General features: G+C 37.1%; 3 protein-coding genes and 1 long non-coding RNA gene across 8 annotated transcripts; 2 read left to right on the top strand and 2 right to left on the bottom strand.

Moving 5' to 3' along the window:
• Nucleotides 1–10,078: 10,078 nt before the first annotated feature.
• LOC128129174 (uncharacterized) lies at nucleotides 10,079–12,424 on the bottom strand. The gene is made up of 5 exons (XM_052767836.1): nucleotides 11,627–12,424; nucleotides 11,275–11,460; nucleotides 10,949–11,198; nucleotides 10,327–10,874; nucleotides 10,079–10,240 (listed from the first exon to the last, which is right to left on the bottom strand). The coding sequence occupies exons 1-5, from the start codon at nucleotides 12,422–12,424 to the stop codon at nucleotides 10,079–10,081; spliced, it is 1,944 nt and encodes a 647-aa protein (XP_052623796.1).
• A 12,749-nt stretch (nucleotides 12,425–25,173) lies between these two features.
• LOC111912740 (uncharacterized) lies at nucleotides 25,174–26,167 on the top strand. 4 transcript variants are annotated; one of them, XR_008226580.1, is made up of 4 exons: nucleotides 25,174–25,345; nucleotides 25,434–25,607; nucleotides 25,687–25,795; nucleotides 25,912–26,167. It is a non-coding gene; the product is annotated as an uncharacterized LOC111912740 (long non-coding RNA). The 4 variants fall into 4 exon arrangements; XR_008226578.1 differs by having other exon boundaries at nucleotides 25,175–25,345; nucleotides 25,931–26,167; XR_008226579.1 differs by having other exon boundaries at nucleotides 25,695–26,167.
• A 17,739-nt stretch (nucleotides 26,168–43,906) lies between these two features.
• Nucleotides 43,907–47,284, bottom strand: LOC111912741 (rab GTPase-activating protein 22). 2 transcript variants are annotated; one of them, XM_023908478.3, is made up of 12 exons: nucleotides 46,570–47,283; nucleotides 46,288–46,383; nucleotides 46,077–46,180; nucleotides 45,836–46,008; nucleotides 45,650–45,730; nucleotides 45,407–45,529; nucleotides 45,186–45,274; nucleotides 44,973–45,078; nucleotides 44,794–44,891; nucleotides 44,433–44,684; nucleotides 44,250–44,333; nucleotides 43,907–44,165 (listed from the first exon to the last, which is right to left on the bottom strand). In XM_023908478.3, the coding sequence occupies exons 1-12, from the start codon at nucleotides 46,666–46,668 to the stop codon at nucleotides 44,139–44,141; spliced, it is 1,332 nt and encodes a 443-aa protein (XP_023764246.1). In that variant the 5' UTR covers nucleotides 46,669–47,283; the 3' UTR covers nucleotides 43,907–44,138. The 2 variants fall into 2 exon arrangements, with proteins under 2 accessions (XP_023764246.1, XP_023764245.1); XM_023908477.3 differs by having other exon boundaries at nucleotides 44,794–45,078; nucleotides 46,570–47,284.
• On the top strand, nucleotides 46,877–54,454 carry LOC111912705 (uncharacterized). The gene is made up of 5 exons (XM_023908434.1): nucleotides 46,877–46,981; nucleotides 51,780–51,838; nucleotides 52,377–52,555; nucleotides 52,980–53,260; nucleotides 53,333–54,454. The coding sequence occupies exons 1-5, from the start codon at nucleotides 46,877–46,879 to the stop codon at nucleotides 54,452–54,454; spliced, it is 1,746 nt and encodes a 581-aa protein (XP_023764202.1).
• The last annotated feature ends 17,635 nt before the right edge of the window (nucleotides 54,455–72,089 follow it).

The following is a 72,089-nucleotide window of genomic DNA, read 5'->3' as shown; positions in this document are numbered from 1 at the left end:
TGGAACAATTTTTCTTCATCTTGTTCATTTTAGCTCTTCCTTTTCTCCGACTCACCCACACGCCACTCTCAATCACTCACTCCACTTGATGACTAATTTGTTCTCTTCATATCTCTGTGACTGCGTTAACGACTGATCTGCGGCGAAGATCGATCAACGGCGAACGACTCAGTTGATATCTTCATCTCTCTATGACTGCGAAGATCATTGAACATCTAATTCCCGGTGAAGATCAACTAATGGAAAATGATAAATGATCTCTTCATCTCTCTGCGACTGTACGAAGATAACTGAACATCTCAATCTATATGCCAGCTTATAGCTTATAGGTATGTGCTTCCCTTATTTGTGTGTAACTTGTAATTGTGCCCTAACATTTAGTCGTAATGTCATTACAAACATCACCACCGCAACCGATGGAAGGTTAATTTGGATATGTTGTTGATTGTGTGCTTTGATGGTGAAACTTTAATTTATAACGAGATTTACAAATTCATGAACCCTAATTTGAAGATGCGGAATGATTGAGTGAACGAAGGAATGACATTTGATGGATAACAATGAGTTTACTTATTACCTTGGAGGCATTGGACAACAGTACTGATCAAATTTTCAATATCGAGATGTTTGTCAATTGAATGATGATGTAAACTGTGGTGAGTCCATGTTGTGTTGATACTATCCTTTCCATTGTTGTTTGTTCACACGTTGTACACATTACAAATTTGGTTTTCTTGCTAAAATTGTGTATTGATTGCATATGGAGTTGGAGTTGCTTGTATATAGAGTTTTTAACATGTTTAGCTTTTCTCTAATTCATGTGTTTGTGAGCTATCATTACAAAAGTTTACACAAATACCTTGTAGTTCACAATTTTCCATGTGCTTAGCTTTTTTCTTCTTACTGTTTTGAATATTAATAGCTCCAAAGTTATTAAATTGATTCAAATTGATAGAAAATTGGTTCCTGTCATCTGTTATGCCTTCATCTTTGTCATTAATTTGATTTATATAATATTCTACAATATTATATGGGATTTTATTGGTAACCGTTACACGTTCTACTTTCTAAAATATGATTTTCCTAATCCTAATCCTAACCCAAACCCCAACCCCAACCCCAACCCAACCACACTTAGACTCTGTGTTTCTAGATTTGATTAACTTGTAACTATTCATTACTTTCACATCTGTGATTAGATTAAATTTGTGTGATTTTTCTTTCAGTTCATTGTTAGTGATCTTCAAGTTATTTAATCAGAAAACTTGCTTTTCTTCGGTTCTCATAAATGTTCACTAACTGTAAACAATGTTTTCATTTTCCTTTATGTTTTGCAAATGGTTATCCCTTTACGGCTCATGTGATGAGGTTATTACTAAAGTTGGGTAAGAACAATAAAACATATTTGGTTTTCACTGTACTAGCAATGTACTTACAGTTTTCAACAGATTATAACATCTTTTAACCTGAAACAATGACATGGCATAGCTATTAAATATTATTTATGTTATTGTAAAACGATGACATGGCAGCCCATGGTTCCAAATTTGTAGGTTTGTGCTCTCTTAAAGTTTTTTGTTTGTAACAGATAAAGAAGAAAACCAAGAAAAATGTTGAGAAGTACTAGGAGTGGGATGTCACTAACAAGACACAACCAATATGGGTAATTTTTAAATCTTTGAATTTATAGTTTATGTTGTTAAAATAATATTCAAGTTTTGTAGATATGTGTATTGTTTATCATCTTAGGAACCCTAAGGAAGTTTGATGAGTACTTGGAATATTTAGCGTCTTCACACTTCACAAAAGAGGTGAATATTGCAATCTTTTGTTGTCCATTTGTATATAAGCATCAATTTTTTTTATATTATATGTAAATAATATTTTACAAATTAAAGAGAGAGGTTAAGTTCATATCCATTTTGTATGTGTGCAGTTGTGATTCCTATGGTGAAAGAAGACATTGCCGATCCAAAAAACCAAGAGTATAAGAATGTCAAACGTGTCTTCATTCCATATGAATTCGATGGAAAATTGGTAAGATTAATAGCAATGTACTTTCATGGAACAAAAATGATTTTTTTAAAAATACTTTTAATCTTTTTCTTTTTCTTTTTATATATTCTTTAACTTCCATGATACCTAAGTTTTGTGACACGTGTTCTCGACAGTACACTCCAATGATCTTCCCTTGAATGTATCACGTGAAATCCCCCAAGAAAGTTTTATGTGTTGTAAGTGCATTTATATTTTCATTTATTTGTTAAAATTATCAAGTATAATTACAAAAATGGTCATTGTATTTATAACATTTACGGTTTTTAGTCCAAAATTAGAGTGCTTTCAGTTTTGGTCATTATTAACATACAACCGATTAATTTTTAATCAAGTTGATTGTAAATTTGGTTTTTGTAGGTTTTACATTTTGGTTGAGCATTTGTGGCTGTTTATGTGTTGGTGGTGGTTCAAATCTGAAGTGTGTGACTTTATATGTAATTTCAGTTTTGATGGTAGGTAACCTTGTAGAATATTTTTTTATGATGTAATATATGTATAAAAATTGATGTAACTATTAAATTTATATTTATTATATTTTTATGAAAATTATATTTGGAAAATTTGATTTTATTGAATATTTTTACGATGTTGATTTGCTCTGGTACCTATTGATGTGGAATAAATGGCTACGGAAATAATAGCTACAAAATATTCTATGAAACAAATACCTACGGAATTTTTTACGTAACAATTAGCTACGAAACAAACAGCTATGGAATTTGCTACGCAACATATAGCTACAAAATTTGCTACATGACAAACAACTACGGAATTTGTTACGGAACAAGTAGCTACATAATTTGCTATGGAACTTGCTATGGAATAATTAGCTACGAAATTTGCTACAAAACAAACAGCTACAGAGTTTGTTACGAAACTTTTAGCTACAGAATTTGTTACGGAACAAACAACTACGGAATTTGCTACAGAACAAACAATTACGGAATTTACTATGGAACAAACGGCTACGGAATTCACTACGAAACCTATTGTTACGAAATTATTATGGAAGTGTGTTGTAGTTAACTTTCTACAGAATAGTTAATGTAGCAAGAGTCGTAACAAAATTGCTACGGAACTATGATTCCGTAGCTAAACGTTTTGCTACAAGAAATATACCTACGGAATATTCATGACAAATTTCATAGCCACTTCCGTAGTTATTCATGTTTAGCTACGGAATTGCAGTTGTTTGCTACGGAATTTTTCCGTAGCTAAATTAAAATTTTCTTGTAGTGTAGATTTTTCACTCGAACGTATATTCTTATCGTTGAAGGACATTACAGTAATTTACCTTCCAAGTTTAATATTTTATCAATAAAAAAAAGGATGAAAATTACAATTTTACCCTTGTGTTGTGGCAGCCAGATCCATTGATTGAGGCTTTGGAGGCTGTTGTTGGTGAAAATTACAATTTTTTTATTTTTTTATTTTTATCTCTTTTTGTTAATATGTTCGGCTAATATTTAAAATGATGTTTATATAAATATTGTTTTTTAGACAAAATGAACAATTTGAATATAAATATATGACTATATTACCCTTATATATTAAATTTTCAATTTTCAAATAATTATTTGTTTAGTAACTGTTCTAAGTTAAAATTTGTAAATCATTATATATTTTTTAAATAAATTTAGATAATTTAAACAATAACATGATTAATAATTTCAATTGAGCATGATTATAAGCAAATGTTAAAAATCTACTTTACACTATTATTAATGAAGATACTTTTTGTATTTACGTCCAAACGTTTCATATGTTAATTTAACTTATCAAAACCTGGAGGAAAGTCACTCAAAATCGGCTTATTTTTGTGTAATGTACAAAAAAAATTTATTTAATCTTTTAAACATATAGTACTCAGAATTGGCCAATGAGGAAAATATGTCAAAAGAGAAGACAACAATGATACACCACAAAGGATATGTAAAATAAAAACATGAATCTTAGGCTGTGTTTGGTTTGTGGATTCCTCCGGAGTTAGAATGTGAGATTCTTCCCTTGAGGTGTTTGGTTGGTAAACGAACGGAGTTGAATTCAATTTCTTTCTCCTTACAAACTCTTCTAACCAAACACGTGACACATTTCAATTTCTTCAAATTCCAATTCGTTTGACCGATTCCATTCCTTTGACGGATTCCATTCCTTTGACACATTTCAAAACATGTAAATATCTACTTTTAGTTAATGATAGCAAACATTTATAGTTTAGTTACTACAAACACTACTTTCATGTTGTGTTGAATCAAAAGGGCATTTAGGTCTTTTGTCCCAGCTTTCACCCTCAGTTTCATCATCAAACTCATCCTCACTTTCATCAACAAACTCACCCCGAGTTTCATCATCAAACTCACCCTCATCATTATTTTCATTATCTAACTGGTTGCTTAAGATGTCATACTCGATTGTTTCTGGTATAGTGCTTATTTCTTGATTAGGAAACAAACTTACTAACCTTATTTCTTGAAATGAAAATATTAATCTAGGAAAATAAAATAGTAGATCTCAATTAAACAAGTATTTAACTCCATATCCTCGTCAAGATAGAACAACATACTCTCAAAAAAGTGTGTAATATAGCACCCTACTTTCATTTTTTTTCTATTAAACATCCTAATTTTAAGTTCTTTTCCTATAATACATCATACTTTGAAAAATTGTCAGTTATCCCCTTTGCTCTAAATATAGAACATCCATACAAGTCACTTGTTGCTGCCCTTAAGAGATTAGCTATTACAGACAAAGAGATTGTGAAAGTAGCATACAGGTCTGGAGTGGTGCAGATGGTTAAGTTAGCTGATAAAGAAAGAGAAACCTAGAGGTTATGACTTATAACATGCTTTCTAGATTATATGTTTATTCACCAACTTTCATTACTAATAATTACTAATAATCATATTAACATGATTTATAGTTTTAGAGTGTGAAAAATATTTATTTATTGTTTTTTTTTAATAGTTGAAACTGAGAAATTCAGAGAAGAAGTTGCAAAGGTTCGTGCTGAACTAAAACCTTGGGACAAAGAACTGATTGAGCACCAAGGAAAGCTTGAAGTGACATCAACAGAAAAGAAACTTTTGTCTGAGAAGGCGAGGGGCATTTTTGGGATTTCATATCTTTAAATTATGATATCCGTTATAACGGTTTAATGACATAGTATTACAAGTAACAAATATTACATTTGAATCATTAAAAAGTTTTGAAATCTGAAATAGATTTGAAACAAGAAGATTAAATTTATGTATATGAATTATGATTAATTAATTATTTCTTAAATTTAAGTCTAACAAACCCTCCCATCAAGACTCTCTGGTTACCCTTCAAACGCCTAGTGTTGCAATCAGGAGCCAAAAAAAACTTCTGAACGTAAGCCAAGAAGAAAATCAGTTGGAAAAGAAACTGCAAAAAAAGGTAATCACTCAAAGGAAATAACTCCCACAAGGCGTTCAGGAACAGAAAAATCGCCTTCTCCATTAATAACCTCTGAGAATCATCAGCATATGAATATTCCAACCAGTCTTTCACAGACACTCAACAAGTGCAATTGCGAGCATGACATGTTTCCATCACACCCAAAACCAATCAGTTTCTCTCGGCTTTATCTCTTGAATCTACTCATGGTCAATTGTCAACCTAAACATGTTGACCGAAACACAGAGAAGACTGTAACCAAAGAGGAAATCATGACCAAAATTGAGGAGTCCAAACTACAAGCAACAGAAGCTGCTGAACATGCTGTCACACACTGCCAACATGTATGGAGTCAATTAGAAAGACAAAAGAGCTCTGGTTTCGCTTCAGATGATGAAGCAAAACTAGCTTCTTCAGCTGCTTCCATTGCAGCTGCTGCTTCTGTTGCTAAAGTGGCTGCATATGCTGCTAAAATCGCATCAAATGTTGCAGAACAAGCAAGATTAATGGCTGATGAAGCTGGACGTGTGGCATATTTGGATAAAAGATATGAAAACCAAGTTAGAGAAAAACAAACTTGATTCATCAAAAGCCCATAAAGTAGAGCAAGTAATTTCATTTCCTTGTCTCTTTTTCATATTTCCAACTCTACCCTTGTTGTCAAATTACTAAATAGTTATCATTTTGTGGTTTTTCAGGAATGTCTAAAAGAACAAGAGGCTCTAATGACTCTTGAATAAACAAAAAGACAAAGAGCTAGCTTACAAATTTTATATATTTATTTCAGGTGTCATCCAAAAAATGATGAGTTTATGGGAACATAATCAAACATAACAAATTAGAGAGTCTGAGAAGTAAAAACATAGTCAAACATAACAAATTAATGACATTTAGCATATCATATTGCAAAAATTGCAGGGGGGTCTCATTATGGAGACATCAATGAATCAAAGGCAGCAAAAAAATCATTCACACACCTGAGTAACAATGAAAATATTTATTACTAACAATGAAAGCCTTGTGAGGATCTCAACAGTTGCACAGAGGTGGTTTGCTTTTTGTTAAAAGCTGATTGGTTCACCTGACGATGCAACTCTTGGGTTTCTAAGAAGCGATAATGCAAGAAGATATGTGAGACAACTTCCTCAGTATCCAAGACAACAATTCTCAGCAAGATTCCCAAATAAATCCCCAGGAGCTTTAGATTTGCTTGAAAAGATGCTTGTATTTGACCCAAATAGGCGTATTACAGGTATTTTTACCAAATAGCTTCCTCCGGTATTTTAACAACCGGCGTGATGGGTGGCTGAGCAACAGCGGCGACAAATTGAGAGAGGGAGAGATGCGATCAGCGTCCGGCGATTGGTTTGAACGGAATATTTTAGAACGTGATACCTCTAATTTGGGGGGGAGGAAGTAGATTTGTGTGATTTACTAATTTACCCTTAATAAAATTGAAACAAGGCTCAAGTTCATCAAAGGATTCTCTCTTTTCCTTTTTTTACTAAAAAATCAAAATAAAACAAATTAATTTTTTTTTTAGTAAAAGCTGGTACAAGGCTGATGGTAAATAAATTTTGATTTAGGGATAATAATTTTCAAAGCCTAAAAAATATGGGGATAATATTATTATACGAAAATTAGCAAATGTATGTCATCAAAATCTAAAAATTACAGAATATTTATAATGTAGAAATTATATATATAATTAAATTTTCAAGACAATTAAAAATAATATTTTATTTTTGTTGTTGAGTTTTTTAAGATAATTGTGTATTTTAATATATTTTTTTCAATAATCTTATATATTTTACTTCGGAAACATATTTCGTAACTACTTGACTACGAAATTTTCCGTAGACAAATACCTATGGATTTTGATTTCGTAGTTATTTTGCAAATTCATATTTTTGTAACAAGTTCCATAATAGATTAGCTACAAAATTTTAGTTTGTAGCAAATTTTCCTAGCAAAATAGCTACGGATCCCAATTCCATAGCTAACTAGCTACGTATTTTTATTTCGTAGCCAATTATATAGCTAACTAGCTACATACATGGATTTTGTAACAAGTTTCATAGAGAACTAGCTACAACCAAAAAAATTGTAGCATTATTTGTAGTAAACTGGCTAAGGATTTTAATTCCGTAGCAACCATTCAAGATTTAGCTATGGAATGCAATTCCATAGCCATTTCCGTAGCAAATTAGTTACAACCAACCATTTTGTAACATATTCCGTAGTAAAATAACTATAAATTTAGATTTTGTAACAATTTTACGTAGGTACTTAAGATTTAGCTACATAATGCAATTTCGTAACCATTTATGTAGCAAAATAGCTACGACAAGTCGTTTCGTAGCATATTCCGTAGTAAAATAGCAACGGATTTTAATTCCATAGTAACTTTCCGTAGCTATTTATGATTTTTCTTGTAGTGGAGGTCGTGATAACAACAAGTGTTTACGAGATTTGAAGTGTGGAAATGGTGCTTGTTTGACAAAGGTGAGTCAACTTGTGGTTTTAAAAGTACATTGTTAGAAGTATCCCATATCTTAGATGGATCGGGATGCACCTAGTTATCTAGGATGCATGTTCCCCTTTTGATGATTGATTGTTATGCCATTATTGTTGAAATGTTTTATATGTAATGATATCTAGGGTGTTGCATGCTAGACTCTTCCTTGTTTGGTGTGAGATGTGAGTTAGGGTCATGCTAGATTGAGTGAAGTGTATGAACATTATGTGATGTGAGCATGTTAATTCTTGTTTGAAAATATTTGTTTAAAATGTTTTAGGACAAGCATGCTAGTGTTGTATCAACTTCATTGATGTGTTGTGTATGGAAGTAGTGTGTGATGTAAAATCTAATAAATTCATGAAATTACATGTTTGCATGAAAATAACCTTTAAGGAGGTAATATGTTAATAAAAGAATATTCATAATAATTACATGATTACTTGAAAGAGTAAACGTGTAACTCCTTATTTAATTAATCATTATTAAATTAAAAAGAGGAACACACTAGCGGGGCGAAGGGTAGAAACCTAGACATAGGTATATACCCAATACGGATATTATGATGGCCTAGTGGGTTGAAAGATACCTATAGGAAAAAGAGCTTAAGCCAACTTTGACACCGACCGGTTTTTCTAGACAACCACTCGAGACATGGTCTTGGTACACCTTGGTATACCGGGACTAGGGTGATGTTGGTCAAGCGGTGGGACCAGCGCAAACATTACGTGGGATTTGGGAGGTGTATCTGTTGGTATTGGCACCACTCGTACCAATCCTGAACGACAACGCATGTATACGTATGTGCACAGTCGGAGTAGCGAACGCAGCGCACCGGGAGCAATGATTATGGGTGAGAGTCGCGCCTCATTTAGTGTATTGGGTCGTGTCAGTCACATTAGTAGCGAACGGGGTCTTGCTTTGTGGGTTTTGCGGTGAATAAATAGACCCTAACTAAGAGGTAATACTTTAATAATTATAGCAACGAGCGGTGAGTAATTATTAATGTAAAGCGGAGAAACATAATATTATATAATAATATTTAGACAAAATTTCACGATTGGTCCCTGTGGTTTACACAATATCGCACTTTGAGGACTTTCTAGCAAAAATTCACGCGAATAGTCCTTAAGGTTTCATTTAATTGCGCGATTGGTCCTTGACCCTAACCCCGTCATTTTTGAGCCGTTAGTGAAGGGGTAAATTTGTCTTTTCATCTTGTTGTGCATCAGAGTATATAATTTAAGGTCCGCCTTTGTATCCTTCTACTTCTCGTTCCTTGCCTCTGTTCTTCCCTCCCTACTCACATTCTATTCCAAAATTGAAGAAGATGGTGATATGCCACTGTGGAAGGCCGGCGATTTTGGTGACATCGTGGACTGACTTGAACCCAGGTCGTCGATTTTGGTCATGCTCAAGGTTAGGAGGAACATGCAGCTTTTTTGGATGGTTCGACCCTCCCATGTGCCCTAGGTCAACTGTTGTGATTCCGGGGTTGTTGCGTGGAAGAAACAATCTCGAAGCAAGATTGATGATGGTGAAATGGCTACTTTGTCTGAGTTGGTTGTTTTTCATGGTGTGTTACCTTTTCAAGTAAAAAATCAAGAAGCATTTGGGGGGGGGGGGGAATCTATAATTTGGAATCTGTGTTTTGGTCCCATTTTTTTCATAGCTTTTGAAGGATTTTCCCTATGATTGTATGTAATGTTGGGACAAGAAAATGTAACAGATATAATATGTAATGTAAGGTTGATGTTTTGTTTTAATGTGATGGATATTATATTAGCAAGGAAGGAAATTGTCAATTTGATTGCATGTAAGTGTAATGTTGATTATTAAAGTGCAGTAACATAGCCAAAAAACTAATTACCAAAGTAGCATTACCATTAACCATAATGCATGTAAGTGTAATATCATGTTACAAACATAGAATACCCAAAAGACCTATCAAAAGTAGTTGTTTTGATTGACATACCATAACCAAACTTAGTAAACATGTTCTAACTTTAATTAGACATAATAGCAAAAGATTACTTAGAAATACAAACTAAGCTACAACATGTTTTCCCTTCTTTTGTCCACCCCCTATCCAGCTTCACTAGGACCTCCCTGCCCCTTGCAAGTCCTAGCATTGTGACCTTTGTTGTGGCATTTGTTACAAGTGACTGTCAAGTGTTTCCTACTTAACTTGGTACTTTGAATTGGCTCATCAACTGCCCTCTTCCTTTTTTTCTTTGGCCTACCAACCTATAAACAAATTCATATGGTTACATATTAACAAGTTTATTAAATAGTTTCAAGTTAAATTAAACAAAACATGTATGACAACAAACCTGTTTGTGATGTTTGGGTGGGAGAAGGGTTGTTAGACAATCAGATCTAGGCCACATGCTCCTTCCATTTATTGGGTCAATTGTGTGTTGGTACATAGCATTCCATGTACTAAGCCAGTAACATTTGCTCACCCAAGCCTCAGGATCTCCACATTCTGACCCATTCTGCATCTTATCATACATTGCAGCAATAGCATGCTGGCATGGAATACCTGTAATGTCCCATTTCCTGCAAGTGCAACTCCTCTCTTTCAAATTCACAACATACTGCTCCATCCATAGACCAGTCACTTGATATTTATCAGCTCCATTAAATAAAACCCTCATCTTACTTGCCTCTGTCTTATTGTTTTCTAAGATTGTTGTTGCAGTTGTACTTAGAGAACCTTTGCATTTGTCTAGCACCTTATGAACATTTACTATTCTCTTTGTGAGGTATTCTCTAATATATTCCAAACAAGTGATTATAGGCTTGTCCCTTGCCTCATCTAGCTTGGAGTTAAATACCTCACACAAGTTATTTGTTAAACTATCAGTCAATGCCCTTCCTATATATAAAACCAAACAATTAATTACTAAAATCAGTTATGAAATATGTTAGTGAAAAGAGTATGATACTTACCAGAGAAATGGGATCTTGCCCAGTGTTTTGTAGGAATTTTACTTAACCACTCATGTGCTTCTGGGTTAAGCTTTTTCAGTTTCTCCATAGCCCTATTAAATTTTGGTATGTTGTATACTTTTCCACAACACCATACTGCTTCCCTCAATTCATCTCCTTTGTGTTTCAGTTTCATGTTGTCATACACATGTCTTAAACAGAACCTTTGCTCAGCTGATGGAAATAACTTCTCTATTGCTGCCAAGATTCCCTGTGAGTACAATTAAAATAAGTTAGTAAATGAAATAATAAAAAAAAGTAAAAGTGAATAAAAAGTTAGAGGGTACCTTTTGCCGATCTGAAATGAAAGTGAAGTTAGATGAAGAATTCAAATCTAAGTCATCACCCAAGTGTTCCAAAAACCATGTCCAAGAGTTAATATTTTCAGTCTCTACAATGGCATATGCAACTGGGTAAATGCCATTGTTCGAATCAAGCCCAACTGCAGTAAGAATTTGTCCTGGAAAGGGACCCTTAAAAAACGTACCATCAAATCCAAGAAAATCCCTCAAACCTTTTTTAAATCCCTCCTTCAATGGACCTAAGCATATATATATATATATATATATATATATATATATATATATATATATATATATATATATATATCCGTTTGAAGATCCTTGTCTCAGAAGACACATTGGGTTCAGTTTCGACATCTATCTTCACAGTTGTTCCTGGATTCTTTGACTTCAATTCCATGGCATATTCTCTCAAAACACCGTACTGCTTTTCATAATCACCATAAACATATTGTTTTGCCATAGCTTTGGCCCGAAATACTTTCATCTTTGATATTGAAAGTGAATACCTCTGTACTAACTCCTCTTGTAAAGCATGTGTAGGGATCTTGGGGTTACTTTCAACTTGATGCAATATGTTGTTAGCTAGAAACTTAGATGAACAAGCCCTCACTGTCCTTGTTTGCAAACAAGAATGAGAATCTTCGTATGTTTTGACAGTCCAAAGTTGTTTCTCATCTGCCCTAGATATAAAAAGAACCCATGGACAAGTTGTTTTCTTGGAAAGTACTAAATTGCCCCTATCTTTATTACTGTCACCAGTCAATTCAGGAACAATACCCCTACACTTTACCCTAACTCTTGTCTTGTCATTCTTTACATAATGTAGATCCCTCCTTTCTTTTACAGAGTAGTTGGCAATAACTTCTCTTATTTTTTCCTTTTCCTTGAATGTCTGACCAATCTTAAAAGCTTTAGTGTGAACCTCACCAGATGAACAAGCAACTGGTTTTAGAATGGACCTTAACAATTTCTTCCTAGGCTCTTTTTCACTAGCAAATGACTCAACTACATCATTGTCTAAGACTTCTAAAGGTTCATCTTCAATGTCTTCATGTTCCTTAGTATTATTGTTTGTCGGATCAAGCTGGCCCAAGTCCATGTCTTCATCAAGTACACTACAGAAGTTGATCATGTTCACCTCCACATCATCTATCAAAGGTTCCTCATCAAACACTGTTTTTTTTTGCATCATGCTGACTATCAAAATCACTTTCATCTGCACTATCCTCACAATCATATTCATCATCTACAACTGGATCATTATTCATAACTGGCTCATCATATTGGTCATCTATGATTGGCACATCATTCATAACAGGTACATCATTCATAACTGGTTCATCATTCAAATCTGGTTCATCATTCATAACTGGTTCATCATTCAAAACCGGCTCATCAGTCATAACTGGCTCATCATCCATAACTGGCTCACTATCTTGTATCACTTGTGAAGGTCCATCAAATGTTCCATATGGCACAATGGACTGGGAGTAGTCTAATTTTATACTAGAAGACCCAACAACTTTTCCCTTCTTTTGGTTCCTATCTAGTTCAGGGGATACATCAGTAACCAACTCCTCAATAATAACCTTGGTGGGGGACAAAAAATAATTGTTAACCCTTGTATGCCCATGCTCTATGTAGATACTTAAAAGGTTTTTTTTTTCCACATAATTTGACAATACATGCACATCCCCATCATTTCCTAGAGGTAACAGACCAAAGTCCAACTCTATTTCTGGAATAAGAAAATGATAATACAAAGTTTTCCCTTCTACGTACCCTATTTCTCGAACCATTGTATCCAACTCATGCACAGAGAAAACGTCAATATCTACGAAGTCAACATAGTCTATTGTTCCATCTACGTACCTTCTCCCAGGGCTTTTCGTGAATATCCCACCATGATGGATTTTCAGAGTGAAATAGTTGCTTACTCCCTCTGAAATAAAGAATAACAAAAAAAATTTCAACAATTTGGGCATAATATCAAATCGAGAAAATCAAAGATCACTTTAGTAAGTCACTTACGGTATATCCTTTCCAAATCATAATTTGATGCTTTAGTGTGTTTGGAACGAAGTGACCATAACGTTAACACCATTATCGTTTTCAATCGACAGATGATCCAAAAGCCTTGTGTTCTGTTGGAGAAGAAGATGAATGCGAAAGGGTAATGGGTAGCTGAGGAAGATGATCTTTGTACTTAATTACAGAGTTCATGCGTATATGTGCATAATGATCGATTATTAGAGTGACTGCAAGATGAAAAGACAAATTTACCCCTTCACTAACGGCTCAAAAATGACGGGGTTAGGGTCAAGGACCAATCGCGCAATTAAATGAAACCTTAAGGACTATTCGCATGACTTTTTGCTAGAAAGTCCTCAAAGTGCGATATTGTGTAAACCACAGGGACCAATCGTGAAATTTTGTCTAATATTTAAGCGCTGAATCGATAAGATTAAGGGGGTGTTTGTCTTGTCTTTTTTAGATGCAAAAATCCTTTTTGGAAAAGATAAAAGATAAAAGATGTTTGGTAGAAACATGTTAAAAGCTACTTTTGGATTTTAGATAGAAGAAAAACTGACTTTTTGGAAAAGTTTGGAAAACCCGACTTTTTGTAACTTTTCCAAAAAGAACTTTTGCCTCTCAAAAAGACAAGCCAAACACCCCCTAAATTAGTTACAACGGCGTTGAGGAGAGTAACTAATAAAACAAGCTCTAACTGAAGAACTGTTGTAAATTGAGCTAAACCTGTGTTTGTTATGTGGTGTGATGTTGTATGTATTGCTAGTGAGTCTTTGACTGTGTGTAGATGTATTGTGTGAATTTATCTATGATATGTGTGTTCTCTCAACATTGTACTATATTGACTCACGTAGCTTATGCTAGCACTTGTTCTTTGCTTGTTGGCTTTCCTTGTGTGTTGGAACAGGTAGCTTGACATGATGCGTTGGTGAGGATGGGAGCTTTTGGGTAGTCTTAGTTAGTATCTTTAGTTATGATACCACTAGGTGTAAGACCCGTGTATTACACGGGTTTATAAAAAAGAAAAGTTTAATATAAAATTATAAGTATTATATATTCTTTAAAGTAATAGTTTTAAATAAATATAAAGGATATAATAAATAAAGTAAGTAATTTAATATATAATGTAGAAGATTTGAAAGGTTGTAGAGCATTTATTATGAAATTTAATAGAATAATCTACCTTACATGTGGATTTTGAATTTAAGAAAATAAAAAATACAAGAAAATAACAAGTGGAAAAAAATTAATACAAAAACTATTAAAAAATGACATGTGTCAAATTCAATATAAACATGACATTTGGCAAAATTGATTTTCATTTATTAAGATAGATTTGGACATGTTGAGTTTCATCATTATGTTTTTGTGAACTTTAAATTTTGATGGGTTTGTTTTTACATGAAAATAACTTTGATGATATTTTTGAAATAAACCTAATAAGTCTTCTGCAATGTATTCTGATAAATAAATGTTTTTAAAAATAAAAAAATTGGGTGAAAAATCACGATGTTACACTTCAGCGTCATTTGCTCCCCCTGAGAAGGAAGCCTTTCTTTTTCTTTGATTGAGCTACTCATCATCAAACTCAATGTCGATGTGAGTTCCTTGACGGATCTCCCCCTCATAATATGTATCATAGTAAATAACACTTTGAGGAACAACAATTTATGCCATAATATCCAAATCAAGAAACCTTTTATACACATCAGTCTCAAACTTATTATCAGCGTCTGGAATAGGTTGGTTATCATTCATTTCTTTAGGTTGAAAGACAACCATTTTTTCTTGATTTTCTTCCCTTCTTGATTCAGACTGATCAGGTAGGAACAACATTGTAGTTGTCATTACCAGTTCTTGATTATTCTCCCTCTTTTTGCATCATCGGTTTGGGGAGGAGAGTCATGAGGTGGAAAGGGGGTGTGAGGAGGAGGATTTGTTGGTGGTTGGGGATGTGGATTATTCCCATATAGTGGTAGTGGTGGTGGAGGTGGCTAATAATTTCTAGATGATGATGGGGTGGATTATTTTTGGGTGGTGGTGGAGATTGTTGATCATCACCTGGAGAGCGAGGAGGAGTGTCTTCAATCATCACAACATCATCATCAACCAAAGCCATTATGTGTTTGATGTCATCCATACCACTCTCTACTTTGGTTAGTCTTTCTCCAAGAGACTGAGTCATCTGAACCAATAGGGAGAGTTAGGAGACAAATGTTTAAAGTTGGAACTAGACTCCCCCTGAAAGGTAGTGGTAGACTTTATAGGAATTAGCATTGGAGGTACAATTCGAGCTTGAGGAGAAGGAGATCTTGGTCCTGGAGATTTCATATCATGAATCAGTGGATCAATAGTCTCCATATGAGGTGGGGATGATTCGTGCTATGTTGTATCTTCCACGGAACGAGTTGTAGATGAAGTAGAGGTCAAAGAAAAGCAAATGTGTTGGTTCAATATTGGGGGAGAGTTAGTCATTCCCTGATTAGAATCTTCTCCTATATCAGCGTCATATTCATTTGCTTCATCATCAATGTCTTCTTCATCATCTTCAATATTGCCCTTGTCATCCTCTTCTTCAAAGTCATAGGTTTCAACCATTGGATTAGGTGTCTATGACAATAATTAAATTGGTATATACTTGAATCCTATGTGTATGTTAAAGCTAGTGGGAGTATAGTAACTTTCCTAGTATTGTATGTTGATGGCATACTCCTTATGGGAAATGAAATTTCAACATTACAAGAAGTGAAATCTTGTCATGGGAAGTGCTTCGTCATGAAGGATCTAGGGGAAGGAGACTATATTCTTAGGATAAGAATTCTTAGAGATGGAAGGAAAAGACTTATTGGTCTTAGTCATATTACATACTTGGACAAGGTACTAAAACGTTTTAGTATGGAAAATTCCAAGAAAGAGGAATTGCCTATTCAGTGTATTGCCAAGTTGAGTAACACTCAAAGCCCTAGTACAGATGAAGAGATAGCTCACATGATTTGAGTCCCATAGGCTTTGGCTATAGGTTCGATCATGATGATATGACATGTAATTGCCCTGATGTGTATTATGCTTTGATCATGGTTAATAAATTTTCAGGAAATCCTGGCAGAGCTTATTGGACTGCAGTAAATATCATTCTTAAGTACTATCAAAGGACAAAGGAAATGTTTCTAGTCCTTGGTAGAAGTGATACATTGAGAGTGATTGGATATATTGACGTTAACTTCTCGACAGATCGAGACAAGTTATGTTCTCAGTCAGGCTGGGTGTTTTTTTAAACAATGGAGCGGTTACTTGAAATAGTTCCAAACAAGGAATGGTGGATGATTCTACTTGTGAACTAGTATACATCGCAGTGAGTGGAGCATAAAAGAAAGCGGCTTGATTGAAGAACTTTATCGGCGATCTCAGGGTAGTCACTATCATTCAATAGCCATTGGAACTTTTATGTGATAATAAAGGTGAGGGTTCTTTAACCAAAGAACCCAAGGATCCTGGTAGATCCAAACATGTCGACATAAAGTATCATTACATCAAACATAGGGTTGAAGAAGGGCATCTCCTGGCGAAGAAAGTATCCTTAGAAGATAATCATGTAGATCCTTTCACAAAGGCTGTATGTAGGGTTAAGCATAACCAACATTCTAGGAGCATAGGGTTGAGAGATGATATTAGTTTTAGTAGTTAGTTGATAGTTTGAAACTCGTGACAAAATAAATGTAATTGATTTTAGTGATTAAATAATAGATATTATTTATGAGTATGGTTACTACATTTTTCAATTGTTTATTCTTTTGTTTCTCTTTACATATTTTACTTCCTAAATAATTTGATTATTCGAAACTCCATAGTCACTCATACTTTTGAAAGTAATTAGTAAATCAAGACTGTCACGAACTGAATTGTAGATTGTCTACAGGAGTTAGACATTGCAAGAAGATTGCTACAATGTTTATGAGTACTTAGAAAATGAGATTTTGAGTATTGGATGAACCCACGCTCAGAGAATTACTTCATGGATTATATCATGAGTAGTTCTGATATATCTTTTATTCTTAAAATGAACATATATGAGTTGTAATTTACAAGTCGGTTATGCATTGGTGTAACGTAAATGCATCAATAACATGATGTTATAAAATGTAGCATCATGCATAGTTCGGTGAGTAAAATATACAAGCATACAAGTCGAATTTTATTCGTTCCTTTTGCCCTAATGGGAAAATCGAGATCTTTGGTCCCCTCGGTGATTCAATGTTGACATTATAGTGTTGGGCCCGGCCAGGACTAAATTGATGTGTTCAATTAGTAGTCTAATGAGGTCATCACAAAAATCATGAAATCCAAAAACAAATTTTTGGACAAGAGATTGATTGTAATCCATGTCTCATGTCTATATGATATCTTGAAGAATGGAGGAATATTTGATCACTTATCTTAAGGCTGATGTCTGATCAGATCAGAGTTTGGCAGTTGCATTGGAAAGCACATTTTGTTGTTTAATTTAGAAGTTATACTTGCAATTATAGTTATTGACTTATCCAAGTGGGAGACTGCTAGATTTGGTGTCTAAGCCAATAACTAAATTGGTATATACTTGAACTAAAATCAAAGACCTTTTGGGTTTCCCTCAAAACTAGTAATTGACTAGAATGACTTTTGGAGAAAGATGTTGGTTTATTGGTTTATTATATAATTAATAAATAGCAATCAATAATTTATTAATATATTATGATATTAATATATTAATTAGAAATAGTATTATTTAATTAATAATTAATCAGAAATTAATTAGAATTAATTTTGGGATTAATTAGGTTAATTAAAAGTGCAAGATCCTAAGCTATAATTGCTCAATAGTTGAAAAAGAAGGTATTCCAAAACCTTCTTATACCTTGGACGCTTTTAGGAGGCATATTTAGGGTTTATGGAATATTCCTTATGCACAATTAGGGAGTTGGATAATTACCAAATTTGAAATATTAATATTATATTCAAATTAGGGTTTCCAAGGCTCCTTGTCCTTTGGTTCCATATTTCTGACCACCACACATACCAAAGGAATAGCTGAAAATCGCATCCCCTCTCATCTTTTCTCAAGTATTCTAATTGCTAGGGTTTGGGTACAAACCATTAGAGGCATTAGATTTCTGGTGCTTGCTTTCTAAGAGCTTTTTGAAGAACGATTTGGTTGATTATTTGCAATAATAATCAAAAGGTATGTAAACCATAATCCTTTGTAACTTTCGATTATAGTAGGGTTCCCTCAGGGGTCTTGATGTTCATAGATTGTTGTTATCAATAGAGAAAACTTAGATCCAAATAAGTAGTATGTGAACTTAAGGGTTAAGTTTTTTCTACCACATGTTTTAATTATAGCCTATAAAACCCATCATCATTAACACAAGGATTTACAACCAAATTTTCCATGCTCTGGGTAAGATTCATATCCCCATCATTGGGACCGACATTGATGATCTTTTATGAGAGAACTAGAAAGGGTATGCAGTCTTCATGATTGACATTATAACCTTCTCCAGTACGAGCAAGAATTAGTGTAAGACAACGAGGATATGGAACTAGGTTGGATTCTTGTTCCTAGTGATGCATCCTACCAACTGATCGAACAAGAGTTGAGAAAAATCCAGTGCAGGTCATGGCATACAAAATTTGTTGCTCAAATAAGTTTAACTAGTCTAAGCTTCATGTCTTATGTCAAAATGTAACACACTGTTTTGAATCGTATCCTAATTTGAGGCTATGACTCGAAGATCAGTTATCATAAGGCTATGGGCCTTAAGGAAAGAAAGATTTAGACCCCTTGGATGTGGATAATATATATTAGGTGATCTGAGAGGTTGGTTTGTGTTTTAGAGCCTAAGGGTATAACTGTAAAGTGACAGTTTAGGGCTTTTATAAATTTTGGATTTAATCTCGGGAAGTCTTAAGGCAAAGGAAAATGGATAGAATTGTAGAGCTTCTCATTACCTTTATGTGGATATAAAGAACATCGAAATCGGATTTAGAATGAAGAAGTTATGCCCTTCGGAATATTGGTGGTTTTGGTCCCTAGCCGAGTACGTTGGGCGTACTCTATAAGTACCTTGAGCGTACTTGCTCGACCTCTACGAGTTTCCATAGTTGACGAGCGAGCGGTGTATGCTACGGAGGTGATACGAGGATGTTTACTCGAGATCTTCGGCATTGAGTTTCTGATAGATCTGGTCCCGATAGCGATGGGGGACGTGTGTGTCATAGTGGCCATGGATTGGCTGAGCCGATTTGGGGCTGTTATAGACTTCGAGCGTTAGTTGGTGACGATACGAGACCCTAGTGGGGGAGTACTTTCGGTGTACGGTGAGGGTACTCGTTCTGGGTCAGCATTTTGTTCGGCTACCAGAGCGAGACAGAGTTTGCAGCAGGGCTGCAGCGGGTTTGTAGCCTATGTGATGGACACACGAGGGGCCGCGAAGGGGCCAAGTTCGGTGGATGACGTTCCAATAGTGCGTGAGTTCCTGGATGTTTTTCCCAAGGAGTTGCCAGGTGTGCCTCCCGAGAGGCGGGTAAAATTCCGCATTGATTTGGTTCCGGGGGCAGCGCCTTATCGCCTTGCGCCGCCAGAGATGTAGGAGTTATCCTCGCAGCTTCAGGAGCTGCTAGGGAAGGGGTTTATTCGACCGAGTAGCTCGCCATGGGGAGCGCCGATCCTTTTTGTCAAGAAAAAGGATGGTTCACACCGGATGTGTATTGATCACCGGGAGTTGAACAAGTTGACGGTCAAGAACCATTATCCATTACCGAGGATCGACGATTTGTTCGATCAGTTGCAGGGAGCGTCTTGGTTTTCCAAGATTGATCTGAGGTCTGGATATCACCATATGAGAGTGCGTGATGAGGATATCCAGAAGACAGCGTTCAGGACTCGTTATGGGCATTACGAGTTCATGGTGATGCCTTTCGGGCTCACCAATGCACCAGCAGCGTTCATGGATCTCATGAATAGGGTGTGTAGACCGATGCTAGATCGTTCGGTTATCGTGTTCATTGACGATATATTGGTGTATTCGAGATATAGAGAGCAGCACGAGGAGCATCTGAGAGAGATTCTCGGAGTATTGAGGACGGAGATGCTTTATTCCAAACTCTCCAAGTGCGAGTTCTAGTTACGGGAGGTCCAGTTCTTGGGGCATCTCGTCAACCAGGATGAGATTTTGGTCGATCCGGCCAAGATTGAGGCGGTTATGAGTTGGGAGGTGCCGAGATCTCCCACCGAGATCAGGAGTTTTCTGGGGTTGGCCGGCTACTATCGGAGATTTATCAGAGACTTCTCCAAGATCGTCGTGCCTCTCACCAGGTTGACCCGAAAGGGTGTTGCTTTTTCATGGGGTCCGGAGCAGCAGACCTTCTTTGAGACACTTCACCAGAAGTTATGCGAAGAACCTGTGTTAGCCCTCCCGGAAGGGATGGAGGATTTTGTGGTGTACTGTGACGCATCGATATCAGGGTTGGGTGCGGTGCTTATGAAGAGGGGGCATGTGATAGAGTATGCATCGAGGCAGCTGAAGCCTCATGAGACGAGGTATCCCACCCACGATCTGGAGTAGGGGGCAGTGGTGTTTGCCCTCAAGATATGGCGTCATTATTTGTATGGGGTTTGGTGTATCATATACACGGACCACAAGAGCCTGAAGTATTTGATGGATCAACTCAATCTGAATATGCGTCAGAGGAGATGGTTGGACGTGGTAAAGGATTACGATTGTGAGATCATGTACCACCCGGGCAAAGCTAATGTCGTAGCTGATGCGCTGAGCCGAAGGGCGGAGAGTGCCCTGATTCGAGGCACTTGTATGAGATTGACAATGATGACTCCGGTGTTGGACACCATTCGGGAGGCCCAGGCTGAGGCCGTGAGACTGGAGAACCGCAAGAGGGAGCGGGTGATTGGACAGGTACCTGGGTTTGTTACCGATAGTCGAGGGCTGATGACCTTTCAAGGTCGGATTTGGGTATTGTATACAGACGGGGCACGTGCCATTTTGATGGAGGAGGCGCATAGATCGAGATTCTCGATCCATCCCGGGGCCACAAAGATGTATTTGGACCTGAAGAAAGATTATTGGTGGCCCTGTATGAAGAGGGATGTCGCGTGGTTTATTGAGAGGTGCTTGACCTGTCACAAGGTTAAGGCCGAGCACCAGCGTCCGCATGGCAAGTTGCAGCCGCTTGAGGTTCCCCAGTAGAAGTGGGAACAGATTTCCATGGACTTCATCACCAAATTGCCAAGGACCGCGAGGGGTGTTGATGTAATTTGGGTTATCGTCGACCGGCTGATGAAGAGCGCACATTTTCTTGCTATCAGTGAGAGCTCTTCTGCCGAGAGGTTGGCAGAATTCTATGTGAGGGAGGTGGTATCGCGTCATGAGGTAACGATCTCGATTGTGTCAGATCGGGATGTATGTTTCACTTCCAGGTTCTGGAAGAAGTTCCGTGAGGAGTTGGGTACGAGGTTGCAGTTCAGTACCGCCTACCACCCCCAGTTTGACAGACAGAGTGAGCGGACGATTTAGACGCTCGAGGACATGCTCCGAGCATGTGTGTTGGACTTCGGAGGAAGTTGGGACACGTATCTGCCGTTGGCTGAGTTTTCGTACAACAACAGCCACCATTCTAGTATTGGTATACCTCCTTTCAAGTTGTTGTATGGGAGGAGGTGTCGGACTCCCATTTGCTGGGGAGAGGTAGGGCAGCGTGTGTTGGGTAGTACTAAGATAGTACTTCAGACAGCAGAGTAGATACAACAGATTAGACAGAGGTTACTGACGGCTCAGAGTCCAGAAGAGTTATGCGGATCGGAGACGATCCGAGCTGGAGTTCCAGGTGGGGGACTTCGTACTCCTGAAAGTATCTCCTCGGAAAGGAGTGATCCAATTCAGGAAGAGGGGCAGGTTGGGTCCCCGGTACATCGGTCCATTCAGGGTGACCGCGAGGGTGGGCAAGGTAGCATATCGGTTAGAGCTACCTACGGAGTTGAGCCAGATTCATGATACCTTCCACGTGTCTCAGTTGAGGAAGTGTATAGCCGACAAGTCGGCAGTGGTACCGCTGGAGGATATTCAGGTAGATGAGAGCCTGAATTACGCCGAGAGACCAATCGCGATCCGGCATCGGAAGATCAAGGTTCTGAGAAACAAGGAAGTGCCTCTGGTGCAGGTCCAGTGGCAACATCGGAAAGGGTCCGAGCTGACCTGGGAGTCGGCGTTGGAGATGCAGGAGCAACATCCAGAGTTGTTTGCCGAGTAGGACTTCGAGGGCGAAGTCTGATTCTAGTGGGGGAGAATTGTAACATCCGGATTCTCAGGTATCTCATTTTAGGTATTTATATTGAATATTAGAGAGGGACTCGGCGACTAGGCGCTAAGACTCGCCAAGTGGGATCGCACATGTTCTGGTCTGGTTTAATGAAGGACTCGGCGAGTCCATACGTGGACTCGGCGAGTCCACACTGTTTAATGAAACCCTAATTTCTCGGGTTTAGGACCTATTTAAGGACCCTTATAGCCACCATTTGCGGCTACCAGACCCTTGAGAGAAACCCTAATAGTGCTTGAGCGTTTGTGAGAGAGAAGAAGCCATTATTGGACCTTTGTGGGTTTGTTTTGCAAGAAGAAGTTGATTCCAGCTTAGAGGAGGCCAAGGAGGTTGCTTATTTGTGGATTGAAAGCAAAGGACATCATCCTTGAGGTAGCATATCGATCCTTTTTCTGTTTTGTTAAAGAATCCATGGATCTAGGGTTTTCTATACCCTTTATTGGGTTGATTTGTTGGGAATATGGTCCCTTATCATGTTTAGATATCAGATCTGGATCCATAGTGGTCCAGAGAACTTATTCCATCTTGCTTTATGAGGAGTTATGGAAGAGATGGACTTAGGATGTTGTATTTGGGGCTAAATCATCAAGTAGAGTCATTTGGACGTTGCATGAGTATCAAGTTCGAACCTTTACGTGTTTATTGAGCTTGGGAAGGTCAGATCTATGGATTGGAGGAATAGATATGACCTCAGAAGGTCATTTGAGTGTGAGCATGGAATGAACTCGCCGAGTCCATAAGCAGACTCGACGAGTTGAGTCGAGTCGGGGTTGACTCGCGATTCGTGACAGGTGTAACTCGTCGAGTGGAAGAAAGACTCAACGAGCCAAGAGAGACTGAAAGGATTTAGAGGACCCACATGGACTCTCCGAGTCACCTTTGTGCACTCGACGAGTCGGGTCAAAGTTGACCGTTGACTTTAGGGTTCTGGTCAAGACTGATTCAGGAGAGTTTAGGGAAGGGTAGAATGGCTTTCTACCCAGTCTATAGAGATGAGATCATGAGAGAGTATTGATCAGGAATGTTATTTGAATAATAGGAGGAGGCTAGGTCGGGACGTTGAGCACAGAGTTTATCCGACTTCATTGAGGTGAGTCTTCTCACTATGTTGTACCTGGAAGGGTACCTATGTGTGACCGAAAGGTCTTGTATGCTATGATGTATGTGCTATATGCGGTTATGTGATATGTATATGCTATGTATGTTATGTATGATAAGGATCGGAAGGTCAAGATGATATTTATGTATGTGCTATGTATGTTACGTATGGTAAGGGCCGGAAGGTCAAGATGATATGGACTGGAAGGTCAAGAGGGTATAGACCGGAAGGTCGATATGGGTAGGACCGGAAGGTCTATCAGGATTTGGGACGGAAGTCCCCTGGGACACATGGATCGGAAGATCCTACAGAGTCATGGCCTGGAAAGGCGTATGTGGGGTATGTGGTATTTTGGGGAACTCACTAAGCATTAATGCTTACAGTTGTTGTGTTATGTGTTTCAGGTACTAGCGAGGATCGCGGGAAGGCACCGACATGATCCGTACACACTTATAGAGTTTTTGTCATTTAGATTCTGGGGACATGTTTTGTTGTGATACAACGATACATTATGTTTTATGATTATCGTGTGAATGAAAGTATGATTTAGAAATGAAAAATTGTTTTGAAAATTCATTACACTCCTCCATCGGTTCTGCCTTATCTTCCCCCATTGAACCGGATCTCAAATTCTTCTGTTTCAATCATTGTTTTGAAAACCGGACCGAACCGGCCGGTTGAACCGGTCGTGGTCCCGGTTTTTTAAGTCTTCAGAACCGCTTGAAAATTAAACCGGCAAAAACCAGCGGTTTAACCTAAAACCGGTCTGAACCGTTCTGATGTAACCGTAAAAAACCAACGGTTCTAAATATATATATATATATATATATATATATATATATATATATATATATATATATATATATATATATATATATATATATATATAATTTGTACTGAGTGAAGATTGAAGGGGACCCACGCTTTTAAAGGAGAAGCCCATTCTTCGTTAGGAGGACTGAATGGACTTCACACGCTTATATAGAACTCTAAAAACTCCCCAACTTCAGTTCGTAGCCTTTTTTTTTTTTTTTACTTTTACTTTTCCATTATTTTTATAACAAACATTTGAAAAATAATCACACCGCATAAATTATTAGAACATAAAACTTAAAATGTGTTGCTTCATTTTAAATCGATATATATATATATATATATATATATATATATATATATATATATATATATATATATATATATATATATATATATATATATATATATATATATATATATATATATATATATATATATATATATCAACAAGTGATCCGGTTCATCCGGTTTTTGGGACCGGTTCAACCAGTCGAACCAATTAAACCATCGACCCAGTACGAAAACCGGTTCCATGTCCGGTCCGGTTTTCAAAACATTGGTTTCAATGTGCCATCCATACCCTTCACCGCCTCTCTCTTCACCCTGCTTCGCACCCCCGGTCACGTTATCTTCCCTCCTACTCCAACGTCTCTACTGACGCTCATCCCCGACACTTAGCCACCGCCTCCATCGAGCCAACTCGGAGACTGCTCCACAGTTATCAACCCCGGCTTCCAGGTATGTTCTCTCTACTCTACTTTATCTCCTCAGCCATGTCTCATCTCTCGCTTCCCATCTGTTTCCGTTCTTTGTAACACTATCTCAGAACCCAGATTCCTTCAAACCATTCTCTTATCAATTCCCCTTTCTCGCTTCCAATAAACCGAAGAGGTAGACGCCTATTACTCATCTTCACACTCACCGCTTCCAACTCCTACACAACACCGACGTCTTCACGCATTCGAGCCCTAGATAGGACCCACGTCTACAATCGGTTCATGTAATGAACTTCAACCCTATTTTCGTTTCTTTCTATGCCATTACCTTCATATTGAGTTTTAATTTCATTTTATTTTTAGAGGATCAGATGAATTTTCCGTCCATCTATTACACAATTGGTTGGCTTTTGTCTATCGCTTTTGACTTCCCATCGATACGCAACCAGCGATTTAGGGATTATTGCTCCAGGTACGTAACTGATTTGAACTATCTCTGCCACGCTCTACATCTCTACCCAGTAAATTTCCAACTCTTCTGACAATTCTGCATTTGCTTACGTAAATAACTTCATTTCGATCCCAAAGATTCGTTCGAATTTTGTAGACAACTGATATGGTTGAGCGATACCGAGAGGACAAAAGGCTACGCCGTTGATTTCTTGTCAGTGTCTCTTCATGCGGTGTCTAGGGATCCTAAGGCATTTACACCTCTAACACAACTGTACTTATATTGTTTTGGCCTGTATTTTATCTCGATGTAAAATGTATTATGTTTAGATTGCACTAAATGACTGAAGTATTCAGTATTTAATTGAAATGCATTGTGTTGTGTTTAAGAGTATTTGGAGATGAAGTTTATCTTTGCTGTTACAACTGTTTTGATATGAATGAAGGTTCTGTGATTCATTGTTATTTTAGATTGATACAGGTGATGAAGATGATGATGAATCAGAAAATCAGATTCAGAATCTAATGAGACGTTTGATGATTATAGGCATAATTTGAAAGGGACCTACATGTAAGATTATGCACATCATGGGGGCCACATTGTCAAATTTTATAATCTTGAAAAAAATTTGATTTTAACAGTTTTGGACCAAACTGCTCCTCCATACTATTTTTATAGTTAAAAAAAAATTGATTTTAACAGTTTTGGACCAAAATACCCCTAGAGACTAGAAAAATAAAAGTAGAGTGCTATATATGGTAATATGGGTATATAGTCAAAACTGTAAATCGCCTCAGCTCTTTTATAGTATCCAAAGTACATTGGTATTTTTTAAAGTTTTTTTCTTATGGATTATAATATTTTCAATCCTAATTCATCCACTTATTATGTTATTTATTTTTATGTTTCATTTTTTTACTTTCATAAAAGTGGAAAGGGGCAAAATGGGAAAGGTAGAACAAGTGGGTGTACGCAAGTGATCACAAGTACACAGCCAGGAATCGAGTCTTATACAAGTCAAAATATTTTGAATTAAAAATTATAGGGGTTGATATCACGTAACAATTGCTAATATGAAATAAGAAATTTGTATTAGCAAATTGAAGAAAACGTCGTACTTATTATAGTAACTAAAAAGTAAATAGAACTGCTCAAAAATTAGGCTAATGGGATATGCTTAGGATCGTGGGTTAACTTCGAGTAGAAAGTTAGTCAACTCAAAAGCTCATTGTGTTTTACTATTATTTTAGCTGATCGACATAACAAAAGACAATTGGATAATTAAATTTATTGTTCTTATATTGATTGTTTCATGAAAGGAACTCTTCATCACATTTGGATTCATATCTGGATCCACCTTTCATGTCTTTAATCAAGGATCCAGATCAAAGACAAAAAGAACAATGGGAAAAAACCGCAAAAGCATAAAACGGGTTTAGATTGGCTAAAATTCTAGGGTTTGGTGATCTTGGTGGGCCCCCACTTTAAAATTATGTGCAAAGGTGTAGCCGTTTCCCTTGGCTAAAATGGGTTGTGAAAATTGTTTGCGAAAAACATGAAACTATAGAACAGATAGGCATATGGATGATTGAGTTAGATGACCACCTTTTGCAATAGTGAACATGGGTCCTTTTTGTTGTTATTATTAGTGATTACAAGTAACACATGGTTGTTTGTAGAATTGTAGGTGATCCTTGGAGGAAGGAGGGACATAGGACGTTTCTACTGGGGTTAAAGAAGCTGATGAAATATTATGATTTGTATGCAAACATTATTCGTGAATATTCAAAGTTTTACTTTCCTATTAAACCTGTTATTTGTGATAAAGATTCAAAATGCTTCCTTTGATTCAAGGGACACATAGTATTATAGATAGACTTACAACAACAACTGGTGTTTTCGTCCCTTTTCACAATTTGGTTTACGGTATGTAGGAAGGGTAAAATGGTAATTTAGCAGAGGCAAATAGTCTAGCCAAATAATGAGAAAAGATGGCATCCGACCCCGCAACGCGGGGTTACTCACCTAGTTATTATTAAAAAAATATATTATTGTTGCTAATTTTGAGTTAATAATCTAACACTAACTTGTTATAAAACATTTTGATTATTTTAAATAAAAGATAACATAAAAACTATTAAAATTACATCTTTTTAATAGCCCCGCTATCAGTATAGGTTGTACATGAAAATAAAAGTGAACTTATTTCTTGATTTATACTTATTTTTAATTATGAATGCGTGGCTAATTAGTTTATATAATATGACATTTTAATAGAATATATCCATAAGTTGCAAGTGAAATTGACATTTCAATGTATTATTAGACTTTAACATTATATTTAAACATTTAATTAACTTTCAAACCTCTTGATGTAGGTTCCATATTTAACATTATAATTAAACTTTCAATATTTTAAATAGTTTTAAATCTATCTTTTCTGAAAAAATTATTATCAGACAAAATTACAAAAATTCTTCCTGTGGTATGCATTTTTTAGGGGTTTAGTCCAAACCTTGACCTTTTTAGATTGATGGTCATTTTGAGCTAGTTTACATGCAATTTTAGTCCTTGTCCAAACTAAAAAAAAACTATAATGATTATTAAATATAAAATCGGTTCCACCTGTCCCTCTCTAATTATTATTAAATATAAAATCGGGTCCACCTCTCTCTCTCTCTCTCTCTCTCTTACACAACTGACATTTTGTTAGGAAATTCTATTCTCATGAAACCATCATCTATTGTAAGGCTTGTACTCTAAGTGAATACTACACTCTATGCTCATTCAAATACATCTCATATGGGCAGATAAGGGTTGGAAACCCTAGAAATTCTAGCTCAAGTTCATTATGGACTAGGACTTTCTTATTGAGCCTAAGGGACCAATAAACCATAAATTCATCAAATCTATAACATTTTGGACCATTTGGGCCTAGAATGATTTATTCTAACCCTAATGAGTCTTATTGGGCCATAACAACTCTAATTAACCTTAATGGACCTTAGAACCCATTCTTTTATACTATTGGGCTGTGAGATACCCTAAATGGGCCGAAAAGTCCTTATTGGGCCTCATAAATTCGAACCAAGGCTAGAAATGGTCCAAGCTAATCTACCTCCCTTGTCTTAAGCCCAAATTTTCGACCCATTACCCATTATCCATTATGCATTTAAACAAAAAAAAAAGAGATAAATGAGGAATTATGTGCATAAGACACCTCATGTTTGCATGGTGGTCTTCCATGCAAACATCACTTCAATCTCTCTCTCCTCCCCTTTAAAATTCGACCACTCTCTCCCTCTCACACAATAATTCATTCCAACTTCATCTTTACACTCCATTTCCTCTCTAATCTTCAAGAGTTTCTTCCATCTTTTACTCCAAAATTTCGTGAGTATGCTAGTATGTTCAAGAGTTCCTCATCAAAGATCCTAACTTGGTAAGTTACTTCATGACTTAGATGTTAAACTTCATCTTTATGCTAAGATCTTTTATCAAACATCATCAATCTCTTGTTCATGCCCCTAGAATCATATCATCTTCGAAGGTCTCCTCAAGAAACAAACTAGGCCGAAAAACAACATCACTTCTTCTCATCTCTTCACCAAAAACCGAACCCAACACCCGAAGGTGAGTTCATACCCCCTTGTTTTCGGTTTTTACTTGTTTTTGGGGGAGAATACAAGTTGATTTGTGTAGATCTATGTGTATATGCATGATTATGTGTGTTTGCTTGAATCATTTGGTGATTATGTGTTGCTTACTTCATAAGTCTAAGAATATGGAGTTTACCACTTGGATCTTCATAAGAACCTTGAGAAAAATATGTGTTATCACATATAATACATGTAAACTTGTAGATTTGGGATTTATACACTTAAAATAACAAAAACGAGTGTTGTGAACAAACATGAATAACTTATACTCAAAAATCAGCTTTTGACAGAAACGTTTTAGGCCAATCTCCAACTGTTTTGACCCCCTTAATGGTAATATTTTTCAAAACTGTTTTACATGCTCAAAGTTCAGGTTTATACCTTTAAAATGACTACTCTCACATTTTCATACGATTTTTCTACAATTTTTGGCGAATTTTACAAAACTGCCTATCATATTTGAAATAATTTCGGACCAACCTGTGAAGGTGAGTAATTTCACACTAGTTTGAGGTGATCAAAAATTATGAGAAAAATTGTGAACAAAGTAGACAAAATTCCCAAATGTCAAGAATTTACATATCCAAATTTTGACTTACGATGAATTTTCTACGGATTTTCTAACAACTAGGTCAGAAAAGCCCAAAACCCGAAAAATGTGTGTTTCCACAAAAATCAAGCCAAAAATGATATTTTTGACGAACATGGGTTTAAAATGTTATTTTTACCACAAACTAGTCATCAACACAATTTTTGAACAAAATGGAGACTAAAGTGTTATTCTTATAAAAATTGGGCCTTAATTGTAAATTTTTGGCTTATTGGGCCAAGAACGTCATTTTTACAAAAAAGTGGACTTTTATGCTATTTTAGTGAATACTCGAACCAAAACCAACGATAAACTAACAAACAGATTAATTTGATCATTTTCTAGGTTATTGGGTCTTAGTGTCCCATTTATATGTTTGATAGGTCCTGTATACTATTTATATGTTTATTGGGTCTCATTGACCCATTAACATGTGCGACGGACCTTGGATACTATTTGTGTGCTATTTGGGCCTGTAAATATCTTACATGTGAAATGGGCCTTAGTTGTCCTTTCATATATATTTCGGGCCCATCTTATATAATCTCGTTCCAATTGGGCCTTAAAATGATTTACATGTTTAGCGATACCTTAGTGGTTCACTTACATGGTTCATTGGGCCTGGAATGAGTTTATACCTTTCTTCGCATAAATTCGATTAAGGATCTAGTGATTTTTTTCGGTTGGCACCTATTAAGTGTACGAGTGTAGCCTGTAGTTATAACCAGAGTCTCTTGGAGGGAGAGCGGGGATTTGTGTATAGATCTATACGGGGTTGACACCCCACACCTGAACTGTTTGCTACAGTTAGACTAACTCAGTCTAGGATGACGAAAACCTTATAATCAAAAATCAAAACCGGCATCCAACAACGCTAAGACAGACGAAATTGTTATTATTTAGTATGGTTATGACGACTTACTTAGAGGAATTAACGTTATGAAGTTTACGGAAGACCATTCTCTTTTCTCTTGGATTACTCGGAAACATTCTTGTACTGGTACTCAACCTCGGGGGTTGGTATGGCAGCTTTCTCTTTTACAGACAACGTCGGGTTGTCTGGGAACATTCTCTTTACATGCTCTTTACATTCTCTCTACATTCTCTTTACCCTTTTAGTCAAATAAACAATAACATACATGCATTAATACAAGATCTGATACAAACACACTAAACAGTTTGCAGAAAATATAAGATTTTCTGGTGGTTTTCAAAGTTATACAAATCATTTTCACAAACATGCTTATGAACTCACCAACATTTTTATGTTGACCGTTTTCAAAATAACTTGTATTCTTAGGAAACTGTTGAAGCAGGATGAACGAAACAAACTAATGGATATTGTGTTATATTTTGTTTCATCATACTCTTATTATTTTGGCATGTAATATTCAAATACAATACTCGATGTAAACAATGAATGTTGTTATATTACATGTGTGATGATGATGATGTTATGTTTCATTTATATTCACTGTAATGATATTTCAAGATGAAGCCACGCACAAGCCCCCGGACGTTTCCGCCGTCTGGTTCGGGGGTGTGACACACACACACGCACACACACACACACACACACACACTCTCTCTCTCTCTCTCTATCTCTCTCTCTCTCTAGATAGTATCCACTGAAGATATCTTATTGGCAACAATCTCGTACCCACCATACAAACACATACCCACCCACCACTATCCGCCACCACCACCATCAATTATTTTATCTCTATCTCTCTCACTCTCCCTCTCCCCCCTCTATCTCTCTTATCCCTCATACACACATCAAAGAAAGTAAAACTCAAGATCGTCTTCATCGGGTGTTGACTGAAGATTTGACGGTGATATAGCGGCAGAAGGAAAAGAGACCGAGTGATAAATCGATCGATCAATACAGAAGGGAAGAAATCATGGGTCAAGGAAAAGGAAGTGGCTGCAAAAATCTGGCAGGGAATTTAGATCTAGATGAAACTTTTTGGTGACGGTGAAGCACACCCCCCCCCCCCCCATTCATCTTCTCTAACCAAACCCCCTGGTTGTAGCCCCAAATAGGTCTAATTTCTTCCAGTTTTTTGTGGTCATGCTCCATTGTATCTATATCCTTGCGTGAATTTGTGGTCTCGCTCATTCTTTCCTTGCTCTGGTGGTGTTGTTTAGCTCTGATGAACTTCTTCTTACCCTCCAAATCCAAAAATCTAGAAATCAAAATCGAGTACTATTCATCGTCTTCTACAACAACGATTACAATGGATTTATATGGTTTCACAACACGAACCCATGGTTTCTCTATTTCAATCGAGTACTATTAATCTACGTTTGATAGATAATAAATAATAAATAATAGATGGATAGATAATAGATAATAGATGATAGATTTTCATCACAAAACTCGAACATAAACACATAATCTAATGTTCAACATGATAATACAACCAACATCAACAATATATATTTAATAATATCTATGAAATACTACAGTGAAAATTATATATATATATATATATACACACACACACACACACAATAGTACAAATATCATATGTGAATATCGTATTATTGTAGATCATTTTTTAATGAATCTCATTTGGTGTAGAAAAATATAATATATGGGATTTCACTCGGTATAATAGAAAAGAAAAAATAACCATAAACTTTGTTTCATTTTATTTTCAAATAATATAAACAAAAATTGTATTATTCCACTAATATAAATTTGTATCTTCCTCTTCCTCATTCAATTTGAATAGATGCACCACAATAAATAGTTTTGAGTGTTCTCAAAACATATTTTTTTCCATCTTATGCATCAAACTTTAGAAATCTCATCTACATATGTGAACTATTTATATCTTTATAATAAATAATTAAATATAATAATTATCACTTACTAACCATAAGTTAAGACGCTCTTCATAAGTACACATAATTAATCATGTATGTACACATAAGTTACAAAACTCTTGAGTTGTAGTTATTAATTAATTCTTAGTTAAAAAGACTTTTGAGTTGTAGTGGGAGTTTAAAATGAATATATTGTAAAGAAAGTTCACTATTATAATAGATATATATAGATTAGACATTTTTTCATGTTGTTATAGTTAGGATGTAAGACCCAGACGCCATGTATTTTCCATTTCAACCCTTATAATGAAATTTGTTGCAAATTGGTCTCGTAGCTCATTTAATAAGGAATGTGTATTATGTTAGTATGTTGGGCGTACTAAAGCGTACGTCGAGCGTACGTGGATAGAGGTCAAACCCTAATTTTTACGGTTTGAGCCCTATTTAAACATCATTATCTCCTCAAGACATTTTCCCTCGTCAGCCATGGAAAGTCATAAATATGGAAACTTCATGACGGAGAATGATGTTTTGGGTTTAGATCTGATTTTGGATGAAAAGTCTTTATGGAATAAACACTTAATGAGAAAGAATATATCCTTACGGAGTACGTAGCACGTAGTGACTATGCCCAGCGTAGTGACTGAGTATGCAAGACGTACTCAGTTTGCTTTTCACTTCCTTTGACTTTTTGACTTTCTAACTTTGTCGGTTGACCAGGATTTTGACCAAATGTGATCTAGGAGCATTTTGGGTATTTTGAGTTTATAGCCCTGGTATTTGTGTAGGTGATCAGTAGAGGCAGTATTCAGAACAGTGTTTGGTCCAACTATTATTTCAGACTGTGATGTGAGTTTCCTCACTGTACTTGTAGGTCGTAGGCACCAATGTCGGCCCAGTAGGTTGTTATTGATGTATGGTCCATTAGCATGACCCAGACATCAAGACCTGGTGCGCCAGCCTTGCCTGGCACTCGCCTATCAACCTTGTTTGGTGCTCGGCGCTCGTCTGGCGCCCCCAGACGGTCTTTCCCAGCTCCTTGCTAGTTGGGCCTGATTGGGTTGGCCCAAGGCATGACCTAACTTTCCCTTGACCTAATTGTACCCTATAAATAGAATGATTCCTCCTCTATGAGGAGGTAGCTTCTAGACATCTTCTCTAACCTAGAGCTTTTTAGCACTACCTATCAGCCTCCACTACACTCAGGCATCTCCCACCTTGGGAGATCAGCCTCCATGGCCAAACACACACTTAATACAACAAGATGGCTCTCTCTAGTTAGAAAGAACTATCTCATATCTATTAATCGATCTAACTTGGTCGTCAGAGCTTGTTCCCGGGGCACACTCCCTATGGCAACTCTAACGACTTTGTTGTGATGATAACTTAGGTATCTCGGCAGGAACTCGCTAACGGCACCACTTCTAGATCTCCGGTCCAAATCCAAGACGGAAGACCCGGCGGCCTGAGCTCATATCGCAACATGTGGTGCCATGCGTGGGACCAAGAGCGAATAACTACCGTCTCTTGGTCTCAACGTCATTTTCACCGTCGATTTGTTTAGATCAGTTGTTCTTCGCCTTAGGTCTGCCCAGATCTGTTCATTTCTACCATTATCTGTTCAGATACATTTGGATCTCTCCAACATCTGTCCAGATCTGCTTCCCAAACGTTCAGATCTCTAGATTTGCTTCGTTCTTTCTCTTAGATCTCTAGATCTACTTTGTTTTTGCCCAGATCTAAAGATTTGATTTATTATTTTCGCTCATATCTCTAGATTTATTCTGTTGTTCATTTGAACATTTCTAAACCTTCCAAAACCATTTCCAGATTAGTTTTCGTTCATATTTTGGTGATTTATTCAGAAAGTCGGGGAGGAAAGAAAGCTTTATGAGTTATTGCACCTTTATCAGTTCATATTAAAAGAAAATCATTTTTAGTTGATGTTTTTTGTGCAACCTCATTCTTTAAAGTTGTTGTTTATACATATGGCTGCAAAGCTTGTACATTTCATAAAATCTCAGCAAAACCTCATAAATACGATAGACGTTTACCCATTTCACCAAAACACATCCTGTTTCATTTACCCTGCCTCAAAAGCTACCAGTTCCCGACATTTATAGTTCATTCATACATATTGTACAAAAATAAAAATAAAAACACAAGAAAAGTATATGTGTTTATTTCAATGGACAAAAGCAAAAATAGAGTGAAAAAAAAGAGGGATGAAAGAGGCCATCGGTCAAGAAGGTGTAGGCACATGTGCCCTCTCAACCGACCAACCATTAGGAAATGAGAAAAGTTGGCATGAAAAATAAAAACACCATAGGTGGGGCCCACCTGATCTATCACCCTCCTTGTCCATCTATGTCCATCGGTGACTGCAACCTCATGGCATCGTCGATAAATCACCTTCAACAAATCATCTTCAACGACCATCTTCGGACAATTCTAACTCTGATGTGGCATCTCTGATCGTCATTGGTCGCCTCCATCTCCGACTAAATGGCTTTGACAAAACAGCATCGCCAAACTCATGTTTTCTCGCTGCCACCTGCTACTCTTTCGGAACCACTCGTTGACCACAACAACTCTGGCACAAATCATCGTCACAACTGGACCGCGTCCAACCGTCGCCCCCTGGTCTGAATCTGTCACCACCGACTAGAGCTACATAGCACCTATTGGATTAGGTGTCTAAACCCATAACTATAATTGGTATATACTTGAATTCATAGTAGCATAGTGCTTTTAGGTTGCCTTCACTCTAGCAACTTGACATGATGACTTTTGGAGAGAGATGTTGAATTTATTATTTGGAATAATAAATTGGTGCATAAAATGATTTATTAATATACTATAAGAATAATATATTAATTAGAAATAATAATATTAAATAGTATTTAATTAGCAATTAATTTGGAATTAATTTTGGGATTAAAGGAACTGATTGAAAATGTGGGGGCTGTTTTGTAATTTATTGATAGTTGTGAAATTGGGCTATTGGACCCTTGGAAAGGAGTGGAATAAAATTATAGGGAGCTCCTATAAGTAGGGGAGGCAACTCTCGACCCAACCCGTAACTCCACATTGACCCAACCCGAAAATAGACGGGTTTGGGTTGAGATTTTTGACTCGCCAACCCGTCAACCCGCCAACCCACCAACCCATTTATTTCATGGGTTGGGTTGGGTTATCTATTTGGGTTTGCGGGTCAACCCGCCAACCCGTATATATATATATATATATATATATATATATATATATATATATACACACACAATGATATATTTAATTATTAATTAAATTTGATTTCCATCCGTATTCATAATATTTTGTATCATTGTATTCCTTCCGTATTCGTATGTGACCAATCTATGTTTGCGATTCGTTAATCAGAAAAAGAAAAAATACATGTCGTTATTTCACGAGTCACGAACGAAGAACACATCCGCTTTCTATGAATGTTTTCATTTTTCATTTTTATTTGGATGTTATTGACTTTATGAATTTATGTTGAAAACCCTTTTTTATGTTAATTACTTTAATCATTTTATGAATTTATGTTGAAAAAACCTATTTTTTTTAAAATGTGTTGTTTATTTATTAAACGGGTTATATGGGTTGGGTTTGACCCATTAACTTGTGAACCCATGAACCCATGAACCCATATACTTAAACGGGTTATATGGATTGGGTTGGGTTGAGGTTTCCAACCCACCAACCCGTGACCCGTCAACCCATATATTATATGGGTTGGGTTGAGTTTATGTTTTCTGACTCGTGACCCGCCAACCCGAACCCAACCCAATTGCCAGGCCTACCTATAAGTTTTCGTCCAAGGCTCTTTGATAAGGAGTGCATGGGATGCTTAGGCCCTAAGCTGGAAATTAGGGTTTCCTCCAGCAAATCCTAGCTTTGGGACTAAGCAACAACAACTATATAAAGAGCCTCACCCCTTAGAATTTCGGCCCCCATTGAAACATCCAAAAAATACGGTCCAAAAATTTTGTTTTAAATTCATTTAAGAAAACCATAATTCATATAACTTCATAATAAAGATCATAATTCATGTATCTCAAATCATCATAACAAAATAATGTATAAAAATCATTTATCAAATTATCATAGTAAATCATCCCAGGCTAAAAGTTATGGTGTGTGCCATGCAGTCATCCCGAGCTCTTCCCCTGGCTAGTGGAAGTACCTAAAACCAAAACTGAAAACTGTAAGCACGAAGCTTAGTGAGTCTCCCCAAGCTACCACATATCATACACATAAGCACATATCAACATACATTGGGCCTAGCCCACTACCTCGGGACCCGCCCGCCATCGGACAAATCTGGCATCAGGCCCTGCCTGGCATTAGTCCTCGCCTAGCATCGAGCCCCGCTCAGTATACAAATATGTTTCTACTAGGCCCCGCCTGTCTCTGGGCCTCGCCCGGTATACGCATACAAATAATAACATATAATCATGCTATTACATAACAGTCAAACACAACACTATAACGGCTAGTCTCAAGGCCCCGCCTATCTTGAGTCGCGCCCCTACTCTGCTAATAACGAGATATGGAACCCTGTCCATACTCAACTAGTGATGAGATATGGGACCCCGCCCACACTCACCTCCCTACCAGGCACATACAAGTATCACAAAGACAACAAGTATAACTAATCATGCATTCCTTCCTCGGGTACCACCCGACATCGAACCGTAGTTCGAAAACATACATATAAACTTTCCCCGGGCCTCGCCCGACATCGGATCGGAATTCGGAAACATATAAGCTACATCGGTCTATCCCCGACATCGGATCTAATCTAGCGTACACTAATATACATAAATGGGCCAGCATTGGTGCCTTCGACCCGTTCCTACTGGAGAAAGCTCACCTCACAAGCTGACTGCAGAATTTCACGAATAAACCTCTCGCTGCTAGCTAGTAGATCCTTAAACTGCTGACCGCTCGACTCCCCGAGCTATCATTACCAACATAATACTTAGTCAAGAACTGATAATCATTCTTAGGATAAAATGACCATTTTACCCCTGGTCCAAGTCAAATTCAATGCTTGGTCAAAGTCAAAGTCAACACCCCGAGTTGACTCAACTCGTTGAGTTGTTCCATCAACTTGTCGAGTTCTATAAACCAGAATCCTGGAATCACGATCCAACTCGTCGAGTCACTCCCCTGACTCGCCGAGTTCCCTGGCTACTCATAGTCGCAATTTCGCGAATCAACTCGTCAAGTCATCCTCAGACTCCTCGATTTCTACCATAAACAGAAACGGGACATCACGACTCAACTCATCGAGTCCCTCTCTGGACTCGGCGAGTCCCTCTTTCTGATTGGGCTATCTTAAAGGGTGAAGCCCCTATTCTTCAGATCCAAGCTTCATGCTTCAACTACATACTGTAAATGCTCATTTAAGGGTAAAGTTTCAAACTTTACCCACTAATAGTCCTTCTTATTGGGTTTAGCTAAAACCCTAGTTCTTTAAGACATAGCTCCATGTCCAAAAACCATAATACTCCACAATAAAGCATGCAAACTAAGATCTAGACCCTGGACACCCAATGAATGCATAAAGTTTCATGCTTTCCTTCCATGCATGGCCTTTTAGGGATTAAAAGTCCATAACAACATCTTAAAGCTTGCATGGGGCTTCCATGGCCATAAATTTTGCACCTTTATGCCATGAAACCCCTTCTAAACCTCAGATCTGAAAGGTAAGTCACTTGGGACGTCTATTCCCCAAGGACTAAGCTTCTTGGACTAAAACCCTCATAAAGTGAAATAAGGAGATCTAAAAAACTACTAGACAAGTTAGAGGCATGATTCCTAGAAAATAATGAGGATGGGATTTTTCTTCTGGATCTATAATCTTCTCTTGGAATCCTCTAGCTTCTTCTTCTTCTTCTTCTTCTTCTTCTTCTTCTTCTACAAGCTTCAAATCACACAAGGTTCACTCAAAAATGGCTCACAAGCATTAGGGTTTCGTGGATTAGGTTTTGGACACTGGAGGCTGGAAATGAGGCCATAAGGTGGGGATTAAGATACTTAAATAGGGTGCAAAACCCCGAATCTAGAGTTTCCCAAACCCATACCAACTCGTCGAGTTGGTTTCTCAACCCGCGTCCCAAAAGCTTATTTCTACTCATCGAGTTGTCACCCTAAGACTCAACGAGTAGACCTTCAATTTGCATAATATCTTTCCTTAATTAGCCTTCTAGTTTCTGGGTGTTACACTTATCCTTCCAAACCCTAGTAGAGCTTAAATCTTGTGCCTCATCCTCCTCTTTCCTCTCATCCTCTCGCATAGAGTGTTTGTAAGCCATTAGAGGTGTCACATTTGAGGCACTTGCTCTCAAGAGTTCAAGATCTTCAAGGATTCTTTGTTATTACTACATAACAAATCAATGTATGTATCTAAACCCTAGTTTGTGTTGATTTCGAAAATAATACATGCCTCCTAGGGTTTCTAGATTTGTTTTCAATGCTTGTATGTCTAGTAGAGAAAACATAGATCCTTCAATTAGGGTTGCATGCACACATAGGATTGTTTGCTATGTATAAAACCCATCAGTGGTATCAGAGCGTATGGTTTTTTGTTTTCAATTAGATTTGATGTAATAGGCTAAAATTGACAAAATTAGGGTTTATGGCATTTAAACCCTAGCACTTGGAATTTTCGCAAATTAGGGTTTCATAACCCTAGTTTCGAAAAGTGTAAAGGGTGTTTGAACCCATTCCTTAGGCCTCCTTAAAGTCAAAATCTAGGGTTTCCTAACCCTAGGGTTTTCGAAAATAAGGCAAGGTTGAAAGCCTTGTCTTTCCCCCAAGTCATGGATTTCAAATTAGGGTTTTGGATTGGGTAGTTGTGTTTGGTAATTATCTTTTAATTGTTTACTAGATAATTATAAAATCTTGTAATTATCCTTCCTTATTTTCGAAATCTAGGGGGTAAAGAATTATGTTAAATTAATTTAATTAATTTAATGGATAATCCTTAATTGATTTAATAATTTAAATTAATTGTTTAATTTTGGATAATTATTTAATCAAGGTTTTTAATATTTAAAATTTTAAATTAAAAGTTATTAATTTTTGAAAAATTTAAATTAGATTAAAAACCCTAGTATTTTAAATGTTTAAAATGCACCCTTATATTATATAAAATTAAAAGTCTAATATTATATATGTATAAGACAAGCCAGTCGAACCACTAGTACGTCTCATTCACGAAGCTGATCTATAAGAGGGTATAAGGAATCTGCCTATAAAATAGCGGTTGAATGGGTGTCCACTCTCACCCATCACTTCCTTGATTGGTGGAGGGTCGTTAGCCGAACGGGTTTGATAGGACACTTAATTTTCATTAATAAGTATAATGGAATATATACTTAATTCTCTTAATAATTATAACCAAACGGGTTTGATAGGACACTTAATTCTCTTACTAGCTGGGCCTAAGTTGGGATAGCTCAAGGCCTGACCTAACTCTCCCTTGACCTAATTTTCCCCTATAAATAGAATGTTTCCTCCTCCATGAAGAGTCAACTTCTAAACATCTTCTCTAACCTAGAGCTTCTTAGCCCTACCTATCAGCATCCACTAGGCTCAGGCATCTCCCACCTTGGTAAATCAGCCTCCATGGCCAAACACACACCTAACACACCAAGATGCTTCTCTCCTGTTAGGAAGAACCATCTCATACCTATCAACTGATCTAACTTGATCGTCGGAGCTTGCTCCCGGGGAAAGTCTAACAACTTTGCTATGTTGGCAACTTAGGTATCTCGTCGAGAACTTGCTAACGATACCACTTCTAGATCTCCGGTCTAGATCCAAGACGAAAGAACCCGTCGTCCTAAGCTCGTATCGCAACAGTTGCGTATCCTAGTTTAGGATATTGTTATGATGTAGTGATCTATTAAGATCTGCATGATTATCTGTTTGATGTTATATGTTTTATCTGATGCATATGTCCACATAGTGCGGCTGGGTTGAGGCAATACCGCTCTGTGAGAAAGCCAACAAACTTGAGAGCAAACCAAACATAAGCTATGGGCTAAAAAGAGGCAAGCCAAACTTATTTTGTATACTCTAGAGCAATCCAGACATGAGTTATGGGCCAGAAAGGCAAGTCAGAATCATGTTGTGGGCTCAGGAGTAATCCAGCCCGATGGTTGTAGACCCAATATGCATGTTTGTTATATGTTTGTGTGGTGGTATTTTGGGGGAACTCACTAAGCTTTGGCTTACAGTTAAAGTGTTATGTTTTAGGTACTTCGACAGTTTGTGTCTACCCATCATTAAAGTACCATCTCTAAGCTTCAGGATGCCGCATGGAAACGGGAGATTAAGATTGAGACTCAGATGAGGGACCAGAGGTAGGCTACTGTTTAGTCATATCCTGCAGTGAAGCGGTTCAAGCCCGATGATTCACAATCTAGGGGATAGAGGGGTTGTACTTGTGGTAAATGTGGCAAGGTTCATGAGGGTATTGGTCGGTTTTCTTCTGGGTGCCACTAATATGGCGGGTAGGGCCATATTTCTAGGGATTTTCATTAGTAGGGCCCAATACTGAGCACCAAGATTTGTTATCCCTATGATCAGGTTGTCCATGTGAAGTCCAACTGTTCATTGCTTGTTGCAAGACCGGTGCAGCCTCCATCCCCGACTACTCTAAGGATTATGAATGGACACTAGGGCAGGGCGGACCCCCTGAGGGCTCGAGGTCGTGCTTTCCTGCTCACGGCAGAGGAGGCCAAGGCGGTGCTGGATGTCATTACTGGTATGTTTCCATTTATTATTTTGTCGAGATATTTATTTGTATGCTTATGATTGTATTTATGTTAGGTACCTTCTTAGTGAACTCCTTGCCTGCTCTTGTCCTTTTTGACTCGGGTGCGAGTCGGTCTTTTGTGTCTCATTCCTTCAGTATGAGTTTTGATATATCTCTTGGAGAGTTGAAGTGCATGTTGCGATTTTCCATAGCTAACAAGCATGGGATTTTTGCATCGAGCGTTTTTTGGGATTGTACTTTGGAGATTTTTGGGGTGTCTTACCCAATCGATTTGATCCCTATTCCTATGAGGGATGTATGTATGATAATGGGGATGGATTAGTTGAGCAAATTTGGTGACATGATAGATTGTGAGGGGCAGTGAGTTGTAGTTCAAACCCCAAGTGGGGGAGAACTGATTATTTATGGCGAGGGTACCAATGTTGGATCAGCCTTTTGTTCTGCTGATAGAGCTCGACAGTATCTACAATATAGATGTTTGGGGTATCATGTTTATGTGATTGACACTCAGGTAGAGAAGGGGGTTTCGGTTTCAGTTGTACCTGTAGTAAGAGAGTTCCCAGATGAACTACCCGGTGTGCCTCCCACGAGGCAAGTGGAGTTCAGGATTGATTTGATTCTTGGTGCGGCCCCGATTGCTAAGGCATCGTACTGATTAGCACCACCAGAGATGCAGGAGTTGTCCTCTCAGCTTCAGGAGCTGTTTGACAAACTTTTTATCAAACCGAGTAGTTCGCCTTGGGGAGCACCGATCTTGTTTGTAAAGAAGAAGGATGGGTCCTACCGTATGTGTATCAATTATCGGGAGTTGAACAAGTTGACGGTGAAGAACCGTTACCCACTTCCAAGGATTGATGATCTCTCTGATCAGCTGCAGAGTGCATCTTGGTTCTCCAAGATCGATTTAAGGTCATGGTATCATCAGATGAAGGTTAGAGATGAAGACTTAGAGAAGACAGCGTTCCAAACTCGTTATGGTCATTACGAGTTTGTGGTGATGCCGTTTGGGCTCACCAACGCACGTTCGAAATTTATGGATTTGATGAATCGGGTGTGCAAGTCAATGCTTGATCGTTCGGTCATTGTTTTTATCGATGATATACTGGTCTATTCCAAGACCAGGGAGCAGCATGAGTAGCACCTTTAAGAGCTTGTAGGAGTTTTGAGACGGGAGAGGTTTTATGCCAAGTTCTCGAAGTGTGAGTTTTGGTTACGGGTTTTTGGGACACCTTGTTAACCAGAACGGGATTCTGGTCAACCCTACCAAGATTGAGGTTGTTATGCAGTGGGAGGTATCGAAGTCTCCTTTGGAAATCATAAGCTTTCTAGGTTTAGCAAGATATTATCGAAGATTTATTCAGGATTTCTCCAAGGTTGTTGTACCCCTTACTTGTCTGACGAGGAAGGGTGTGGATTTTCACTTAGGGCTGAGCAGCAGGCTGCGTGGATTTTTTATATTTATATTTATTATTATTATTTTTTTTTGCTAAAGAAAATGCCACGTTGTCAATAAAAACGGGCTATAACAAGTCATGCTCCTTTTTAGAAGGTAATATAGACTTTAAGCCTTTAGAAAACTAATAAAAAACGAAAAAGAAAGAAACATAACATAAAGAACTTTTTATAGGAACAAAATGTTTATTTTCAAAGAGTAGGGGTCAAAACGAAATGTTTGTATTTACACCTGATTTGGGTTTTGTATATCTCACGAGGGAAATCGATGAGAGCTCGGTTGCAGCTATTGAAATGGCGGAAGGACAAAAACTTAAAATTGCCCCAAAACGAATAAAGTTTGATGAAATTATGGAGGAGGTGGAAGAAGATCGAATCAGTGTGTTACCATATTGCTTGCTTCTTGAATAAAGTTTACCTTCTACAAAATGCGCCATAAGAACAGGTACACTCTCCATGGGAACATGTATGGACTTGTCAATTTTGAGCGAAATGTTGGTAATCAATCCGGTTCGGATTTCGTTTTGATGGTCAGCAAAACCCTAGCTCAATGTCGCCAATTGAAGCTCAAGAAATTCACAGTGCACACCACTTATGATATTCGATTTGAATCACAACTCAACAGTTAGATTCATTATGCTATAAGTTGCAACATTGAAGAGTTTAATTTTCAAATGGGGAGTTAAGTTTCCGTTAGATGAATTCTTCTTAACCAATTCATGTTTTACTAATATCACATTAATTATACAAGTAACAAACAAAGTTGATTCAAACTATAAACAAAAAGCGAACAGAAGTTTCTTTTATTCATAAAAAAATATATAACTTAATCATCTTCATGGTTTCACATATACAGAATACAGTACGTAGTTTAATACACATTACTTCAATAAGAATCGACTGTAATTGTACACAACATACATTAGTAGTCTTTACAAATTACAAACTAAAATTGTCTCCAACCTCTATCTTTCATCATTAACACAAATCAAACACTCAAAACTCATCATCCTGTTATGAAGCTGCCTTTTCCAATTTCACCTAAAACACAACCAAAATTCATCAAGAACCCAAAAAAATCCCACATTTTTAATAACAATCCATCAAGAACCAACAAGTTTGTACCTTTTTAAGATACTTTTTATGAAGTTTCATAGCCCCCGAGCAAGATTTTTTAGCATCCAAATTCCCAGAAGTGTCATTCAATATCTATAAATAAAGATGAATCAATCAATCAAGAAACACATCATCATCATGAAAACATTACAGGAAACTTTTGTGTTGTTAAGAAAAAGAAAAAGGTTTGACCTTGACAACATCATCGAGTCCCTTGGCTTCGGTGAGCAATTTGACACTTTTCTCCTTGAGGACACTTGCAACAAGAAACACAGAAATGGGGAGAGTTTCTTCATCTTTAGCCCCACTTCTCAAAATTTCCCTTTCAAATTTGCCACATTGTCGTGATGATTTTGGTTTTGCTTTAGCATCTTCAGGTCTATCAGAATCAGGTTCTTCATATAAATTGTAAAGATCAGGATCATACTCCAAAGCCCACATCATCTGTTTCAAATTCATTAAGTCATGTATTGAGTAAAGTGGTTGAATGTGTAATGATGTTTGTCTGAAAAAAGTTTGGTGTCTTTATAAGGTTATTATTATTATTTATTACCTCCCATAAATACAAAGAATCACCAAAAGAAAGTTCTCTTCTGAACAACACCATAAGCATTCTGAATGCGAATAAATAATCACCACCACCTAGGTGATCTGCATTTGTGTTAATATTAGTTTTTTTTAGCATTTTTATTATTATAAAAAGAAAATGTAAAAAAGTTGTTAAGAAAGTACCCAAGTGTTGATGAAGCTTAGGGTCAACAACTTGAATAACATTTGCTAAATTGCAAAGTTGTGACTCAACCCCAACAGATGCCCCTACGCATTTGAAATTCCCTCTCTTCAAACCCATAAATAAAAATCGCATTTAATTTCTTCAAATACAATCAATAACTACATAATTATTTCTTGCATTTAACCCATAATAATGAATATATATATAAATACCAATCTACGCATTAAACGTTCAAAGCACCAAAATGCATCTGCTTCATCTTCAAGAAGCATAATCATAGGAGAACAAAGATCACTCATTCCTGTTTCATATGTTTACAAAACATACAGATCATAATCAAAACAAATACCATTTTCAAAAGGGTGTTACAAAATATAATAAAAAAAACCTTCAAGAAAAAGAAAATTTTTAAATGATAAAAACAAAGATCCACCTTGACCATAACCGACTTCTTTATCAAACCACGCATACACCGAAAGAACATCCCACAATTTTGACAAATTCTCCTGCTTTTCATAAAACACAAGTGTCCTATCTGTTCGAACCACATCAAGACCTATCATAAATAGTAAAATCCAAAGATAAAAAACGCTACATTATTATGTTTAAACAATGTTGAAACTTGAAAATGAAATGATTTTAAAACATGTACATGATAGAATCTTTATATATCAACCTATTTGATGTAGGGTAAGTTTCCATTGGATTATCTTATTGTCTTCTTCCTTTGGGACAGATATTTCTTTGCCTGAATTAACTACAATATACGAAACGTAATAACGTATTGCATTAGTAAAAGTGTAAAACCATTTAAACAACTATTAATTTGTGACATTTGTCAAAAGGGGGAAAAAAAGATTACTTGTTGCTTGAGTTGTTGGTGTCATAAGTTTCTCAGGGTTTGCTTCTAGAAGCACTATTGGATCTTGAGTTGGGGTTCCATCTTCTGTTATCACAGGAGCAGTTATAAACTTGCCACTTCCAACAAGTGGAAACATGTATGTGCATAGTTCTTTTAGTCTTCCATATTCTTCTCTAAAATTATAAAAACGAATAAATATATATAAGTCATCATGAAAAAAAAAATTCTAAAGAGAAAATACCTTCTTGTTAGGCGTATCTCTTTTCTCTCCTCATATGTACTCTTGGGATCAAAACAACCGAGTAAAAATTCCCATACTTCTCCTCTAATCGTTGGATGTATCCCCTGATTTATATCAACGATTCAACCAAAAAAAAATGTCAAATTAAGTACAAATTTAATAGAAATTTCAAATTAACATTAGTAATTTGGTTGGGAAAATAAAAACGTACACCACGATAAATTCGACCAAGGGTTTGGCCTATATCGAGATGACCTTCTGGACTGAATGATGATTGCCATTTCCTTACACTAAGAGTCTTCCCCGACTAGATAAACATTTTACGAATTAGAAGCCTTAAAAAGAATCGAATTCCAATTTGTAATTTTAAACATGTTCGTCGTGTTCCTTGTAGATCCAACAAATGGTAATCCAAAAGTGAAAAGAACTTTTAGCAAACAGTGAAATTGATTGGTATATATATGAATATAATTATAGAAAAGAGATGGGTTACCTTGATTTTAAATTTAGTTTTAGGAACATCGGTGCATTCAGCTCGAACCTCATAGAATGAATCTGTCGGAAGCCCTGGGTCTTTCCACAATATATTCATCCTCTCTTGCTAACTTATCTCTTCAAACAAAACTTCAAATTCGTGAGTTTTTTTTCGTTTTGTTCTTTAAATCGATCCAATTGATTGAAGAATGGTACACCCCGAACCCTAAAACACCTGACGAAACACAACCCAGATGAGATCTTGGCTGGATTACCCAAAGCAACAAACTTTTTTTCTTGTTTTCTCTTCCTTTTCGTTATCAATTATGGGGTTTGTTTGTCTGTTTTTCTCTTTGTCGGAGTTGGGTATATGTTCTTCGTTCTGGATGGGTGGAGGCGTCGGCGTCGGCGGCGGTGGTCAGACGGTGGTGGTAAAATGAGCGAAGTTACCGCATTTTCTGATCTGCTAAAGCTTTTTCCGAGAAGAAGATCATTATTCTCAAATAATTGCACGATTTTCCTTCTTCTGTGTCGAGTTGTGGAGCGCAAAAGACGTGAGAATGTGGGATCGAGGAATGTGAGATCCGGCCGCCGTGTTTCGCGGGGAGGACTCGTTCAATCGTTCGTCGCATCTCATTGTATTAAAGCTGCGGAAAATAGAAGGAGACAAGAAGGCCGGAGGAGGAAACGGGGGAATAAGGGAAAACCACATAAAACCCCTATCTATTACGTGTGAATGTTTAAAATAACCATTTTATTATTTTTAGGTATATTTTAACCATTATATTTTGTACATCGTTTAATTTAATGCCGGCTAGCCTAAAACAACCCGTTGCATTTATTACCTGGCTTGAAATTGGTGACGTGTGTGGAAATTACAACAAAATTCTAGGTTAAATACATTAATTATATTTATAAGGCGTTCTTCTTCTTCTTTATGAGGTTTTCTAATTGATGGGTGATGCTCTTTGTTATTATCTTCGCTATGGTGTCTTTTCTATGATGGACCATACTGCCCCTGGTTTGTTCTGACTTGTCTGCTGGTGCATTGAAGAATTGGTTGCCATTGTTGTTTACTGCCGGTTTATATAATTCTCTTTTTTAGGAGTTTGACGATTTTACCCCGTGGTCATGGTCCTAGTTTTATGTTTGAAGTATTAACATATCTGATATCTGCTTCATGGTTTTTGCTTCTTTCACTATGGTAGTTCTTGTTGTTGGTGTTTCTTTTCGGTTGATTTTCCATCCTTTTGGAGTTCACGATTATACCCCTGGTGTCATTTAACTCTTTTTTGTGGTTGATGATGTTGCAGTTTAGCCTTGGGTGTTTTCCCCATCTTTCTTTGTCTTTGTTTATCCTGTTTTTTTTTTATGATGTAATAGTCAATTTAGGGTTATGTAATATGAAACATGACAAGTTAGGTCTATGTAATTGACTTGAAGACTTGCAGCCATGTTTTCAATCGTTTATAGCAATATACTTTTGTTTTCAATTGTTTATAACAATGTATTTTGTGTAAAATTGCTATAAACAATCCTTGTAAAAATGATCACTTATTGTAAGACCAAACAGGCCTGGTAAAGCAAACAAAAATACAAAAAAAGAAGAAGGTGAAAATATGATAAAATGAAAGCTACAAAGAGGGTTGTTAAAAATGCTTAATTTGGTTGTTTATGGTGTCATTCAGGCAAGTGGTGAAAAATGTTGAAAAGTTTTCAAACAATAAAAAAAGGTTCTTTTACAGCAAATGGTTATGATGTTGATAGCAAATAGTGTCAATGTTTACAACAATTTGTCGAAAATGTTATGCCATTTATAACAATTTAGTTTGGTGAAAATGGTAAAAATAGGCGTTTATAGCAATGTACTTTGGAGAAAACGATTAGGAGTAGTCAAGTTGGTCACTTTTTACAAGAAATTTTTGAAAAGATTATGGCATTTTGGCATTAATAACAATGCGGTTTGGTGAAAATGGGCGTTTATAGCATCATACGTTAGTGAAAATGAATAAAAATGGTCAAGTTGACCATTTTTTTCAAAAGTTCAGCCACCAAAAACTACAAGAAACTTATAAATTCCATTTTCCAAAGTAGCACCAACACCATATATAAGTCAACATAAATTTAAAAAAAAAAATCTCATAAATTCCATAACAGCCCACTTCTCATATATCCTTGATGTCATTGAAGGGTCTTGCTCTCTAAATGAATAGAAGCTAAAGGCACCTTTAATGCTTTTGATATGTGATCAAGCTGGAAAAACTAATTCACCTTACATAACCAAGGGAACTCGATCTTTGTCAATCGAGAAAAGTATTGATTAGGATGTCCGATTAAAAAAGAAAAAATTTAATTGGCCTTTTTTATTATGTGTAGCTTTCTGTGGTGTAGATTGTTTTTTATAGATTATCTTCACTTTGTATTGATCGTTTCCAAATTACAGCTGCTTAGATATCTTGCTGTCTTCGGCTCCTGTATGCACATTTTTATCTGATTAATAGGTTCTTCTGTTTCCAGGGGCCTTAGTGAAATTAATTTTCATAAAACAAAATGTAATTGAATTCTGCTTTTTTTGTTAGTATGTTAACAGGTTTTATATGACATGCACCTTTGTATAGAGGTCTACTTCCATTTTGTATACATGTCATTCTATGTCTGTTGTTCCAAAATTACCCCCGCATTGATAACTTCATGTTGCTGCCACTGCAGCCATGTGTTTCCCACGCTTCCAGGTGGCTGCAGAGTCATGTATCATAATTTGTTTTTTTTTAAAAAAAAATATTAATTGCCCCTGTACCCATTATACCCTTCTGTTACCACCTCACATATTTCATCCCATCGTCTTCTTCTTTATCTAGAAACTGAAACACACAGACACACATACACACTTCAGGGGTAATTTTGGAACAACAGCCTTGTATGGTTTTTTAATTAAACAAAATTTAATTGAATTTTGAATTTTTGTTTTATGACATGCATCTTCCTATAAAGGAGGTCGTATTTTGGTCATAATTTCATTTTGTATATTTTGTTCGAAAATTAGCTCTACATCCTGCCACTGTATGCACGTATTTGTCTGCTACTCAGCTTCATACGCATTTTGAAAGCTACGTATGTATACATATGTTACCTTTTTTACCCCTGTTTGTATTTTCCTTTAAATTCAGATTTTTGTTTTCATTTTTAATTGCTCTGGTCCCAATCAACGAAAACACACATATATCATTTATTTTTTTTACCTCTGTCTGCACATATCACCTGGACTTTTACTTTTGTATATGTTGTTCCCAAATTACCCCTGGATGAAGAACTTACTATTGTTGGCCTTGCATGCTTAGCTTTCTTATTAGCAATGTTTGGTCACTTTCTACATATTCAATCCATATGAATGTCATTGCCTTATGATTTGGATATCCGATGCTTTACAAGATAAACATCACCTCTTACCCATATCATCCTTTACAACAAATGTATTCAAAATTGTTGATCCTTTTCAAATGTACATTATTGCAGATCTGTACACTATTGAATTCCAGAAAAGAGGGCTTCCCCATTGTCATACCTTACTCTGGGTATCAACAAAGGACCGTATAAAAATTGCAAGTGATGTTGACAAGTATATCACAGTCGAGTTGTCGGATCCAATTAACGAGGCAGAATTGTACGATACGATAACAACCTGCATGATCCATGGTCCATGTGGACCACTTAACCAAAAGGCTCCATGTATGAAAGAAGGAAAATGCAGTAAACACTTCCCCAAGCCGTTTCTTCATGCTACATTTTTCGACACAGAAGGATATGTACGCTACAAACGTAGCTAAACTGCACACCACACTACTCAATATGGACAGATTGTTGTTAATGGATATGTTGTGCCGTATAACAAAAGGCTTTGTTCACGATTTCGTGCACATATAAATGTTGAGTACTGTGGGTGGAGCATGATGATTAAGTATCTATTTAAGTATATTTCCAAAGGTGCAGATCGTGTCAGATATAATATCCAAAAACAGGGAACTTCTGATGCGTCAGTCAGTTCAGCGCCTACCGGTAGTCATGACAGATCTGGAAATGATGATTGTCGTCCTATAAATGAGGTCCAATTTTTTTTGGATGGGCAGTATATATGTCCACATGAGGTAGCATGACGGATATTGGACTTCCACATACATCATCGACATCCACCTCTTCAGATTCTAACCGTTCATGAGGAAAACATGCAACAATTGGTGTTCAATGGGGATAGTTCGATACCTGAGGTATTATCTAATCCATATGCTAGCACTACTACCCTCCTCAGGTGGTTTGAAAGCAATTCAAGGGACCCTCAAGGTCATGATTTGACATATCTGGATTATCCAAAAAGTTACAAATGGGATAAGTCGAGTAAATCTTGGGATCGGAGAGTTTATGAATCATCAAAATGGTAGGCCGCCTTGTATTTGTACACCCGACTTCTGGAGAGTTGTTCTACTTACGGATGCTACTGTGTCACCAAAAAGGATGTACATTATTTAAAGATTTGTGTACTGTTGTTGGCAGGGTCGGTCCTGACGGTGGGCGACACAGGCGACCGCCCAAGGCCCACGACTCGAGGGGGCCCAAAAATTCTAGAATATATAGTATATATATATATATATATATATATATATATATATATATATATATATATATATATATATATATATATATATATATATATATATATATATATATATATAATTAGGGCCCAAATTAGTCCAAAATCACGTTAACCTAATTACCCAAACAAATTAATAAAATAGGCTCCTTGAATCTTGATGTCGTTGAAGCATGAAGTATTGAACGTGATTCTGATTTCGGTGAATATCAAATAGGAACGAGACTAAGGATGGTAGTGGGGAACGTGGGAAATCGAGATTAGGGCGCCATATAAATCGGTAGGTAGTTGAATCGACGCGTTCCCTTGATACTGAATCGTCGATTTTCTCTCACAATCTTTAATCTCTAACGGCTAATTGTCTCTCGAATCTAGATATAATACATCTTGTTTCCGGTTTCGCAATACTCAAATCTCGATTCTCACCTTGTCTCTCACAGTCTCACGCATCTCTCTGCTCTCTCGGATAATCATAAACTGATTGGTATTCGGGTGAATTTCTCATCTTCGACTACTACAGTGCAACTTGCGAGTTCATTGCAGAAGGTTGAAATCGACTATTAGATTCAATTTCTAATCGATTTCAGTTGCAGAAGGCTGAAAATAAACTGATATTCATACGCCTACACAGGGACAAGGACACCAGGTAATTGTCTAATCGATTTCAGTCTCTTAATTCTCATTCAATTCGTTGGTTTCATTAGATTCATGTAAAGAGGAATATGAAGAATTAGGGAAGTAGATTTTTGTTTCACTAATTTAGGAAAATTTTGTTTCTGTATCAAATTGATTCAATTCAATTGAATATCTAGTTTTTCATTTTAATTTCTAGCCTTCTGTCTAGTAATTCAGTTTCAATTCTCAAATCTCAAAAAAAAAAAAAAATTGGATGCTTTAGCAATTTACCAGATTTTGATATTGAGTAGTGGCAGTGTCTTGATTTCCCATATTATGCTCTGTATTTTTATTGTTGATTTATCATAAGACTAACAAACCTCTATATGAAATCCATAATATTATTATTTGTTTTGGATATTTTGGATATTTTGCTTAGTAATATGAAAGATATTTTGAATTTCAAGTTACCCATTTGACAATTTGTTCTATTTTTTTTTATTATATCAGATTTCAGTCTTCAAAATATCTAATGTTTTGCTTTTGACTTTATTCTTTTATAATTTCAGCTTCAAAGTTCAAACATTCAAAGTATTACTACACTACCAGATATATGACATTCCTAATGATATAAATTCTGCTGTTGAAATTTTGGAGTTTGTTAAAGTTGTTGATTGTTACCCAAATACTTTTATTGCATATAACATTATGTTAACCATTCCTGTCACTGTTGCGTCTGCAGAGAGAAGTTTTTCAAAGTTAAAGTTATTGTAGAATTATCTAAGATCGTCAATGTCGCAAGAAAGGTTGAACGGATTGGCAATGTTATGTATAGAGAAAGACATGTTAGATAAAATTGATTTGGATAGTATTATTAAAGATTTTGCATCAAGAAAAGCTAGGAGAAATGTTTTCCTTTAAATTATTTGTTTTTGTAATGTTGTGACAATATTTGTGTTTTTTAATAGTAATAGTGAATTTTATAGTGTTTTATTTGAACTAATTTTTATTATATTTATGAATTTGGGGGGCCCATTTTTTCTTTTTGCCCTGGGCCCACAATAGCTTTGGACCGGCCCTGGTTGTTGGTACTGTCTATCCAACTTTCGGGGCTGCCTGTAATGCACTTCGATTGATAGGTGATGATGTCGAGTGGTTGACATGTTTTACAGAAGCTTCAACGTGGGCAAACGCATCGCAGCTACGATCACTTTTCTGTCATCTACTCCTTTTCTGTGAGATTAGCAGTCCACTTTTGCTGTGGAACACTACGTGTGATAGGATGAAAGATGACTACTTACATACCCTGAGAGCTGAATTACCAAATAAGACGGTAACCTTTGCTGCTGGGATTGTTGAACAACAACTCCTTCATGATTTAGATGACACGCTCCGGTCTGCTATCCCATCTAAATCAATGGCAGACTTTGGTCTTCCTGTTCCGTCAGTCGATGTTATTAGTGTTTTACGAAATCGACTACTATTGGAAGAAATGAGTTATGATAAGGAATGACTATGGAAACAGCACAATGATCTATTGCCAAAGCTAAATCGTGACCAACTATCAACTTACAACAAAGTCATTGCTTCCATAGAGAACAAAAAACAAGCACTAATATTTGTTTATGGACACGGTGGCACTCGTAAAACATTCTTATGGACGAATATTCTTTCCTATTTGAGATCGATAAGGAAGATCGCTTTGGCTGTTGCTGCTTCCGGAATCGCATCGCTTTTGTTACCTTCTGGGACAGCCACACACTCAAGGTTCAAAATACCTATTGATTTAAACGACAAAAAATCATGCGATATAAAAAAACGTACCTTCCTTGGCGATCTTATGCAGCGAACAACACTCATAATTTGGGATGAAGCACCAACGAGTGATAGAAGATGCTTCGAATTTTTGGACCGCTCACTTAGGGATGTGTTAGACTGCGACGAAAAACCATTTGGAGGCATATCGGTACTTCTTGGTGGTGATTTCCTCCTAACTCTACCTTTTCTACCTAAGAGCACACGTTCAGAAATTATAGCACTAAGTCTACCAAGTTCGTATTTATGGACATATTTTATAATTTACTTTTTACATACAAACATGAGACTTGAGTCCTCTAACACAATACCCCACACCTCAATGACTTTATCCGACTTTGGCACATGGTTCTTAGCTATTGGTAATGGACATATAGGTGTACCTGACAAAGATGACCCACGAGACTCAAGCTGGATACAAATCCCATCTTCACTCCTAATATCACCTTCCCCTAATTCCTTACAGACCTTAATAGATTTCGTGTATGGGGATGATACACTTAATCAACCAACTGCGTCACACCTTTCAGCAAGAGCAATAGTTTGTCCCACAAATGATTCAGCAGACGAGATAAACGCTCACGTTTTGAGAATGGTCACAACAGCTGCCAGGGTATACAATAACACAGACACCATGCAACCCAATGGAAAACACACATCGGATTTGGAAGGCATCTCAATCGAATATCTAAACCAATTAAGCTTTCCAGGAATACCACCCCACGAGCTTCTACTTAAGGTAGACTGCTTGATAATGCTTTTAAGAAACATAAATCAGAAGGAAGGTTTATGCAACGGTACCCAGATGATTGTTTCACAATTGTTACTGTAAACTAACAAATGAAATACATATAACGGCTAGGGTTTCATATTATTATCAAAAAGAAGTACAAATACAATAAAAAGGAAATACATAATATATAGACAAGCTAATTAGGGTTTCCTAGTGAAAAGGCCCAATCATAAAACCCAATACAAAATAAAGCCCAAAATATTATTAGGTTAACATCCCCCTTCAAACTCACAATGCAACAGCAATAAGCATTGAGAATTTGTCAGACAGAAAGAATATCAACAATCTGCAAAGAGGAAGGAACATAAGGAAGGGAGATAGTGCCCTTCTGGAGATGATGACGTGTGAAATGACAGTCAATCTCAATGTGCTTTGTGCGCTCATGAAACACTAAATTCTTGGGAATCATTATCGCACTCTCGCTATCACAATACAAAGGGGTAGGCTGAGAGATGTGAATGCCCATATCTGCAAGAAGCCATCTCAACCAAACAATCTCACAAGTGGCGATAGCCATGGCTCGATACTCAGATTATGTAGAAGATCGAGAAACAACATCTTGTTTCTTGCTTTTCCATGATATCAATGAATCTCCAAGAAAAACACAATACCCAGTAGTGGACTTACGATCATAAATATCACTATCCCAATTTGCATCACTATAGGCACGCAACTCAAGAGAGGATGAAGAAGGAAACATAAGAGTGCGGAACTGAGTACCACGTAAATATCTCAAAATACGAAGAACAGCGCCCCAATGAACAGTAGTAGGAGCTGTGACAAACTGGCTAACCACATGAACTGCATGAGCAATATCCGGTCTAGTGACAGTCAGGTAAACCAAACTCCCAACAATGGTACGATAAAGACTTGGATCTGATAATGGGACACCATCAGTTGGAGAGTACTTTGCATTACTCTCTATAGGCGTATCAACTGTTTGATTATCCGTGAGTCGTGCACGTTCAAACAAATCTGAAATATACTTCGTTTGAGATAAAAGATAACCCTTTGGATATTGAGCAACTTCAATCCCCAAGAAATAACGAAGTAATCCCAAGTCTTTCATAGCAAAACGGTGAGCCAAATCACGCTTTAAAGACTCTATACCATCATGATCATCACCAGTAATAATCATGTCATCGACATACAAGGAAAGAATAATCCGCCCTGCATTCGTACATCGAATAAATAGAGCCGAATCATGGTTACTTGGTTGAAAACCAAGAGAAGTAATCACCGTAGAAAATTTCTCAAACCAAGCACGAGGGGCTTGTTTGAGGCCATATAGAGCCTTCCGAAGTCGACAAACTTCACCTGGTCGGTGAGCAATACCAGGGGGAGGAGACATGTATACTTCTTCATGAAGATCGCCATTCAAGAAAGCATTCTTGACATCCATTTGATAAATCTTCCATTGACGAATGGAAGAAACTGCAATTCAAGGTGCGAACATTCGTCATTTTTGCAACAGGAGCAAACGTCTCCTCATAATCCATACCATACTTTTGCGCGTACCCTTTCGCAACAAGTCTGGCTTTATAACGCTCAACGGATCCATCAGACTTTGTTTTGATTTTAAAAACCCAACGACAACCAATCGTGTGTTTTCCAGGTGGAAGCGGAACCAGATCCCATGTATGAGTCTGATAAAGAGCTGCAAGTTCCTCAGCCATAGCAGTCTGCCAAAAGGGATCAGAAATGGCCTCTTTATAGGATGTTGGCTCAGAGAGACGATGTACATTAGCAATAAAAGAGGCAAAAGCCGGTGAGTAAGAGGAATAGACAAATTCAGGATGCTTTGTGGACTTCTTATTACGATAAGGTCTCGATGGAGGGGGATCTTGATGATTTGTAGGCAGAGGATCAACGATAGGTGCTGGATCAGCCACATGTGGTGGATCAGCAGCAAGTGGTGGATCAGTGACATGTGGTGGATCATCAATGTCAATGCTAAACAGATCAATAGTACAGAGCTCCTCTCGGGTTGCATCATGTGACTGAACAGGAATGCTATAGAATGGAATATGCTCCAAAAAGGTGACATTGCGAGATACATACAGTTTCTGATTTGAAGGATCATAGCACCGATAACCTTTCTGACCAATACCATATCCCAGAAAAACACAAAGAGCTGATTTTGAAGACAACTTATCTCTCTCTACATGAGGCTTCAAGACAAAACATATACACCCAAACACTCGTAATGAAGAATAATCTGGGAGTTGTCCAAACAACATTTCATAAGGAGACTTCCCCGAAGTGTACGCAGTAGGAATGCGATTAATAACATAAGTAGCGGTATGAACAGCTTCTCCCCAAAACATATTGGGAACTTGAGCAGAGAGTAGTAAGGATCTAGCAGTTTCTAGGAGATGTCGATGTTTTCTTTCTGCAACACCATTCTGCTGAGGAGTGTCTGTACAAGATGATTGATGTATAGTGCCATCAGATGCCAATAATTGTTTAAAATCATTGGAGGTAAATTCTCCTCCCATATCACACCGAAAACATTTTATGACAGCAGAGTGTTGAGCCTTGACAATAGCTCTGAATTCACTATATATGGTGAAAAAGTCAGACCTGCGCTTCATAAAATAAACCCACATATAACGAGTGTAATCATCAATGAATGAAACATAATAGATAGCTCCTGACTTGGAGGTTATCGGAGAGGGACCCCACACATCAGAATGCACAATATCAAAGGGAGCAACAGAACGAGTGACACTTTTATTAAACGGTAAAGCAGAAAATTTTCCCAGTTTACAACCACAACAATCAGAAATATCATCAAATTTCAAAGAGCCTAACACAACAGTGGAAACCAAAAATTGTAAACGAGACGTTGAAACATGTCCCAAACGAGAATGCCAAAGATAAAAAGGAGACGATGAAGGGTTTAAACGAAAAGACGACAAATCGACACTAGATGCAGCAACATCAACAACATGTAGCTGCTCCAAGACATAAAGCTCCCCAAGTCTACGGTCTATCCCAATCACCCTCCGAGACCGAATGTCCTGTACACAGCAGAATGAATCAGAAAAGAAGACCCAACAACCAGATTTACACAACTGACTGACCGATGCAAGATTCAAAGCAAGTGTAGGAATGTAATACACATCTGTTAAAGATATATAAGGAGTGACAATAGAACCAACACCCTCTACTGACATGGGTGTAGCACTAGCAGACATAACAGAGACAGGTGTACGAGAAGATAATGAAGAAAAAGATGAAAAATATGGTGACATGTGATGAGATGCACCAGAATCCAATATCCACAAGGATGAAGGAATACCTGACGTGTTGGATGAAGACAGACCTGAATGAGACATGGAAGCTGACATGGCAATTGGATTGGTAGCTAAGAACTGTCTGAACTGCTCAACAATCTGTGGATCCAAGGCTGATGGTGGTGTGAAATCTGTTTCATTCTCAACTGAAGATGTAGCAGCAGCGTACTGTGCTGGCCTAAAAGATGAAAAAGAGGGACGTGACTGTCCAGAAGACTTGTTCTACTATGAAGACTGAGAGTGTGCTGGTGATCTTGTTTGTTGTTGCTGTTGATTTCCCTTGCTTGTCAGTAAAGGACAATTTGCCTTCCAATGGTTTTTCTTCTTACAGAAAGCACACTCATCAAATGCAATTCTGGGACGATTTTGGTTTGAAGATTGGGGTCGTTGTGAAACAGCAAAGACAGTAGGAGTGGCTGTCTTGGGAGCTTTGTCAGCATGGGACTTGATACGAGTTTCTTCAGCAATCAACTCGTGAACAACCGAATCAACAGTGGGAAGAGGTGTACGATGCAAGATTGATCCACGCAGACCTTCAAAATCTGAACGTAATGCCATCAAGAACTGAACCAAACGTTGCTCTTCCCTTCTATCAATATAAGGCTTAAAAGTCTTCAACACATCAGGTTCTGTAAGAGCTAACTGATCCCACAAATCCGACATAGCTGCATAAAATTCTTGAACACTAAGATTGTTCTGTTGGAGTGCTCAAATATCAAACTCTAACTGATACTGCTTTGCAAAGTTAGACTGAGTATACAACCTAGCCAAGTGATCCCAAACCTCCTTTGCCGTGTCATACTTCGCCAACTGAGTACCAATAGACTGGATGACAGAATTATTAATCCAAGTAATGATCTTGGAGTTATTAGTCTCCCATGAATCCAGTAAGGTTTCATAATTAGCGGCCTTCTCGTCTGTTGGTTTCTTCTTGTCACCTGTAACAATCCCCCACATAGTCTTGCCCCGCAAGAAATTTTTCATAACATAACTCCAATAGGCATAGTTTTTGCCATCAAGTTGAATACTAATGGACTGAAGAGAATCATCTCTTGGGGCCATATTTAAATATCAATCAAATAGTAAATACGAGTAGTAGCAAAAAATGATCAAGATCTCGAAATCAACAAAGCTAGATGAAAACGAAACCCTCAAAACCGACAAACGAACAAATCAAACCAAACCAAATACAGAAACGAGCAAAAAAGGCATACCCCAAAATTGCAAATGGTGACAATGAACAGCACACGTGAATAGTGCCGATGAACAGTAACTCCGATGAACAGTACTCGCCGATTAACAGTGTCGATGAACAGTAATCGCCCCCGATGAACAGCGTCAGTGAACAGTACTCGCCCCCCAAAAAAACGAAAAGCTACAGATAATCAACCGAGCTCTGATACCATGTAAACTAACAAATGAAATACATATAACGGCTAGGGTTTCATATTATTATCAAAAAGAAGTACAAATACAATGAAAAGGAAAGACATAATATATAGACAAGCTAATTAGGGTTTCCTAGCGAAAAGGCCCAATCATAAAACCCAATACAAAATAAAGCCCAAAATATTATTAGGTTAACAGCTACCAAGTGTTATTGAAGCAACCATCATAACAGGCACTTCCATCGGAAAGCGTGTGTATATACCACACATAAAGTTCATACACAAGTCCTCAGATTTGCCATTCATCTTCTCATAAAAACAGTTTCCAGTGAAAGTTTGTTACGCAATGACTATCAACAAGAGTCAAGGTCAATTACTACGTAAGATTGGAATCTATTTGTTACAGCCCGTATTTGCACATGGACAACTTTACGTTGCCTTCTCCCGAGCAACATCACCAGATTCGATAAAGATACTAATAAACAACAGTGACACAAGTAAAAACAACGAAACAAAAAATGTTGTCTTCAAGGATTTACTACACAAAGTTACTTCAACTGAGTTCTACAATATCATTGCCTGTCCTACCTTTCAACATCGTTACTACTTTTCATTTTATTCATATGCTTTTCACTATTTAAAGACTTCTTACATGTTTATAGAATTTTATATTCTCATCCAAATATACAGCTTACCTCTACACATTTCTTTATATTAGAGAACACAAACAACAAATGACGAGTATCTCAGAACTGAAAGCTAAGGGTATTGGAGGCCCCTTACAGGTTAGAATACTACGCAAATGGAAGCACGATGTCCGGAAATACGAGACCTGGTACATGGCTGTTGACAAATATGTAAGTTCCCACCGGAATATATCACGATAAAAACAGGTTTCAACTTCTAATTATTCAACAGATGAAATATGTACGAAGCAAATTATTAATTATTAGTCTATTATATTCACAAAAACAACCAATATGCCCTTTAATAAGACATAAATCCTTACAAGAAGATACGATTTTATAAGAATAAAAAAATGTACAATACCGGTTTATAAAGGTACAACAAAAACAGGTTTCTAGTTTCAAATTTTCAACAAATTTAAATTTGTAGAAAGCAAATTCTTAATTATAATTCAATATTCACAAAAGTAATCGGTTTCTTGCCCAAATAAACACATATGATCAGCAGATCATACAATTCTACAAGAATAAAAAGACATGTAATACCATTGAATCTAATGTTATAATAATATGTTCCTACAGGCAGATGCAATTCAAATTCTTGGACAGCGAACAAATCAGACCTACATTGAATCTGTTTTCAATGTTTCAGAATGTTACATTATATCAGATTATAGTTGTCCTCAATTAGACAAGTATCAAAAGGTTCTCGAAAATGACTTCTATAGTGATGTTGGTATGAAGTCCATCATACAGCGAATTCCAGACACAATAACGGTTCCAATAACCTAGTTTCGCTTCGTATCAAAGTCACAGCTGATAGAACTCGGAGAAGCACCACCATACTATCCAGGTATATGTTGTGCCATCCATATAACCGAAATGGAAATATGCATTAGTTATCATTTGTATAAAATATCAAAATTCTTCTGGTATTTTTTGTTATTTGGCTGAAAACATCAGCAGGGGTATATTTGTCAGCTTCCGAATTCAATAAAAAAAACTACTGTGAACAATCGGTTTCAAAGATATAAAAAATTTACTTCCATACAGTTCGTATTCATGATTCCCAGTTGTTCTTTTTTTTTGTTTGGCCCAAAACATGAACATGGGTATATTAGTCAAATTCTAAAATCAAAAAAATATAAGAAAACCGAAAAAACTGAACCCATAAAAACATTTGCAGCTTTAAAAAAATTACTTAGTAGCCTTTCTTCTTATGATTTGTTAGATTGTGGTAGTTGTTAACTGTGCCAACATCTGTTACATTTACTTCCAAACAGACTTCATTGGCGTTCTGTCGAAGGTAAGAGATTGCACAAAAGCAAATGGAGAACCGTTTGTCTTGCTTATACTAAGTGAAGAAAGGTATATATACTAACTAGCAAAACACACACACAAATCTCATCATCCCCACCTAACATTAAAAACAACTCAAATTCCATTAGTGGCAGTGAACTTGCAATAAATCTATGGAAAGAATGTATAACAAATACATAGAAATTCAACCGTGCCTCCCTAGATCACCCATGTGCGACAACAGTTGTTGCAGTAACGAACCTAAAACCATCAAAATCCTATGGCACCCTCTTCTACAAACTTCCATATATATATATATATATATATATATATATATATATATATATATATGTGTGTGTGTGTGTGTGTGTGTGTGTGTATTATCACTGTCACATCACATCTTCTAATGCCTTTAATCACCAAATACCATCCATGTAGGAGCATTACGACACGGATCATCACATGCTACACATATCTATGTAAATGGTGATATACCGGAGACAACATCACTCTGTAAGTGACATAAATTACAGAAATATTTTACAATCCATATCATTGAAATTGTATACCAACAACAACGAGGTTTCAGATTCACAGGACCCTCAAGGCCAATAGCAGCATTATCAGGGACTCCCACAACCTTATACAAAATGAAACTGAAAAACATATCTGATCTACTGGTAAGATGACAACAATGATATTACTATTTACTAATACAATCCCTTTCACATTCTCACAATCAATTACTTTCTATGTATAGGATAAAACTTTCAGAATACAGGCTTCAATCAAGGAATTTCACTTCCAAAACACTTGGTACCAAACAACATGTCCAATCTGCAAAGATCCGATTTTCAGAAGAGGTGACCAGTGGTATTGCAGTGCACATGGACTCATTGAAAAGCCAACCTACATGTAAGCATCCTCTGAATCATACAGAAAACCACTATTCACTGACCATACCACTTACAAGTTCTTCATATGCATAAATACAAACTCACTGTCACCATTATCGACACAACGGACACCATACCTACTATTGCCTCCGAAACATCATGTCGGAAGCTGTTAAAATCATCGCTTGAAAAGTTCATATCCGACAACCCGCTCACAAACAGAAACAACCTACCTTCGATCATCACCGATCAAAAAGAACAAACAAAAACTATGTGTATCCAAATGCTGAGGGCATCAACTCCCGACAACATCTTTTTCATAATAATTGACATCCAACAATCAACAACACCACCAGAGACACCTTTCCCAACAACACCCGGCTAAACACAGATGACAAGAATGCGATCAGATAACGGAACACCTCAGGCAAGTGGACCTCCACGCCCTGTCGCACGCACCCTGACCTTCACTCCACCAGGTAAAAGACAATGTAATAAAATGAAAACTAAACAACAAAATACCAAAACGAACACTAACACTTTTCCATTTCTCCTATCACATGACCACCACCCTCAAAAATTCAAAAACGGACCACAAAGTAGCAGATACCAGGAAACAGCACTGTGAAATCCAACTTTTGTTTCGGATAACATTTTTTCTTTTGTAGCAAACATGATAAAAAACTATCCTATGTAATATAAACAATAATAAACAAAAACCGTTTGCATGCTTCCAGTCTTCCAAAATTTCACAAAAAAAAACCATATATAGTTCTTTAAATATATAATGGGGTTCCCAACATAGGCCCGACGACATCCAATACTTTGGATACAATGACATAGTCATATTTAATATCATACCGATACAGACAACAATTCAATAAATCTATATACAACAACAATTTACAGATTACAATTTACAAATATTGCACTATTTCTCTATTGAAATACATAAAGATGCTACAAACCTTATTGAAGACAACACATGTATTAATTCCGAATCCCATATTATCCCAGTTTCCAAAGCAAATATACCCTATGCAGTCAAAGATATACCCATATATTACCAATTTAATACCACACCGATACCTAACAATCCCATCTATCAAATAAAGGAAAAAAAGGTCGACGCCACCCTACATCTATAACTTCCCAATACATGAATTAATTGCCTCTAATAAATACAATCCAACAACCGCAATAATCCCCAATAAAATAACACCCCAAATATATCAGCTTTCCACCAAACACGAAAGATAGAAGATGGAGACGATCATGCAGAAACTGCACAACCAGCCGGAGACAATGAAGGAATCATTGGCCATGGTCCAAAACACATTCACCAGCATCTCCGAAGCAAGGCAGAATATGATAAAAGAAGCTCCAGTGGAAATACCATACATTCATGTTGTCATCATCGAATCCTTCATCAACGACCTCGACCAAGACACCGTGCTCATGCTCGACATGTTCCAGACGATGCAGGAAAACATGAGTGCATCAACAGACATCTACAAGAAAATCACTGACGACCACCAAGCCCCATGACGAAGCATACCACACCAACCCTTTTGTAATCAAATGTCCAGTAGCCACCTCTTAATGAATGGACGCTTTTGTAATCGAATATCAACTAATGAATGATATCTTTTGATCCTTATCACGTAATTTATTTATCTGTTACGACTAATTCTAATTAATAATATCTTTTAATCCTTATTCTGTAATATAATTATCTGCTCTATTAACAAATTCTTAAATAGATAGGAAATATCTTAAACAAAGGTTACAACTGATATCATAGGAACACTTCTGGTCCCTCTGCCCCGCGAAGCGGGGGTTACCAATCTAGTTTACATATTAACCCCTAATATATATCAAAAAAAAATTTAAGCCTTTATATTTTATAATTTTTATTTTAATCCTTATCATTAAATTAAAATAATTTATTATAAACTTAATAATTATGTATTTCCAATGAATTTTTTTATTAATATTTTATAATATCTAAAAAAGTTTTAATTAATGTCATTTAATAAAAGATTAATATTAATATGTATTCAACTTGGAAATAACTTTGTTTACTATATATATATATATATATATATATATATATATATATATATATATATATATATATATATATATATATATATATATATATATATATATATATATATATATGAGATCATAAAATATACTAAAAACAAGTTATTTTTTGTTTCAACACTGTTAAACTCAATCGGTAGTATACACAGACAAAAGAATTAAAATGTTATTTAAAATCTACTCCTTTTACAAACTATTATATATATATATATATATATATATATATATATATATATATATATATATATATATATATATATATATATATATATATATATATATATAAAACAAAGATTGTAAATAAAATATTTTAAAATTATTTAAACAGAAAATTCATAACAAATATTATTGAAATTATGAAATGGTTTTAAACCTAAAAATATTAGTGAATTGGTTGTTACTAATTAGTTTAATATAATTAAAATTGTGATTTATTATATATAACAATGATTGTAAATAAAATGTTTCACATTTAATAAGGATTTAAACAGAAAATAAAGTATAAATTAAAGGACTCAAGTTGTAAATTTTTATGGTAATAGGTTTTTGTTGGGCTGAAAAGAGTTTTGATGTTGCGTCTTTTGGGCTCGTTAGATTAGCCTTTTATTCTCCGGTTTGGGCCTGTCCAACCGAGAGCCTTTTATGTATTGTATATAAGTTAAATGCTTGCATGCATATTAGGTTAAGATTCTAGAGGTTATCGATACAGCGATTGATCAAGAGTATTAGATTTTTCTGTAATCGTTCTTGTAATCTTCTAATCCTTTACAGTTGATGTTCTTAATCGAGCTCTTCTAAGGATTTTATTTAATCATTCGACACGTCTGATTCAAGCTGTTTGTTCTTATTATTGCGTTTTTAACTGTTTTATATTCATATACTTGTTCAAGATCTAATCGATCTTCTTAGATTAAAAGTTGTTTTAATCCCATCAATTGGTATCAGAGCAGGAGGCTGTGTAATCGATACACATCTTTTCTGTGAAAAAGATTTCCATTAGGGTTTTCCGCAATCATCGATATTTATTGAGCCGTCATCTTAATTGACGTATCTTAGTATTTATTGTTTTGCCCTAATCTGCTTTATTACAAGTCTGATCTTTGAACAGGTTTTTACGATCATTATGGACGCAACCCAATCAAACCCTATTAATATTTCCAACAGCATCGGTTCGACGACAAAGATTCCAATCTTGTACACCCATGACTATGAAGTATGGGCGCATCATTTCGAAGATTATGTGATTGGATCGGAGGACAATGGTTATCTCATATGGGAAGCCATCATCAGTGGACCGTTTTCTCATTCTACGTCGTCCAGAATCATTAAGACGCAAAAAGAGTACAATGATCTGCTCAAGGACGTGACGAATATCGCGCAAGATGAAAAAGACAAACTCCAGTGCAATATTAAGGCACTTAGGTTGATCAGATTCGCCCTTCAGTCCGACACATTCAGGCTGGTTAGCTCATGCACTACGGCGAAGGAAGTGTGGGATAGACTTCGCGAACTGTATTCCACAGACGAAGATCTTGAACATTCCATCCAAACCTTACTTCTATCTGAATTTGGTGAATTCAGGCAAGGGGCCGAAGAAACTGTGACCCAGACGTTTGATCGCTTCAATCATCTTCTCAGCAAGATGATCAAACACGACATTGAAAGGAAGCTTATCGAACAAAAGGTTACTTTCTTGAACGGACTGCGATCTGAATGGAGAGCAGTTGTTTCCACAGTCAAAGCCCATGAACAGTTTAAATCATATTCTTTGGCGAAACTGGTGGGAATTCTAAAGTCCCAAGAGAAGATTGTGGTTCAAGAGAAGAATGTTGTCTCCAGTCTTGGTTCGTTGGCCCTCCTATCTAAAAGTAAAGCTGTGGTGGAGGATGAAGAGCTCAACTTGGATGAATATGACCTCTCAACTGAGGATTATGCCATGATGGTATCCAATCCTAAGAGGTTCATAAAGAAGAGATTCCCCAGCAACAAAAACCGAAACTGGCAGGGGAGTTACAGCTCAGAAAAAGCAAACAAAGAACCGAAAGCTGAGGAGCCCAAAAAGGAACCGAAAGCAGATGGCGATTCCGGAGTAAGCTGTTTCTATTGTGGTGGCAAGAACCACTACGCTAAGGACTGTGTTCTTAAGAAGATGGCTGAAAAGGACAATGGAAATGATGAGGAAGCGGTGCTGCAGAAGAGATTGGATGAGTTAAGAAAGAAGAAGTCTACCGCTAACCCTTCTATTAATGCTCTTATTGTGCAGGGTTCGGTCAATGACGATGAGTTCGGTAGCACTGAAGTTTGGTCTACTGACTCAGAAGACGAAGAAGTGAGAAAGCCTACTCATGGAAAGGCATATGTGGCTAAGGAGGAAAGCAGTGGTGGAAAATGCTTCATGGTGACAGAGGTGTCTCAAATGAGGGGATACAACACCGATGGAGGAAGCAATGGACCGAAGGTGCAGGAGGATATGTGCTTTACGGCCAAACCACTCAGCCAGCAGTTCAATGAACTCGATGAACTGATAAAGAAGGTACAATCTGCTTTTATTTCATCTAAATTACCACCATCCTCTTACGAGAAAGAACTAAAAAATATCAAAACAAGAATTTCTCATTTAGATAGTAGCCTAACTCAAACTCGAGTCACCAATTCTAACCTGACTGATCAATTAAGCAGGGCGGCGTCGAAGAGTGAGGAGCGGCGAATGTGGATTGAGTTAAAAGAGTCGGAATTAATTAAAGTTAAAGACGAAAACATTTATTTGCAGAGAGACAATTTGAAATTGTTAAAACAGCGAAATGTTTTTTGTTTAATAGCTAAACGTTTATATTCCAATATTACTCAACTTCACTTGGACTGTGAGATAGGTCAAAAGATCCATCGCATGATTTTGCCCTTTCTAGAATTTAAGGAGGATGAAATCGATGCCGAAGCTTACAATTGTGAAAGTGTGATATCGTCTGATGATGTCAATCCAACCTATATGTATGGACTGGACAAAATTGAGTCCTTCATTAAGTCCAAAGACCACAAGGACATGCTCAAAAATCTTTTGGACGAAAATGACCGACTTAAACTGAGAACCGAAACCATGCAAAAATTTGACTCTCTTAACGCCAACGTAAGCTCAGAAAACAAAATCGATGTTGAAAATTCATCTGAGCTTAACGAGGACGAAAACATGAGTGAAATTTCGGTGGAGGATACGGTTGACTGCTCAGAATTTGTTAAAAGCGAAACTGAAAACCACAAAAACCTTATTTCTGAAAATTCTGTGGAATTCGCTAGATTGTCCCAACAAAAGTCCCCGAAATTAGTAGAAAAAGCTGTTGTGTATCAAAAGGTCAGGACCACTCCAAATCAAGTATACAAGGTGACTGGAGTAACCGAACATCAAACAGCTGAACTCACAGCTATTGTTAACGAAGACAATGCTGATGGTTGTGATGAGTATTTCTGGGAAGCTCCTATTGATAATGGAAACGAAACCGTTGGACTTTCTGAAAGAACCTCCTGGATGAAGAAAGGGAGGTACATACCTGAACCCTTGAACAAGCCTGATAATTTCAGTGAACTAAGTACAAGTGGTACCAAAGAAATTCCTCACGAGGATGATTGTTTAGCAAAAGAAGACATTCCTTCAACACCTACAGCCCGAAGCGAAACTTCATCAGATACTCCTTCCACTTCCTCAGGGCAAACTGAATCTTCTTCAGATATTCCATCTGTTCCCTCTGTACAAAGAAAAACTCCTGAAGTTCAAAAGGAATCAGTCAAAGTGACAGCAAAAACAAGAGCGAACGTTCATCATCAACCTAAGCAAATGAGGGATAAGAAGATAGAGAGGAACCAAAGATACAGGAAAAATCTTTCTGAAAGGAAACAATTCTGGCACTCCCAGAACGCATACTATACACACAAGGACAAGAATCTGAAGTATGAAAACAATCCTGTACGAAAGCCTGAAAGTTCCACTAACCGAAAGCCAAGGTTCGGTTCGCAAGAAGATACTAACCGAAAGCCAAGGTTCGGTTCACAAGAAGATACCAACCGAAAGCCAAGGTTCGGTTCTGAAAAGGACTTCGACCGAAACCAAAGGTTCGGTTCCAAGAACAACACCAACCGAACACAGAGGTTCGGCTCCAAAATGAAAAAGGAACAAGTCTCAAAGGTTAACCCCACCAACGATCAAAAGCAAAAGGGTCACCTAGAGTCATCAGCAAGGAAGACATCTCCATCCAAATCCAAATCTAAATCCTCTCTTCCTAATTCTTCTTGTTCTTTTACTTCCACTCATTCATCTCCATTTAGTTCCAAAACTAATCCCGCTTGCCCTCAAAAACCTCATTCTTCAGCTGAACAAAAGGGAAAGCAAAAGGTCGATGAATCCAAACCTGAGTCCAAAACGAACATCCCTAATGTTCATAAAATAAAAGTCTTTACCATTAAAAAGAAAGATGAAACAACTCTAATAAAACGAACATATCTAGTTGACATCACTCTTACTATTCCTGTTCCCATGAAATGCTCACATGGACCCAAGAAACTTTGGGTTCCTAAATCTGCTTAATTTTTGCAGGTTATAAGTGACGAGCAGTTTGACGAAGAATGGTACATCGACAGTGGCTGCTCGCGTCACATGACAGGGAGGAAAGAGGAGCTTAGGGAATACAGATCCCTTGCAAATGGTGGCAACGTTAAGTTTGGAAATAACTCTTTCGGCACCATAAAGGGATATGGGATGATAACGAATGGTGATTTTACCATAAGGAAGGTGGCCTATGTGGAAGGACTTCAACACAACCTCATCAGTGTATCTCAGCTTGTTGGAGGTACTGGTCTCAAAATTTCATTCGATGATGAAGGTTCTGAAATCATAGAGAAAAAGACAAAGAAAGTGATTCTGAAGTCAGAGCGAAAGGGTGAAATGTTTCCTCTGAACATGAAACCCATCAAAGGAAACCCAGCCATATGTCTGCTATCAAAAGCTCAATCCGACGAAAGCTGGTTGTGGCACCGAAGACTCTCTCATCTCAATTTCAAAGATATCAGCCGACTTGTCACTGGAGGTCATGTTAGGGGTCTTCCATTGCTCAAGTTTGACAGAGAGCATTTGTGTGCTGCATGCGAAATGGGAAAGCAGAGTCGTCAAAGTCACCCATCCATAATTAACACAAAAGTTGTTGAACCACTCGAATTGCTTCATATCGATTTGTGTGGTCCTTCATCTATTGAAAGCATCGGTGGTAGCAAGTACATTCTTGTTATCGTTGATGACTTCTCTCGATTTACATGGGCGTTCTTTCTAAAGCTCAAATCTGAAGCGACTCAAAAGCTGAAAGTGTTTATCAAACAAATTGAAGTCCAGCTCAAGAAGGTCGTTCGCAACATAAGGAGCGACAATGGTCTCGAATTCAAGAACAAAGAGTTTGAAGAGTTTCTTGCAGAAAAGGGAATCAGTCATAATTTCTCAGCTCCCTACACACCACAACAAAACGGAATAGTCGAAAGACGAAACCGATCGTTGTGTGAAGCTGCCCGAACTATGTTAAGTTTCGCTTCCTTACCTCTTTATTTTTGGGCTGACGCTATTTCTGCTGCTTGTTATACACAAAACAGGTCCTATCTCAACAAGCGATTCACGCTCACACCATATGAGATAATAAATAACAGAAAACCCAACGTGAAATTTTTCCACGTGTTTGGCTCAAGGTGTTTCATCTTTAACTCTAAAGAACACCGCAACAAGTTTGATGTCAAGGCTGACGAGGGAATTTTTCTGGGTTACTCACTCACTTCAAAGGCGTACAGGGTCCTAAACAAACGATCAAGAAGGATTGAAGAGACATACTATGTGACCTTCGACGATAGCTATGTCAAGAAGCTACAGGCCATAGATGACACTGCCAGGGAAATCTTTCCTCAAACTGGTCAAGTCACAGTCTCAATCGCCAATATGTACGAGAACTTTCTGGATCTCTTTGACGAGCCGGAAAAAGCTTCTCTCTCAGAAACAGGGGCAGCCGACAACAAAATAGATAATATGCAGCAGATAGTCGAAGATGCTGCAAGAAGAATGCATGAAGAAGAATCGCCCACTGATGAATCTCCAACCAACAATGCATCAGTCGAGGGGGAGACCAGTACTCAAGTCCAGGGGGAGCCAAGCTCACAAGTCCAGGGGGAGCCAAGCTCTACTACTTCAACCGAAGGTCCTTCAACAACCAAAGGTACCTCTCCTACCGAAGATCCCTCTTCAAGCGAAGGTGCTTCAACGCCTGAAAATCCAGCACCACAAGAAACCCCTGAACCTCATGTTTCTCAAGACTCATCAATTGAGGGGGAGCATGATGATATGACGCTTGATTTCGATAGCCAATCTGAGCCAGAAGAGATGATCAACGCCGAACTAGATCCAACCTTCGATCCGAATTACCCTCCTCTCACAAAATGGACCAGAGATCATCCTATCTCCCAAGTAGTTGGTGATGTATCTGAAAAGGTTCTGACCCGATCTCAACTGAAGGCAAAACAGACATCCTTATTCTCAAAGGTTGAGTTTTGTATGTTTAACTCATTCGTATCAAAAGTTAAACCGAAGACAGTGAACACTGCCCTCGATCACTCTGATTGGGTTCAAGCGATGCAAGACGAACTGAACGAGTTTGAAAGGAACAAAGTCTGGCGCCTCATTCCAACTCCTCCAGATGCTTCGGTTGTTGGTCTTAAATGGGTTTTTAGAAACAAAATGGACAAGGAAGGTAATGTCATAAGGAACAAGGCTCGTCTGGTTGTCAAGGGATACTGTCAGGAGGAAGGAATAGATTACGAAGAGACGTTCGCTCCAGTAGCTAGGCTAGAATCGGTTAGAATATTTCTGGCCTATGCTGCTCACAAAAACTTTGAGGTTTTCCAAATGGACGTCAAGTGTGCATTTCTCAATGGAGAACTTGAAGAAACTGTGTATGTGGAGCAACCTCCTGGGTTCGTGAACGAAAAGTATCCAAATCATTGCTATATTCTGGATAAAGCTGTGTACGGCCTCAAACAAGCTCCGAGGGCCTGGTATGAAACGCTTACAAAATTTTTGAAGATGTCCAAATTCAAACAAGGTTCGGTTGACCCAACCTTCTTTCGCAAAAAGGAAGGTAGCCACCTTATGATAGTTCAAATTTATGTCGATGACATCATCTTTGGCTCCACGAATCCCAGCTTAACAGCTGAATTCAGAAAGTTGATGGAGACTAAGTTTGAAATGAGCTCAATGGGTCCTATTAACTTTTTCCTTGGTTTAAACATAAGACAGGGACCCGAAGGCATCTTTATCAATCAGGAAGCTTACACGAAGACTCTCCTAGCGAAGTTTGGAATGATGGGAGACTCAAAAGTCAAAGTCCCAATGGCATTCGGCACCAAGCTGACCCCTTCACTAGATAAACCGGCTGTTGACATCACGCTCTATCGTCAAATGATAGGCTCATTGATGTATCTAACTGCTAGCAGGCCTGATATCATGTTTTCTGTGTGTTATTGTGCTCGATTTCAGGCTAACCCACGCGAACCTCACATGCTGGCAGTAAAGAACATCCTACGCTATCTCAAGCGAACCGCCTCTTTAGGTCTATGGTATCCATCTAATTCAGGCTTCTTCGTTCAAGCCTATTCTGATGCTGACCTTGGAGGATGTGGACTCGACCGCAAAAGCACAACTGGTGGCTGTCAATTTCTTGATGGGAAGTTGGTCAGCTGGCAATCCAAGAAACAAACATGTGTGTCGCTGTCTACTGCTGAAGCGGAATACATTGCCGCTGCATCCTGCACATCACAAGTGATTTGGATCCAGAGTCAACTTCGAGACTATGGACTCAATATGAAGAAGATCCCACTATATTGTGACTCTGAAAGTGCAATTAGGATCTGTCATAACCCAGTGCAACACTCTAAAACCAAACACATAGCACTGAGGTATCACTTCATCAAAGATCATGTGGAAG

The sequence above is a fragment of the Lactuca sativa genome, chromosome 9 (assembly GCF_002870075.4).
Source record: "Lactuca sativa cultivar Salinas chromosome 9, Lsat_Salinas_v11, whole genome shotgun sequence".
In the NCBI taxonomy this organism is placed as follows: Eukaryota; Viridiplantae; Streptophyta; class Magnoliopsida; order Asterales; family Asteraceae; genus Lactuca; species Lactuca sativa.
Note: the sequence above shows the minus strand (reverse complement) of the source record. Positions and strands in the feature narration are given on the sequence as shown.

Coding starts and splice junctions, on each gene's coding strand:
- LOC128129174 (XM_052767836.1), bottom strand. CDS start 12,424: ATGATCAACTTCTGTAGTGTACTTGATGAAGACATGGACTTGGGCCAG. Junction 11,199..11,274: donor TCATTTCAGATCGGCAAAAG/GTACCCTCTAAC, acceptor TTGTACTCACAG/GGAATCTTGGCAGCAATAGA. Junction 10,875..10,948: donor GGCAAGATCCCATTTCTCTG/GTAAGTATCATA, acceptor TTTTATATATAG/GAAGGGCATTGACTGATAGT.
- LOC111912741 (XM_023908477.3), bottom strand. CDS start 46,668: ATGAATATATTGTGGAAAGACCCAGGGCTTCCGACAGATTCATTCTAT. Junction 46,384..46,569: donor AAACTAAATTTAAAATCAAG/GTAACCCATCTC, acceptor ATGTTTATCTAG/TCGGGGAAGACTCTTAGTGT. Junction 44,334..44,432: donor GACTCGATGATGTTGTCAAG/GTCAAACCTTTT, acceptor CTTTATTTATAG/ATATTGAATGACACTTCTGG.
- LOC111912705 (XM_023908434.1), top strand. CDS start 46,877: ATGGGGTTTGTTTGTCTGTTTTTCTCTTTGTCGGAGTTGGGTATATGT. Junction 51,839..52,376: donor CACAGGGACAAGGACACCAG/GTAATTGTCTAA, acceptor TTATAATTTCAG/CTTCAAAGTTCAAACATTCA. Junction 52,556..52,979: donor TGTTGCGTCTGCAGAGAGAA/GTTTTTCAAAGT, acceptor CATGTTTTACAG/AAGCTTCAACGTGGGCAAAC.